The following is a 72,089-nucleotide window of genomic DNA, read 5'->3' as shown; positions in this document are numbered from 1 at the left end:
AGAAATTTAGGTAACTACAAACAAATTTCGGCTTGAATTAATTTTTAAGTAAGCGGTGTTGCCAGATGTTTTTAGTTATTGCATTTTTTGTGCCTTAAACATTAAAATTTGTGTAATATGTATAATGATCCAATGAAAATGTATCAGCGAGTTTTCTTAGAGAAACATTTATTGTCTGGAGTTGCCACATATTTTAACATAATTTTTGTTTCATTAACATCATTTATTAATAATTATGTGAAATAAGAAATTCGGGTATATTTAAATATATTACACATTAACTTTGATAATATTGTGACACTATGTTGCCACCTGTCTCAAATTTATTTTTTTTACAAGCTTTGTTTCTCAAAATATAGTTAATTGCCAAGAAATGCAGGTACATATGGTATATATAGATAAATTTTGGCTTAATTTTAATTTTAAAATGAGCAGGGTTGCCACCTTTTTTGTTTTATTAATTAATTTTTATAAAAAACAACTTAAAAGTAGAAAACTGCAACATATTTTAAATAAATAAAAGTGCACAAGGTTGCAACCATTAAATATTTTGTCTAAAGTTTTAATTTTAAAAATCTCAGTATTGTTATTAAATAATAATTGTTAAATACATTGTTGTTGATAAATAATCAGCTTGATAAGTTGCCACCTAATTTGGAATATTAATAAAAAGTTAATGATACAAAAGTACGTTAAATAGTAAAAAATCTTATTTTGAAATATCTTAATTTAGGTGATAACGTTTAAATTTATTAAGCAATATTTCGTGATTGCAAAAAGCTCTGAAATCCCAGTTGGCTTAAAAGGTTAATGACCTTGATAATTTATTTCGTAGAATTACCCTTAAAAATACAATTACATTTAAAACTAATTAAATTGCAATTAAATAACTGTTAAAGTAAACGCTAGCACCCCAGATAATTGCTTAAACTGCAGTTTGCGCAATAAAAAGCGTAGATTACTTAGATCAAAACAGTTAATGAGCGAGCAGAACAAACAAAAGGAGAGCAAATAAAAGAAAGGAGAAAAAGGAACATTTACAGATGAGTTGCAGAACACAAATAATTTGCCAGCGCAGTCAGCAGATAAACATAGAAAAGAAGATGAAATTGTCAACACGAGACAAATCAGTGGCAAGCAACGCCCGCTCAACAGTCCATAAGCGCTCCGTTGGGTAGTCTTTGCATGCAAAAGAGTGATGGCGTGCAAGCAAACGCTGGCGTTGATAAAGTAATTTGCGGGAAAACACAGCGATGCCATCTTTTTACTGTCTTGCGAAAATGTTTTGCCACAACATTACCATTTCCACAAACATTAAAAGCAATTTTTATGAATTTTTCTACTTTTCTGCTTCGCTTTTGTATGCTTTAATCTATTTTTGCTACGGCGCGTGCGTTGTTGTTGCATCAAAAGTTGCCATACCGCTGACCAGTTGTTAGGTTCACAGGTAAATTGTCGGAATTTGGGGGAGTGCCGACGACAGCTGGACGCCGACAGCGATCAAAAGTCAACTGTCACACGTTGCACGCAGTGACAAATTACAATTTATATACATACATATACAAGTATGTTAGGGTTTGCTTTATTTTCCGAGTTGTTGTTTTTTTTTGCAAAAAGACCCTAAAGTTTCCGTTTTTACCCTAAAAATTTATCTAAGTTAAACAAGCTTAATATTTTTAATTTAAAATGTGCCTTAATCATGTTACATTTCGTAGTTATATGGGATTTTTTGATATTTCGCATTTACCAAATAAATCTACAGCTCTCAAAAAATTAGATTCTAATACAAAGTTTTCCACTCTAAAAAATTGTTGCAATTATTTTTTCATTAAACCACTACTTGAAAAGTTATACGCCGTTAAAATTATACAGCAAGCGTCTTCAGCATTCATACAAGTGATTTACTATATGCATTCTGTGCTGCGCATACGACATGGTGTACCATATGAATGCAGTACACTTTAAGGCATAACTTGAACTGCGTATAACTTTTAAAGCAAAGTTTTTATAAAAAAAATTTTTGGAACTTTTTGGTAGAGCGGAAAATTGTATATCAGACCATTGCACCGAAGCTGTACCATAAGTAACCCTTCACGAATATCGAAGATTTCTTACAAAAACCTAATTTTGATGGACCAGTTTGTATGGCAGCTATATGGTATAGTTGGCCGATCTGAACAATTTCTAAGGATATTGTATCATTGCTTCATGTAATAACGTGTACCGAAATTCGTGAAGTTATCTTCTTAAATGAAAAAGTTTTCCATACAAGGGCTTGATTCCGATCGATCAGTTTGTATGGCAACTGTATGCTATAGTTATCCAATTCGAACACTTTCTTCGGATATTGCATTATATTCTTAGATAATAATCTATACCAAATTTTTTGAAGGTATCTCCTCAAATTGAAAAGTTTTCCTCACAAGCACTTGATTTTCAGCGTTCAGTTTGTATGGCAGCCATATGCTATATTACACCGATCTGAACAATTTCTGCTGATATGGCAACATTGGCTTAGAGAATAATTCGTGCCAAATTTCGTGAAGAAATCTCTTCAAATGAAAAAGTTTTCCATACACGAAGTTGATTCCGTTTAGTCAGTTTGTATGGCAGCCATATGCTATAGTTAACCGATCGGAGCCTGCATTATATTCTCAGACAATGATCCATATAAATTTTTTTGAAGATAACTCGACAATAGAAAAAGTTTTCCATATAAGCACTTGATTTCGATTGGTCAGTTTGTATGGCAGCTTTATGCTGTAGTTAACCGAGTTTAACAATTTCTGCGGATATTGTATAATATGCTTAGATAATAATCTGTACAAAATTTCTGAAAGATATCTCATCAAATAACAAAGTTTTCCATACACTTGATTCCGATTGGTCAGTTTGCTATAGTCTCGGAAACTAGATATAATCATTTCCTGGTGGTAAATAACGCGCACCCTAATACATAAGATATATACATACAAGTATATACATATATGTATACCTTCACACTCTCACACATAAACAAATTCGTGTGTTCGCTTGTTTTCGGCAACAAAGATTCCCACCGCACCCTGCAGCAAGCACCAGCAGTGTTTTATGGCAAACGTGGACAAATGACAGCGACAATAACACAAACAAATGATGAAAAGCGCAAAATAACATTCAAAATGAATGAAATAAAAAACCGCAGACAGAGACTGACAAACACAATCTATGCGAAATCTTCTTACGTTCACAAAATAAATGACTGCAAGAGCGCAGAGTGAGCGGAGAGTTGACGAGGGAGGATTAAATTATTGGTGTGGTTGGCGCATTAATGACTTTCATGCTTACAATGCACGCAAAGCGTACGGATATTGCTCAAATGTCCGTCATTCGCAGGCTAGAGTTGGTACCAAAAAAAAAAAATACAAAGACACATATAAACGTACACATATATACACATATAGATATAAATATACAAATATACAAAGGTAGTTTGCTTAGTATGGCATCAGTGACGAAGAACGAAAAACTGCATGGGTTGGTAAAGTGATGGGAAGTTTATTATTTACGCACAATACATACATACATACATACATATAAGAAAGGTAGAAATTATAATTAAAATTAAGACTGCCTCAAAGGTGGATTATAGTATACGATAATAATAGACATGTTCTGCGTTTATTTTTGGAAAACCAATTTGTACGGAAAGAAGCATAAAAATGAAGAAAAATGTATTGTCCGACACGGCGTATGAGTGACATTGTCGTTAGTTTGGTGGATAATAAAATTATTAGCTGCTGGCTGGCAATCAAATTATTACTTAAATGAAAAAGTTTTGGCAGGAAATTTTATTTGGATTATTAGCTGATCAAGGTTGCCACACTTTTAAAGTAGTGCATTTTCGAAAACTTAAAAATTTAAAGTATATTACGTACTAGTAAAATTTAATATATAAATTTTTTCTGAGTTGCCACATGTTGAAATTTTTTTTATAAAAAAAAGTATGTTTTGTTTGCATAAGTTCAATTTTTGCTTTTAAATCTGATTTTGTAATATAAAGTAATATAAAAAAATAAAACCAACATCGTTAATATACTAATTGAGCTACCAAAGTTGCCAGATTATTAAAATATTTTCAAAAGTTATAAATTGAAATAATGTTGCATATTAGAAAATTTTATTACATAATTTTTTTCAGAGTTGCCACATGTTTAAATTTTATAAAAAAAAAGTATTTGTATATTTTATTTGTATAAAGTAAATTTTTGTTAAGAAATTTGTTTTGATATATTAGAAAAACTATTTAAAAACACGAAAATAAAAATCGATTTTATACTAATTGACTTACCAAAGTTGCCAGATCATTGAAATAGTGAATTTTCAAAACTTTTAAATTGAAATTATGTTACATACCAGCAAATTTTATTATATCAATTTACATAAATTTTTTTTGGTTGCCACATGTTGAACATTTTTTTATGCAAATAATTATTTATAAATATTTTTTATTTGTATGGAGTAAATTTTTGCTAAGGAATTTGTTTCGTTATGTTAGAAAAAAATATTTAAGAATATGAAAATAAAAATCATTATTATACTAATTGGCTTACCAGTGTTACCAGATCATTGAAATAGTGAATTTTCAAAAAAATTAAATTTGTTTTAAATGAAATTAGATTGGTTTTTAGAAAATTTTATGACATTTCGTTTTCTGGGTTGCCACATGTTTCAAATTTTTTATAAAAAATTTATATATTTTATTTGTTTTGCTATATTAGAAAAAAAATGTAAAACATAAAAAAAAAACCCAAAAATCGTATTTCGTATTATAATCAATATTGGATTTTTTCTGCTTATTTCCCAAAAATTGTGTGGGAATACAGCAGTTTGCTCACCGATATTCATTTCTCCAGATGCCGCCCTTTTTATTGTATTTGTTACAGCAACAATCTATATTTTATGCTTTGTTTTCACATTATTCCCATTTGCTGCTGGCGTGTATACCCACACACTTACATGTTGGGATATTTAGTACGCTCCTTTATACACGTTAGTATTCATGTGCTTGTGTGCGTGCACATTTATCTAACAACAATAAAGATAATGCATTTATATATCTTCGCTTTTTATTAGCCACATGCTTTATGTGCGTTCATTCTCCGTTTTACGCTCTGGTTGGCGCTCCTTCATGCGGCTTTGATTGGGATTCCCATAGTTAATCCCGAACATACGCATTCGCCAACGCTTATCGGGCCAATTTTTATATTTTGCAGTCAAGTAAGCCACGCAATACCATCTCTTCTCCATATAAACACACACACACACATAGTATATGTATTTATGTTTGTGTGTTGTGCGCTGGTGTTTGATAAAGTATCTGCACATGTGACTTTATGGGTCTCAATGAGTCTCACGCCATAATGCCAACAGAAATAAAGATTTTCGACTAGATTTTTATGGTGCAATACGCATTTAGTTTGGTTTGTTTCTAAATTTTTGTGTATTGAGAATTTTCTCAGCACGTGAGAGATTTTGTTGAGTTTCCTTCACATCATTTCGGGCTAAAATTTAAAGTAAAACGTCTTGTACTGACAAGTGAGTGTTGTTTAAGCTAATGATACTTAAAGAATTGTGTTTATAAAAACTCTCGTAAAGGTATCATATGAGAAAACCGAAATACTAGAAAATATTAAAAAAAATTGTCTCGTATAACCCAAGAGAAATTCTTGTAAGAAATTACGAAGTGAAGAAAGTTTCAATCCGATCCCTGTATTGCCAATTTCAGATATTTTAATACAAATCTTTATTGTTGCCCTAAAAATAGATTCCTTAAAAGCAAATACTATTATTTCAATCGAATTTTCCATACTCTTGTTATAAGTCTCGGTCACAATAAACCATAGGAGATAGAGATAAGTAATGGGCAGCCAAAACTGGCGAAAACGCTGGTCCAGCGATGGCTCGTTTTGGGTTTGACCAAAAAGTCAGTATTAATCAGATTAGAATGCGACGGTGTGTTATCCTGTTGAAAAGCTCTTGAATTTCTTGCCTACAAAGTCAATTTTGCAAGGAGGAAAATGAGGTGGAAAGCTCCAGACACTTTTTTCTTCACCATCCCGCTTTCGCCAGACTTAGATTGAAGCATTTCATTTGCCATATGCCATACTTTCTACGAACCCGACGAATTGTTAGGAGTAGATATTAGCCGATTCAATAACATAGAAGTTAGTTATTTTGTAGATATGCTTCATATCTTGAAGTTCTGGGACAGATGTCTCTAGCTGTCGTGGTATTATTCATGGCCTCATGGAAACTCAGCCCATTCACCTAAAACAAACTAACTATTTGCTTACGTTGCTCTTGAGGTCATTTACGACAAACTGCTTCACGCCTCAATTAGTGTCCCTCTGTAACTGTTTAAAGTGCAGAAAGAATGATAAACTTAGAAAACTATTTGCATCACTTTGATTTCTGAGCGAATTTGCAGTGATTTTTTCTGCTTATTTTTGGTGCGGCATTCACAAGACTGTTGAACAGTTTCGATGACATATTCATAAAACCATTGTCACCAGTAATCATGAGTAATCATGCATTTGATCAATGTAGACTTCTCGACTATGTTCGCAAGCATTTTGTTAATCAAAATCGATCTTAAGTCGATCCTTGAGTGCAGTTGAGATCCTCTGCTATCTCTCTGATGTACTATTTCTTTAATTTTCAAATGCTATCGTGGTGCCAAATCTACATACCAAGTGCATCCAGGTCCTTTTCCATCTAATCTCTCAAATTGAGTAGAGGTCTTCTTCTTCCTCTGCTTACACCTAATTTTAAAATTATGAACAAAATCTTACTATTTTTTGCTCATTATTTTTGTATGTAGTAAATCTCTTTGTTAGCGTCAGTATAACTGTTCTTGCTCTTCTTTATGTTTGTTCCCTTTCTTTTATATTTATCAGTGGCTTTAGCTGCTTAAGGGTAATAATTTTTATAGATTTTGAGAATTATTATCAATTTTTATTGGCTTGTTGATAAAAATGGAAAGTGCTGAAATATTTATGTTCACGCAAATGGTGGGTTAGATATTGGCAAAGTGGGCGAAGTTGTAATCTCGATTTGCATATACTATTTTCATTTCAATTTACTTTAAAAATGTGCTGTGGATATTTTCTTTAAACTAAAATCGAAATTTAAACCTTGAAAAACTAGCTTAATAATATAAAATAAATAAAATATAATTAAATATAATCTTAGCAATTTTCAAATATGAGGTACTTGGGGGCTAAGGAATATCTTAATTCGATTATATTCGTTTATGCTATTACGAAATATCATTACAGAAATGAAAATCTCTGAGCAATCTATGGGATATACCTATATTCATGTGAATGTTTGAAAATATATCAGATATATGTGGACTATGGAAAATATTGACTCGATTTTATCCATTTTTGACGCAAGTGTATGCTGTCATTACAAAAATATTCTCCCCGAATTTCAATACTAAACCGCCAACCACAGATTGACCCATAAGTTAGGTAAAAGTTAGCCAAATGCACTGGTGTCCGTGTCCACATATTTGGTGCCTGGGTCCTTGAAAGGTTATTGTCCTATTGCGACAATTTTTGAACGGAAAATGAGCTAACTTGAGAAGATTCACTGTGTAAGGTTTTCTTCTGATAAGTTCTTTAATGTTTGGTTTATAGAAAGTAAAGTCAAATAATCGGATGGAATATAAAAGTTTATGAGATATGTGATTTCAACTTATATACCACATATTTAAGCTACTAAGTTAACCACAATGACCCCTTTAATTATACCTCTATGTATTTCGTGGGCTCATCCCGGCCAGAGAAATAGCAAATACCAGATTATGGCTAATACTGAATAAAGCCTTCTTCTAACAATTTTAACTAAGTTAACACACCCCTTTAGTCAGATAAAAGAATGATAATAAACGAGAGGCCGATGAATAGACTCCACAGGCAGGAAAAATCATTGTGGTTGATCTGCAAAACCAGAAGAGCGACAGAGATAGATATATGCTTCGAATACAAGCAAGATTTAGCAGAGGTTAGAAGGATTTCAAAGTGCGTTTAAGTTCTACCTGCTCGACCTAACGCTCTAGTATAAATACCGCAAATTTTTAGACTTGTCTTCATAACATTATCAGCTTCCACCACTGAAACATCGACGCTTTGAAAAACTTACAATTATGGACTTCTCCACGAACAGCAGCATGAATATTCAATCGACTATGTCAACAGAAAGTGAATTATTGAGTCGTCAACAAACACGGAACGGATTTCTATCAACAGCAGAACAGCAATTAAAACGTGAAAGAGAAATCGAAAATATATTCAATGGTGAAGCGAAAAAGTTTAAGCTGGAAGAAACCTTTACACCAATGGTGGAAGAGACCGCGCAGTATGAGGTATCAATACAGATACCACACGATTATTCCAGAATATCAGCCATTAAAGATGAGCAAATTCGTCGTAGAAGTATCTAGTTCATGAGATAAAGGGGACTAATTCATCGAACCAATAACCTCTTCGCTAATGCAAACAATAACAGCCACTAGAGGGGAACCAATGGATGAATAATACAAATCCAATAATTTAGGTACAAGAATCGCGCTTTGACACATCGTTTTAATCACTGTTAGAAGTAGAAGTGCAAATACAAGCATTATACTTAACCTTAAATGTATGAAGAAGACCCAATCGAACGAACTAGATTCATCGAATATTTCAAATACAGGGCATTCGGATTCCGATATGCAACTTCTTTAGCTCCTGAAGATGATTTAGATCCAAATAATATCTGCAGAGGGCTCGTTCAACGGAACTTCAGTATCTTCATTGATACAGTTGGTGTATATGAAATGCGCCGATACTGCAAAAGCTATTCGAAGGAAGAGCTTACACAAAACTAATTAAGATAAATAGTTGCAAGGCCTTGAATATAGTAATATCGTATAAATATCGTATAAAAAATTGTTAAGTTGTCGAAAATATATATAGGGTAGTCGAAAAAGTCGTTTCCTATTTCTGATCAAATTTCAATTTAATTTTTTTATATTTGTAATAAACTTTAATGAACCAAATATGTACCATTTTGTTTCACCACTTTTTGCCATGTTTCCGCTGGAGACATTAATCATTAGTGTAAAACTTTTCTGGTTTCTAGGCGAAAAACTGCGTCAAGTGATTTTCACAGGCTTCTCTAGAAGCCAACTTTACTTCAGTAATGAAGTTCTTCATTGATCGAAACAAATGGTGCAAGGTCAGGGCTATATGGTGGATGCTTCAAAACTCCTTAGCCAAGCTTTTTCATTTTTTGCCGAGTCATCAAAGATGTGTGTGTTCTAGCGTTGTTCTGATGGAAGATAGCCTTCTCTGTTGATCAGTTGTGGCCGTTTTTTCGATTGCTTGCTTCATTCTCATCAGTTGTTGACAGTAAAATGTAAAATCAATCCTTTGCCAAGGCTGGAGCGGCTCATAGTGGATGATTCCTTTCCAAACCCGTCAAGCACTCAGCAAAACCTTTCGAAGCGTCATTCCTGGCTGACCATTTTATGAGCTTCACCACGCTTTGCCATAATCTTGATCGCTTATTATTGTCGTATTTGATCCATTTTTCGTCTCCTGTTACCATTCGCTTGAGAAATGGTTCGATTTCATTTCAGCAAAGAATTGCAGATGCTAGTTTCGTTCATAAAATTTTTCACAGACAATTTATATGTTACGCAAACACAGAGCTTCTTTTTGAAGCCAGCTTTTTGTAAATGGCTGAAAACCATCTGATGATGAATGCTAAGTTCCTTAGCGATACCATGATTGTTTATGTGACGGTCCTGGTCAATATTTTCCATAATTGCATCGAGTTTTTCAACGATAAGTCGACCAGAGGGAGGTGCATCTTTCACATCGAAATTTCCATAACGGAACGAATCTTTGTTGTGCTACATGAACTGATACACCATCGTCTCCGAAAGCTTCACAAATTTCATTGGTGGCTTATATGGCATTCTTTCATTTTTTATACAAAAATTTAAATTTTTTTAAATAAAAAAATTTTTTTTAATTTTTTAATTTTTTAAATTTTTTCTTATGAATTTTATAACTCAATGTTTTCTTACATTTCAAATTGCAAAACTTATAGTATTTTAAGAAATGTACTGCACTAAGAGGTAGAGGGCGAAGTTCCTAAAAATATCTAGGACTCTATTTTTCAGAGCACCAAGCAAAAAAAAATATAAAGTTTTTTGACCCACCCTAATATAGACATAAATATATAATATTAATATTTAGCTTTTATATACCAATTACACAAATATATTTAATACTGAAGTATCTGGCAACACTAATTTTGGTTTATTTGTAATTTGAATTTAATCGCATTACTAAAATGTTGCTCATACGCAATGGATACCTGTATCAATATCAATATTAATTCATTTCTGGTAACTCATGCGCCCTGTCCAACCACCTGACCACGTAAATGCTATTATACAATTAAATAATAAACTTACACAACAAAGAACTGTGGCTGAAGGAAATTGATTTTTAGACTATACGAATATTCAGCACGTGCAAGGACAAAAGTAAATCTCTGAATGCTAATCCAAATCGAATTCCTGTATTATGAATTTCAAGCATTTTCCGAATGCCCCACAAAGCACTATGACTGCTAAGCAATTTCAAAGCTTTTCTGCCGTGCAAATATTATATTTGTGCGTTGTTATTTATGTGCAAGCACACACACACACACATATTTATTTATAATATTTGTTTTTGTATATGTTTTGCTGTGTTTTGTTTGCACGTGACTGTCAACAGCACTCGACTAAAGCAAATGAACCGCATGCAAGTGCGTGGGCGCTTCAGAGGCATTACTCTAATATGCTGCCAACAACATCATTAGTGTTGTATTTTGCGTTTGGGAAAATTCATCGATCGCCGCTTTTTAATGCACAAATAAACAAGCGAATTCTATGCGAGTGCTTATTACAAAAACAACGACATTTACTACATAAATATTTGTACGTGCTTGCTGCTGTTTATACTGTTGAGCTGCGTGCTTTTCAGCCATTAAGTGTGTCGGACTGCGGTTGGAAAATGTGTGTATGTGTGCGTCAATGTATTTATCGGCTGCAAAATAAGAATTTATGCGGTTTGCTAGCAGCGATTATCCGATTAAGTATTTATGTGTGTAATTGAATGCCTAGCAAACGATGAAGGCGAACACTTTTCTGTTATAACGGCACATTTTTTGGAAGAAATATGGAGTTTTTATGCTTCGTTTTGTAAATATAAGCACTCATCTGCCTCTTATGTCTGCCTCTCTTCACTGTGTGCGCCAGCAAGAACCGCTGTTGGCTTCAATATTCCATGAGTCTTCAGTGTAATTGTTTTCCCCACAACCCACACACCAATAAATAACTGTTATTGCACAAATGCACACATATACACACACATACGCATTAATAGAAATAACGCCATCTATTTTAAAGTCTCCCCCTTGACCTTCCCGTTACGTGCCGCTGTGGTTTTATTATGCAAATGAGCAATTTGTTTACTTAATGCTTCGGCATGTCAACAAATCGGCTTTGCTGTGCGGGAAGTTGCTGTAATTTAGAAGCTAAGTTGTTGTACATTTAACCATGTAGCTGCAATAACAATAAATTTGGCTACCGTGTGTTGTAGGAAGCGCTTGGATTTGCATGCACGGAAGTAGGGGAATGTTGTAATAATGTATGCTCTGGTTAAATTTGTAATAATTGCAGCTTGATTTCGCGTTTGGCATTACAATTTTTCAAGCAAAACTGGTAAGATGTAGCTAAATTCGGTTAGAGACTTATGGTATATTAGGTATTCACTTGAATTGTAAGAATTAAAGACGTGTTAAATATTTTCTATTGCCTAAAAAACTTTAATGCAGCAAGTACTCATGATTAGCTGAAGTTGTGGCGCGATTACGTGACATTAACTTATACTGAGGATTGCGTGTCCACATAGTTTCATTTCTGTATCTGGCTTAGTATAAGGAAATATTTATTTCAAAGTCCAAAGAAATGATTATTCAGATATTTTTTTGGAAATCTCAATAAATCTAGAATCTGTTTAATTATGAAAACAGTAACTAAATTCCAGGAAAACACTATGAAAATGAATTACGGTAGTATGAAATTTAATAAATTAAAAAAAAAATTATAGAATAAAATAAAATAATAAAATAAAATAAAATAAAAACAAGTAAGGAAGGGCTAAGTTCGGGTGTCACCGAACATTTTATACTCTCGCACGATAAAGTGATAATCGAGATTTCATTATCCGTCATTTACATATTTTTCAAATACCGTATTTGTGTAAAGTTTTATTCCGCTATCATCATTCGTTCCTAATGTATATACTCGTATTATACAGAGAAGGCATCAGATGGAATTCAAAATAGCGTTATATTGAAATCACGCCTTTTTTCTTAACCGATTTCACCCATATTTTGTACATGTCATCAAGGTGTTAAGAAAATGTCACATACCGAACTTCATTGAAATCGGTCTAGTAGTTCCCGAGATATGGTTTTTGGTCCATAAGTGGGCGAGGCCACGCCCATTTTAAATTTTTAGAAAAAGCCTGGGTGCAGCTTTCTTCTGCCACTTCTTCCGTAGAATTTAGTGTTTCTGACGTTTTTTGTTAGTCGGTTAACGCACTTTTAGTGATTTTGAACATAACCTTTGTATGGGAGGTGGGCGTGGTTATTATCCGATTTCTTCCATTTTTGAACTGTATATGGAAATGCCTGAAGAAAACGACTCTGTAGAGTTTGGTTGACATATCTATAGTAGTTTCCGATATACGTGCAAAAAACTTAGTAGGGGGCGGGGCCACGCCCACTTTTCCAAAAAAATTACGTCCAAATATGTCCCTCCTTAATGCAATCCTTTGTGCCAAATTTCACTTTAATATCTTTATTTATGGCTTAGTTATGACACTTTATAGGTTTTCGGTTTCCGCCATTTTGTGGGCGTGGTGCAGTTGGGCCGATTTTGCCCATCTTCGAACTTAACCTTCTTATGGAGCCAAGGAATACGTGTACCAAGTTTCATCATGATATCTCAATTTTTACTCAAGTTACAGCTTGCACGGACGGACGGACAGACGGACGGACGGACGGACAGACGGACGGACAGACGGACGGACAGACAGACATCCGGATTTCGACTCTACTCGTCGCCCTGATCACTTTGGTATATATAACCCTATATCTGACTCTTTTAGTTTTAGGACTTACAAACAACCGTTATGTGAACAAAACTATAATACTCTCGTTAGCAACATTGTTGCGAGAGTATAAAAACTTAAAAACAAGAGAAAACGTTAACTTCGGCAGCACCGAAGCTAGCATACCCTTCACAGGTGCATTTCTTTTAGTAAGTTCCAGTTTGTATGGCAGCTATATGCTATAGTTATCTGATCTTATTTTTTCGGAGATTATATTATTACCTTAAGCAGTAATCCATGTCAAATTTCGTGTGGATACCACGTCAAATGCGAAAGTTTTCCATACAAGCCCTTGATTCCGATGCTATAGTGAGCCGATCTGAACAATTTTTTCCGATATTACATTATTTCTATGAACAATAACTCTTACCAAATTTCGAGAAGATATATCGTCAAATGTGAAAGTTTTCCACACAAGAACTTGATTCGATCGTTCAGTTTTCAGTTTGTATGGCGGCTATATGTTATAGTGGTCCGATATCCGCAGTTCCTACAAATGAGCAGCTTCTTGAAGAGAAAATGACGTTTGCAAAATTTAAAAACGATATCTTAAAAACTGAGGGACTAGTTCGTATATATACAGACAGACAGACGGACGGGCATGACTAAATCGACTCAGCCCAACATACTGATCATTTACATACTATATATACTTTATAGGGTCTCCGACGCTTCCTTCTGGGTGTTGCCAACTTTGTGGCAAACTTAATATACTCTGTTCAGGGTATAAAAATAAAATAAAATGAGATAATAGAGGTAAGAAGTGGTGAGACTTAAAAAGTAGTATTACTCTCCAAGCTCTCGAAACGTTCTATCGATATATGGGGCTTGGATTTGTCGTGTTGGAAAACAATTTTACTCCTAGTGGACCCAGCACAGGTCCAAGTTAAGAGTTTAGCTTTAAGAAAGGAGCACGTAGTAATTGACTCCCAAAACATTTAGTCAAACGTTTCTCACAAAAAAAGGCTTGTCTATCGTCTGGGTCGGCTCACCCTTCTTACATCATGTTGTCGCAGGTGACCCACTTTTCATCACCAATAATCAACCGTTTCAAAAATGAAACTATTTTGTTGCGATACACGAGCTATTCGCAGATAGAAATTCAGTTCAGTTCAGTTCTTTTCGTTAGCTCGGGTGACGTCTATACATTGAGCTGATTTTTGTATCCAGCTTTACTTGAGTAGTTGCAGACGGTTTTTGTACAATTTTTAGCTATTTGGCAACCGAAAAGTGCTTGCTTGCTTGATTTTTCAATGATATTTTATGGCATAATCATTATTTTTAATTACTTCACTGTGTATTTTTATCACAAAAGTTATAAGATTGTTAATGACTTCTTGTGAAATGCTTAACGTGACTTATTGTGCAGCTTCGAACAATTTGTTTTCATCTCCATTCACTCCTTCTCTGCCTATCCTTCTATTTATTAGCTCCCAAAGATTCTCAATAGGATTGAGATCCGACGGTTGAGTTGGCCACTTTCATCGTACAGAACGTAAAATCGTGCAAAAATAAAAGCTGCGAATAGGCCAATATGTTTTATCGCTGTGAATATTGGGTACTTGTAATTTCCTTCATATAAAATGTAAAGTATTCAAAAAAATTATGAGGATTTTCATTGTTTCACTAAATAAACAATATGCCTATATATTTAAGTACTTTTTTATATCCAAAATTGTAATTTGGAGTATTCGACTTGTTTTTAGCATTCATAGCCATCAGTCCAATATGTTTTGTCCGACACGGTATTTCATAATGGCTATAAAATATGAGTGACTTCAATAACCTTTTTTCCTTTTTTATTTTTGTTCCGCTACTTTTCTTTCGCTTGTTCTCAAATTCTTCATTTTACTTGTTCTCAAATTATAATTTTTCTATCATTCTCTTTGTCTTGCCCTGTATTTTTCGCTTTGCTATATATCATGCATAACTTAAACAGGAAAAAAGTATTAGAGAAAAATTAATGACTCTTTCCTCTGATGAAAATATACTAAATCAAACTGAAAACATATTTATTCATACCCACATTCGCATTCAAATCAATAAACCATTACTATATGCTGTGCTAAATTATGATTATTAACCCATAAATTACAACGCTTATTGGAAAATATCAAATCAAAGTCTAATACCTGTATGTAGCCATGCAGAAGAAGCAAGGCAGCCATACTTTACAGGTTACACGTGGCGTATACGCAACCTTCCGTAGTGCTGTATGTGCGTGAAAGACTCCCCACATTGTTGGCTGAAATGAAATTGATAGTTGCCTGTCGCAGGTGTCAAAGTTGAAGGATGCATGGATGTTACACTACTTTGTGGCTACATTAAGGCTTCGCACACTGTGGCATGCCACAGGCTTTGTAAGTCATGCATTGTTTGCGCTTGTTGGGTGCGTGGGGGTGCGGGCTTTAAGGATGTGACGCTTTGTGAATATATTATAATACTGATTGGTGGAATTGCGGGTGTGCGCTCTTGTATTTTGGTGAATTGGAATTACTAATGCTGCGGTCTGGTGGCTTAACCGCCAACAACAAAATTGCGAGTGAATTTTCGGGTTAAATATTTTGGCATACAAAATTCCTACAAATTGGTTAGATCCATTAGTCAGAGGAAGTGTGTGAAAATTGAGATTTTTTATTATTTTTTGTTATTTGTGATGATACAGTTACATATACATATATGCTTCTATGAAAAATGTACCACGAATGGGTTGAGTAGCGAAATTGAGATTAAAAAATCTTATTATTTTTGCCACAGTAGTATATTTCAAGGTGGAAGAATTTCATGAAATTTAATGTTTTTTTACTTGGAGAGAATCCACGACTGTAGTTCTATTTCATCGACTAGCTGCTGTGGAGAGTCCAAAAGGGTGAGAACAATGGCTAGGACATTAGCCATCGACACAGCTTAACCTAACTTGCTGAGATATTTACATCGAATATCTCGATATAATCGGACCTTTTGCATTTTTATAATATTTTTTACCATATCCCATTAATTAATCCTTTTTTTTGACAAGCAGTATACATAAAATTTATTTTTAAAATTTCCATTTTTATTAAACAGTCAAAAATACACAATAAAGAATGTATATGCATATTCAAGGTAATGTGTTACTTAATTTTTCCTTGGCTAAGCTCCTTCTAATGGCTTTGGCGGTGTCGGCACACTTCATGGTGATGGCCTTCCGGATTTTGTGTTCGGGAAAACCTTTTTCATATTTAAGAAAATGTACAATATCAGTCACTTTCACCGGGTCTAGTTGCGCCTTCAGCGGTAGATCGCGGTCCAGAAAAGCGGGCGAGGGTTTGCCACTGAGTGTATGCGTGGCTAGAGTTGCACGGTCGAAGATCAAGCTCATAAGTTGTCGCGTGGCAATTGATGCTTCAGTCTCATTTATGTTGGCCAAATCCTTTTCGGATATACGTGTGCCATTTGGTCCGATTTGGACACCAGACAACTCCTCTAAGGCTGGAGTTGCATTATGATGATCTATGTTAGAAACTATGGAAGATATGTTTTCCTGATCGGCCGGTTCCTGTTTAATATTGACGCCCTCACAGATATCTGAAGTATCGGCTGTAGCTGACACCGATTGTGCTGATGAAGAGGATGGTGGCTGGATGAGCGAGTTGCCTGTAGTTATGGTATCTGGTGCGACTGAATTCTCATGAACCGCTGGTTCCTTTTTAATAGCAGGAAATCGTATTACTCTATAAGAGTTCTTAGCTCTTAAGGGACGTCTTCGATAAGGTAACTTCGACCTAAGATTAGTGGAAACGGGAGCTTTCATCATACGTAGTAGTAGTCGTACATGTCTGTCAAGTATGGCAATATTAGGTGGTGTCTGTGCCTGTGATATTTCTACCACAGGCTGCGGTATTTCATCTCGCGTTGGCAATATGGGTTCGTCCAGTTTTAATTTTTTCACTTCACCATTGAATTTTATTTCAAATTCTCGTCTGCGTTTTAATTGCAGATCTGCTGCAGATGAACGCCTGGTCGCTGCTTGTTGTCCATTTCTAAATTGGGACAGATCTTGTATCGCCTTTCGTTCAACACTTGCAGTTGAATTTGTCGTAGAATGACTTAAATCAAGTGCGCTTTCTGTCAATTCGTTCACGTTTTCTAAATTCATATTACTGTTCCTGGATAAGTCCATAATTGTAAGATGTTCTGAGAGTAGATGTTTCAGAGTCGGTAACTTGTACTGTTATGATGATGGCAAGGAAATTTCGCCATCTTTATACTAGTTTCGTCAGGCAAACGATACTTGTCGAGCAGGTAGATTATTTCAGAATTTTAAATTCTTTATTGTTTTTACCTGTCTGTGGATCGTCTAGTTAATAGGTAGAGTTCGCGGACCTATTATTTCTTAAAGCTTAGGGATTAGTTTTTGTTTTATCCCAGGTAGTTTGTTTGGTAACGCCCCTAAACATTTAGCTGGTCTCTGGTTTATTATCATACTTTTGTTTTACTAATGAGGTTTGCTCAACTTACTTAGTGCTTCCTTTCTTCAAAAATAGTTTCCATTCTTACAACAAAGCAATTTATTAGCGCATTTTAGAGGTTATACAAAATGGCAAACACAGAAAATTAACGCGACGGTTTACGCAGCGGGCAGAAGTCAATCATATGTTGTGATTTTCTGGAAATATTGAACGGTAAAAACGTTCATTACACAACGGTCGGTTGAAACTAAGACCTATTTTGAAGCAATGTAAAAATTGTACTACAAAAATGGCATAAAAAAAGTTTGAGGATAGCTATATAATGTAATCAGTTTATTACACTTGAAGGGAATTATGTTTGCAAAAAATGTGCTTTGGTCGGTCCAGGAATTCAATTGACCTTTTATATATGTATGTATATACATTAGGGTGGTTTGTTTTCAACTATTAATTTTTTTCAATCCGATCATGAAATTTCCTTGAAAATACCCTAAAAAAATTCTCTGAAAATTTGCGCCCTTAATATTAACATTAAGGACTGGACCAAGGCATGTAAAAATTTTCCATTGAAAATACACGACAATCGCGATTTTTTAATTTTTTTTAATTTTAAATTTCTATAGCTTAGAGATATTTTATGGCATCGCTTTGACTTTAGACACATATTCCTCAGAATTGAACATTCTACAAAAGTGCCTATTGCGACAAAGTCGACACTCACACCGGCGAGGTAGTTCCAGAGCTCTAAACTTGATTTTATTTTAGCATTTTCATAGATGGTATGTAATAAAAAATCTATGAAATATGATGGAGTACAGCTTTACTTAAAAAGCCGAATATCTCGAGAAGTATTAATGATAGCGATTTTGACCTCGAATCTTTTTGTAGCAAGCAAAATTTCCTGCAAGTTTGTCATGTAAATTTTTTTTAGCGCTTGTCGTTTACGAAATATATTTGTAGAGTGTTAAATGCTGAGAAATATGTGAAATCAATTTAAATTTTTTACAAAACATTAATTGTTAAGTTTTCCCGAAATTGCCTAGGGCCGTCATTTTGTTAATTAAAAAAGTTTTGATCAGTCACTAGATTATCTATAATAAAACTTTTTACGATTGGTTTTATATAAAGCTTCATTTATTAATACTGTTATATTAAATATTTTTAAATTGCTTAAACATAATAATATATTTTTATTCAACCGCGAATAATTCAATTCAACACCACTGTATTTAATAGCAATACCCATTTATCTCACAACTCACAGAAGCGTTGTTTTATATATTTTCTTGCTATCTAAATCTCTTAGATTATTCTTTCCCTAATTAAATGGGTAGCATATGATGTCGAATTCTCTTAAATGCTGCGGCCGATAATTGAAATAACGAGCGGTATAGTAAAGCCAAATTGCTGTCGACTGACTTCAGTCGTGGGTTTACTATTTTCGTCATTTAATTTTGTTGTTTCGTTTATTTATTTGTATCAAAATGACTTTGCTTGCATACACTTGTGTTATACAGGTGATTACATTAATAAGTTTCTCATTAGATGCGGCAGCAAAGAGTGTCGAACTCGAAGGAAAATTACAGAGCTAATGAGCGCTATTAAAACCACTTTATGTGTTAAAGCACATTTCCTCGAATACGTCGAATAAATTGGAATAAATTATTGTATTCGTAACATATAGTTATATTCCCTTAAATCATTCAACCACCTCCGTTAAAGTAAACAATCTCCTGTTTGACCTCTTTACTGACCTCTACCAAAATATTTGCGCTTCCACGCACATTTATCATCCAATAATTACTTACTAAAGAGGCAGTAAGTAATAGCTCAATAATAGCATCAAAATTGAATTCCTAGCATAATAAGCTTGTTTCCCTAGCATTTGTCATTGACGTCACCGTTACAACTTCAGCAGCCCACAAAGTAAACAGATAACGACATAATGAGTATATTTATATCCCACATTCATTGCTGTTGTTATATTTACCGGAAGAACATAATTACTCGATTAAATTGCGAAAACAGCTTGGCATCTCGTCAGCGTTTTAGTGGTACTAACAGTATGTAACGAAAGTTATGGATTTTTTTCGATTTCCTATTGTCATTTTTATACGTTGAACAGAGCATATTAATGCAGGACAAAGTACCAAAAGTAAAAGAGGAAGTAGGTCGGAGAACTGAGTTGATTTAGCCATGTCCATCTATCTGTAATATATTGAGATATCAATCTGTTTTACACCTGTTCTTTTCTACACAAGAAGCTATACATTTGGTGTGACTGTCGAACCACTATAGCTTATTATTACCGGGACAATATTCTTGCATACAGTAATATATTTCACCGGTGAGGCGATATTTTTCGTATATAAGCGGGGCACACAGAGATTCTGATAATCCATTGACTTTCTTTTTAAACCGTTTTACATACAAACCAGCAGTATACGTTAAGGTATAGTTTAGTAAGTCTGACAGCATTAGTTTTTGACATAAAATGTGTAAGTAGGCCCAGACCAGTTATGAGACCAGTTACTCCTCAATTTCACTAATTTTCACTATAGCAAGGAATGTTCAGGAATGTGGACCAAGGTTTCTGCATATCTTGCCGATTATTTTTCTGCTGTACGCGGTGGAATTGATTTTTGGTCATTTATTTTATCATTTTTTAATACGGGCGGATAGACTGACGAGCGGACGAATAAACCGACCTCCAAGAGTTAACTAAGCTCATCGTAAAGACAATTTTTATACATAAAAAAGCATTACTACCCGAATAACTTTTGGTGTCACACACAACCTTTAGGCCTGTCTAATACGATTTTCATATATTTCGTGGAACTTTGTCGATCTAATTATGTAGAAAGAAGCTATTTCACAAATAATTTTGACATTTTCATATTTTATTAATCATTACAAAATCTACTCTTATATATTTCTACTCTTACATATCTACCCTAACATACATATAAAAAATATATTTTTAGAATATTACAACAATCAATCTAAATAGCCTTGGATAAACTCTTCTTTTTAAAAATTCTGTCGATTTCTGCACACTTCATAGTAATTGAGTGCCGGATGTCTGGCTCTGTACAGTTGAAAACTCGTTTCACATAATATATTATATCTGCTACCTTCAATGGGTCTAGTTGGGGCTTGAGTGGACGGTTAGATTTCGGAAATCTGTTCGAGGGCTTGCCACTGAGTGTGTGCGTCGCTAAAGTTTGCCGGTCGAAGATTAAACACAATAATGCTCGGGTGGCAGTTGACACTTCCATGCCATTTATTTTGGTCAAATCTTTTTTAGAAACACGTGTACCATTTGGACCTATTTCAACATCAGGCGACTCTTCATTTGCTGGACTTACGATCTGGTTATACGCGATAAAAACATTGGGAGATATGTTTTCCCGATCCGTAGGTTCCTGTTTAATGATGACGTCCGCACTGGCATGTGGAGCTTGAGTGCTGACAGGCTCCAATTGTATTGACGAAGACGTTGGTGTCTCGACGAGTGAATTCCCTGTAGTTAAGGTTGTCGTTAAGTTTATTGGCTCAGCTTTAATACTTGTGTATGGTATTATTCTATAATTTCCTTCAACATTGTCGTTACTCATTGGATGCGATAACATCGATGAAAAATCAGTGGGCGCGGGCTCTCTCATCATATGTATTGTTTGCAAAATTGTTTGAAGCATATTAATGTAAAGTAAAGTCTGTACCGTTGCTGTGTCTAATTCATTTTGCGGTGTCTCTTCCTGCACTGGAAGAATAATTTTGTCCAATTTTAATTTTTTCACTTCACCATTGAATTTATCTTCAAACTCACGTCGGCGTTTTAACTGAAGATCTGCTGCTGATGATCCATCGGTTGGAGTTTGTTCGCGATTTCTTAGTTCCCACAAATCATGTTGTGTTCTGCGGCCGCCGGTTTCTCTTGGTAAAGGAGGAAATTTTCGTAAATCGAGTGCTACTTCCGACGATTCGTTCTCCATATTTGCACTGCTGTTCAGAGATAGGTCCATAATTGTAAGTTCCGGGGATTCGTTCTCCATTTTTATATTCAGACTGTTGTTCAGGGATTGGTCCATATTTGTAAGTTGTTCAAAGTTTTGATGTTTCAGTGACAGGAACTGATATTGTAATGATGTTGAGTGGAAAAGTTTTTCGTATTTATACTATTCGGCGTTAGGTCGAGCAAGAAGAGGTAGAATTTTTACCTGTTCGGAAGGCTATTGTTTAACAACATAGATATATACGTACCTGCAGACGTTTTGACGTTAAGAAGCTTGTTGTTTTCTTACAACCTAATGATTTATATATGAAGTAGGTGGTTTGTTTGAAATGTTCATTATCATCCCTTTATTTGACTAACGAGATTTGTTCAGACTGAGTAACGGTTCTATTGTTTAAAGAGGCTTTATTCATTATTAGAACCAAACATTTCACGGACAATATATGTTAAAGCAAGTTTAATAGGACGAAAGACGCAACCTTCACCAATAAATTACCGATCTCTGGCATATGTTTATAGTTTGTGTTTGAAAAATAGTTTTTGTTGCAATTCTCAACTACGGTAGCTTTTAATCCCCTGAGAAAACTTTTGAAATTGCTTCTTTAGCTTTCTTGAAAACATATTTAAATTATTGCCTGCAAAAACGCTCCGGACCGCTTCTAGACATCGAATACCTTGTCAACAAGTTCTCATGTCCTTAAGTCCTCTCCAAAGATTATAGTCCTTTCCGCGGGTACACTATTTAAGCCAGAATTATATAATAAAATGAAAACTCTCAACATGTTTGATTAGTATACTGCTTATTTGAGATTGCTGAAGAATTATCCTGCGAAATCATCGAATATGACGTTCAAATTTACTATAAGTTATCCGATTTATTTTTGAACTGCAACTGCTTCAGAGATTGCATATAATCTACCACCACCATTATCCAGCTATACAAAATCTAAAAATAAAATTGTTTCGCACTGCACCCATTTCCGCCCTTAATAACTCAATTTCAAAAATAAAGTTTACCCACAAAAGTAGGCTACACAATAATGCCTTTGTATATTAAGAGCAAACTAAAGATTTGTAAGTGCCCAATTTCGATTGTAAACTGAAGCACATTCACCCCAGTTGACAATGTCCGACTGCGCGTTGCCACACTTTTCGACTTTCGCCACAGTCGTAAAATAAGTTTCATAAAAGTTTCCTCAAAATAGTTTTGTATCGACACCAAACGCGTTCGGCGGCCACTTTCCTTGCTATCACGGTATTTATTAATGATGCGCAACATTTTTGTGGCAATTTTGTGTTTCTTTCATTGTTATGGCGCTCAAGTAGCAAGTCAAGTGGTAGTAGCAGCAACCAAAGTGGCTGAAGTGTGGGCAGCGACATGAAGAAGTCCGAAAAAATCCTCATCACAAACATGCGAGTATTATGTTAACTTGCACAGTGTAATGGCTGGAAAATTTTTATTACGCTGTCGGCGAAAGTAGCACGACCCACGGCAACGACAATGTGGGCGATCTACCGAAAGTTGCTCATAAAATGCGATAATGGAATTTTGTGTGCTCGGCAATCCCTTTCTTAAGCTTGCTGGAAGCTTTTTGGTGCAAGAAAACTTTCTGTTGAGAAAATACGAGAAATGAGGATAAGAAGAGTATTATTAGCTGAAATTCTTTGAGAAAATTTAATTTGAAAATTTGTGGATTTTTTTTTCTGATTGGGTCTAGAGAAGATTGAGGTTACATGAAAAGTAAGAGAAGTTATAGGAGTTTGTAGGATGTGAGGGATCCAACAAAGTAGCTTAGAAGAGGGAACCAACCATGACAATGATCCGTATGAATACTGGAGGAAGAAATGTTATTCTAAGTTTTGACAAGAGTTTGTTATCGGTCCATACATTTCCCAAATTTAAATTGTTATTTATTGTAAAAGTGCCAGGCATCATGGTCGACTTGATCTAACCAGCTTTTAGTTGCTCTGGCTCATTTCGTATAATATCCCTCATCAGAATCATTTTTGTAAAATATTCTTCGAAGAAACAACCACCTCAAAGATCGCGAAATCATTTGGGTCGGTTATTTCATCCCTCCTCTCAATTTTCCCTTGTTTGTGTATCCTTAAATTGGATCATGAATTGTTTCGTTTTAATAATGGATAAAACTTTTCCAACAATCGAACCATTCTATGCCGAAAAAATCTCGTTATTCACATAAAAAGATGATAATGAACGCGAAGCCAGTGCTTGAACCTCAACAGCAAAAGCGATTTCAAACGAACCACCTATTTCATAAATAAACCCTTGAATTGTAAACCAACAACACACTTCCTTAACAATACGTACACAGGTACATATATATTTATATTTTGTTAAACAATAGGCAGGTACCAAATTTTACCTCTTCGACTCATGGACCCACATACATCTGTACAAAATTCTACCTGTTCGACCTAACGCCAAATGGTATAAATATAAGAAACTTTTCCACTCATCATCATTACACTATCAGTTCCTGACACTGAAACATCAAAGCTTTGAACAACTTACAATTATGGATTTATCCCTGAAATGCAGTGCAAATATGCAAAAAATGGAAGACAAATCGTCGGAACTTTCAAACATGGACTTATCGCTGAACAACAGTGTGAATATAAAAATGGGGAACGAGTCCTCAGAACATACAATTATGGACCTATCTCTGAACGGCAGTGCAAATATGAAAATGGAGAACGAATCGTCGGAAGAAGCACTCGATTTACGCAAGAACGAGCGCAGAATTCGACATGATTTGTCTGAACCAAGAAATCGCGAACAGACTCCAACCGATGGATCATCAGCAGCAGATCTTCAGTTAAAACGCCGACGTGAATTTGAAGATAAATTCAATGGTGAAGTGAAAAAATTAAAATTGAACGAAATCATTCTTCCAGTGCAGGAAGAGACACCGCGAAGTGAAGTAGACGCAGCAACGGTACAGACTTCACTTTACCTTAATATGCTTCAAACAATTATGCAAACAATGTGTATGATGAGAGAGCCGGCTCCCACTGATTTTCCATCGGTGTTGCCGCATCCAATGAGTAACGACAATGTTGAAGGAAATTATAGAATAATACCATACACAAGTATTAAAGCTGAGCCAATAAACTTAACGACAACCTTAACTACAGGGAACTCGCTCGCCGAGACACCAACGTCTTCGTCAATACAATCAGTTCCTGTTGGAACTCAAGTGCCACATGTCAGTGAAGATGTCATAATTAAGCAGGAGCCGACGGATCAGGAACACATATCTCCCAATGTTTCGAATACGGATCACCAGAATGTAAAGGCAGCAAATGAGGAGTCGCCTGATGTTGAAATAGGTCCAAATGGCACACGTGTTTCTATAGAGAATTTGGCCAAAATAGACGGTATGGAAGTTTCAATTGCTACGCGGACACTGTTGACTTTAATCTTTGACCGGCAAACTTTAGCGACGCACACACTCAGTGGCAAGCCCTCGAACAGATTTCAGAAATCTAATTGCCCACTCAAGCCCCGACTAGACCATTTGAAAGTAGCAGATATAATATATTATGTGAAACGAGTTTTCAACTGTACGGAGCCAGACATCCGGCATACAATCGCTATGAAATGTGCAGAAATCGACAGAATTTTTAAAAAGAAGAGTTTATCCAAGGCTAATTTAGATCAATCTTTTTAATATCTACAAGAAATAATTTATGTATTTATGATTTATGTAAGAGTAGACATATATAAGAGTAGATTTTGTGGTGATTAATAAAGAATTAAAATGTAAAATATATATGTTATAATTTATAGCTTCTTTCTGCTTAGATCGACAAAGTTCCACGAAATAAGTGAAGAGCCTATTAGATAGTTGTATGTTAGACCAAAATTTATTCGAGGTTGATAGATTGTTGTATACTTATGTCAAAATTGTGTGTACAGGTATGATGTGCTTTATTAACTTTTTCTGGTCGGTTTATTCGTTCGCTCCGTTCCAGCCATAAGTGTGGTAAAAATATCTTGAACAACTTGGAAGGTTTCCTAGGAGAAATTGGTTCGTGGTTTTAAAGCCCAAAGATAGGTAATTGGCAAGAAATAATTTAACAAAATTAAGGGTTTAGAGGACCGAAAAAGCGAATTTTCCGGAATTTTTACTGAAAAAAGAAAACGTTTACATTTAATAATCCAAAACTTTGTACGCATCTTATGGTGTCTTTTAACTGTGTTTTAAGTCTTAACATTGGAAAAGCATTTATTTTGGAAGAATCTACAACTAATCTTCTGGATCTCCTCTCAACTGGATCCTCTGAAATTAACAAAAAAAAAATACAGATTTCGTTTGAGACTAATCGTTTTACTCGTTTTTGAGTTATGTTCTTCACCGACTTTGAAAACACCATTTTGAGAAAAACGCGTTTAAAGTTTGGCTTTGTACTTCCAAGCACTCTGAAACGCCTTTTTCAATTTGCATATAACTTTGGGAATTTTCATCAGAGCTATATGAAATTTTCTGTGTGTAGTCTTAAATATTTGGAAATTAAGAAAATAAAATACAAAAAATCGATTTTTTGAAAATTCTAACTGTATATAAGCCCTTAAATCACAAACTTAGTACACCATCTTTCACCAATTTCATCGTATAACCGTGACGACAAAACGTTTGTCATTTAGTAAATGTCATTTTAAGCTAAACCAAATTCAATCGCTTTACAATAGGTCAATTGAAAATCTGTGAAGTTGCCAGATGAATCAGACAAGAGCTTGTCAACCCCCCAGATATGGAATATATGGAGTGAACTTCACTACATATGGCTGTTTTGTGAGACATACTATATTATTGAAATTCAGAGATAATCTTGTCCCGATAATAATCTGCTCCTGTTTGAAATCGTGTCGATACTTCCCTTAGCCTCCATATACGTAAAATAAATTTTTTCAAATTTAAGCTATAGTTTATATTGTTCAGTTCGTATTTAAGATGACTTAAATTAAGTGGACATATAATATTATTTATTGTTTATTGCCAAAATGGTGAAATCGGTCCACGAAATACCTTAGTTTTCATATACCACATATAATTATTTATTATATTGTAACAGATTTCGTAGCGATTATCGTACAAATGATCTCGAGTTTACTACAGTGATAAAAAATTAAGGTGAATTTGCTCATAAAATTGAAAATCTATATTATTAATCCAAATCAATTTCATTCCTTTCAAAGCAAACCACATCCGCGAAAACACTCTTTTGGCAGTACTCGAAACAGTCCAAATAGTCGTTAATGTCCAGACCTGCTCCTAGCACCAATATAATCGACTTTCAAGTTCACTTTGAATCTACGTTTAATATAGGTGTTATTGAAATTAAGTGGACATATTTAATATTAAAGAAAACACTTTAGATCTAGGTCATAATCTATTATATTACCTAATATGCCTTGATCCTTAAAAATTGCGAGCGTATAAGATGTTCGGTTACAGACAAACTTAGCATTTACTTACTTGTTCTTATAAAGAGTTGATCCAAAATCGATGGATGTCACTTGGAAAGATATTTGTCTTTTGTGTTATACCATGTTCAGACCGACACTTAATCACACGATTTCGGCTGTTGAATGGATTATCCCACTAATCTTAAAAATTTATCAAGATTTCGCCAAACAAAAATGACAGTTCCAAATCACTTCATTGAATTCATTGATTTGAAACTGATCCCCCTAAATCTCTCTGTGCGACTCTGATTTCGCGCAATCTATTTGTCAGCACTGGAAATCTGTTACATTATCACAGCTGATTTAGACACTACAAAGGGAAAAAAATGTAAACAAACAAATTTTTTTTAAAGCAATGTATCTAATTTCATCTGAAAATCGACTTAACAAATGAAAAAATGCATCCATTATTTCTATTATATGGAAAATATTAAAAAAGTCGTATTTTTATTTCAAAATACTATATAAAAATATTTTCTTTTGATAAATATTAAGCGATGTGAATTCTTGAATGACAATAACAGCTGTTTTTTGATCTTTCTAACGGCAGTGAGAACACTGTTGGGTTATGAAATGCTTATATATAATCTAATCTTTTAAATTTTCGGTCTGAACATGGTATTCCCAAATCGACAAAGCGTTTTGAGCTCACCACAAATTTATTAAGGCTTTTAATATGAATCTCTCTAGGTTCTAAGGTGTGTCTACGGTATTTTTTCAATCTCAATCTGGCAAAGTCAGGCATTAGAGGTGAAAGTGGCAAGATATACCTTTGCCTTCTCACAAATTACGAAATTCGGCGAGAATCGAACTAAACCCTTGCTTACCTAGATTTTAATCATATTTTAAAAAATTATGTTCCTTGAAGTTTCATATCGTGATGTTATAAAACATTATTATAGTATTTAAAATTCCTAACATTGAAACATGGGTAACATTTCTTTTGTTTTTTTAGAGTTAAAGGTTTTTTTTTACGTTCAGCAGTTTGAGGGTGTGCACATCACATTTATAAAAGATCAGTACCTTGATTTACGTGTGTGGAAAAGGGTTTAAGTTGACGCATTTTAGCATAAGCAGCTATTAAATTGTTTTTGTTTTTGTATAATAGTAGTTTATTTGTTTATTACTTTTTTTTTAATTTTTGAACTTTTATTTACTCAAAGATTATTATTTCTAAGAAAATTGCTTTTATATATTTTTGCACACCTTAATTAAGGGTTTCACCCACCGTACCTGCCTCCAAATAAGAATAAAAGTGTTAAAAGGTTTCCATTATTCCCGTTATTGCTATTATTTATTTGTTTTTCGTCATAATTTTATTATGACCACACAAATATCTACGCCTCTCTAAGTTGCTAGCAACAAAACTTTTGCCTTGAAGTGCTTTTGTAAATAACAGGATTGTTTGATTGAGATGTGTGAGTGAATTGCGCGTGTTTTGACAGAGAAAAGTTGAATAAACGCGCCTTAGGTATTTTAGTTATGAACTCTTTTAGCGCGTTAAAGCGAGAAATTGAAACTTGACGACAAAATTAAATTGATTTCATTGCATTTGTGGTGTCGGTTAATTTTCGGACAAGGCGTGGATAAAAAACTGTGGCTGTTACTAAGCGAGGGGAATATTATATTCTTAAGCTTCTGTTGTCAGCGAAAGTTGTGCTTTCATTTGGGGCGAACGGACACTTTGCGGGCTCATTTCCTCAAGCAAACTTTTTAAGCTGCGTGTGAAATTCAATTTTGTTGGGTTCATGAAGTGTTAAATTAGCGACTTTTCAATCTAATCCCTTATTGGTTTGAGAGAAGCAGAAAACGGGGAGAATAATAACCAAAAATAATAAGAAAAAGAAAAAAAAGAAAAAAATGTTAACTTTGGTTGCAGCGAAGCTATAATACCCCTCACAGGTGCAATTTTTATAGCGTGAAAGGGTGCAAAAAAGTTATATATATGGATGTAGATCTACCATGGCAGCTATATGGTATAGTAGTCCGATCTGTACAATATTTTCGAAGCTTGCATTGTTGTTAAGCCAAATTTCGTGAAGATATCCCGTTAGAGTAAATATTTTTTCATGCAAGCACTTGACTTCGATTGTTCATGGGAGCTATATGCTATAGGGTAGATACCAGCAGGTCTGAAAAATAACAGCTTCTTTGCAAAGAACCACAACTATGTATAGAGAGACGCTCGGTGCACAGCACATGGCTAAAGCGACTCAGCTTGTCACACTGACCGTTAATATATGTATATAACGTGTAGGGTCCTCGACTTTTGCGTGTTACAAACATCATAGCATATTTAATATACCTTGCTCAGGGTATAAAAATAATTTTGTGTTATTGTCATACTCACACCAAATTATCTGCTTACCTCCGGCTAACAAACTTAGCTACGGAGAAATAAGTATGTACATACATATATACCTTCAAGTATATACTTCTCGTTATTTATTGCCAATTTGGCTTCCGACCACATTTCTATTAAAATAAGCTTCTTGACTACTTTCTTTTTATGTATAACACCCGTTTCACCTTACTCTCTATCATCACTTACTCTCACTTAATTTCGGCAAATTGGCAACATTTCAGCATTGTCCTAAACTTAAAGTGGTAAGTTGATTGAAAAATGTCTTATACGAAAAGAAAATTGTTTGTGTGTGGGTCACGCGGTGATTTTTTGTATGGTGCGACACCTCGCTGAAGGGAAATGCGCTAAAAGGTCATTCAATGGAATTTCAATTCATTTTTTATCACTAAAGTTAAGTGTCAGTGGTTCACTGAATTGTTTTGCAACCACACAAATAGTCGATGAAATAAATATTTCTTTAAGAACAGCCACATTCGAATCAGAGTGTCATAGACTTGATGCTTGGAACGAAATGGGAGAGTTGGTCACTAGTACCAGAGTTGTTGGGTGAAGTATATGACCAGGGCATTACTAAGCAATATCTGCTTAATCAGTTTATCTAGAATCATTTCCATTTTAGATACTTTAACCCGGTTTAAGGAACTTTGCTTTGCAATCAAGTCTCATATCTTCCATTGCAACTTAATCTTTCCCACTGAAAAAATAATGTGAAATGATGAAATTTTGATTCATGATTTCCAAAACCCTTAGAAATGCGGATCAGCAGAACTTTAAGTACCGACGAAACGATTTAAACCTATCTAAAGACTGTTAAGGCCGCTTATATATACACGGAGCGTTCCAAAGTAAACAGGACTTTAAAAAACAAAAACAGAACAAATGTTTTTTTCGGCAAAATCAATTTATTTTATTCAAAATAGTCTCCTTGTGCTTCAATACAGCTTTTTGTACGGTCCAAAAACATGTTGAACGAGTGTTTTAGCTTGTTGGCCGGTATGGCCGCCAGTATGCCGGTGTAAGCCTTTTGAATGGGCTCTACGTCTGCATGACGCTTTCCTTTCATGGGCAAATGCATTTTTCCGAAAAGGAAGAAGTCGCACGATGCCATATCAGGTGAATACGGGGAGTGTTGGCTCTTTGTTCGAAGATCAGTTTTGCACCGATAACACAAACATACTGACACTTAAAACGCAATAACTTCACTTCCAATCAATGAAATGTCATGAAATTCTCACTGGACAATCGATAAAGATGGCAGATTCTAAGGCACCAGTCGACATATAGATGGCGCCACCAGGGGGCGCTAGATTCAAAAAGTCCTGTTTACTTTGGAATGCTCTTTGTATAAAACTTTCCGACTAAGTAATTATACATTATCAAATATATATTTTCGGCTGTTTAATATTTCATTACAACTATAAAAACTAATTCCATGTACCATATCTCAAAAACTTATTTAAGGTATTACAACTATTTATCTAAATTACCATTGCGTAAGCTCTTCCTTCGGATAGCTTTTGCTTGTCGGCACACTTCATCGGGGTTGCATTCCGGATTGCATTTTCTGGACAATTGAAAAGAAGTTTGATGAAATATAGCACATAAGCCACTTTGTAAGCATCTAATTGACAGGGAGGTTACGATCCAGAAAAGCGGACGAGAGCTTTCCACTCAGAGTGTATGTCGCAAGAGTGTCGCGATTAAAAATGGCATTTAAAAGCTGCCGCGTGGTAATTGATACTTCCCTCCAGTTGATACTTAGCAATTGTGCTCCGGTTATGTATGTGCCATTTGGTCCTAGTTGGAAGCAATCATTAGTGAACTCAGAATGTGATCTATTCCACACTGCGTCTATGCTGACAGTTGGTTCTTCTTCAGTAGCTGACAGTATGTGATGTTCCGGAAAGCATGTCCTCTATATTTGATATATTGTTTGGATCCAAATCGGCGATTAGCTCTTCTTCAGTAACTAAAGAACATGGCATATTGGAGTCCGAGTTCAATGTCTTTGGGATATTTGTTGAGTTTAACTCTTCGATTGACTCTTCCTCAGCTGAAGAGGAATATGATGTCTCTGAGTGCAAGATCCCTACATTTAAGATTAAGTCTAATGCTTCCATTTACTCTTCCGTTACTAGCGGCGTTCGCAAGGATGTTTCGAAGAGTGATTTCTTTGTATTTAAATTGTTGGTTGTGTCTAGCTCATCTTTTGGTTCTTATTTAATAGCTGTCATTTTTTGCATTAGCAAAGAGTTATTGTCTCGATCAGCGAGCCCCTTAAAATTAAAGAATTCGATGCTTTCAAGTCCTCAAGTGGCTCCTCTTTAAAAGCTGTTATTCTAGAATAGTTAAGTGATATCTGTACCATCGGTATATCTACTTCATTTCGCGGCATTGGAGTTATGGTTTCTTCTAGTTTACATTTTTTCACTTCATCATCGAATATATTTCCAAAGTCTCTTTGGCGTTTTTATTGTAGATAGATAGGCGGTCGTTCCGCGTCTGTTGACGACTCCGTAATTCACTTTCTGTTGGGATAGTCGATTGAATATTCATTCTTCAAAGCGTCGATTTTTCAGAGTCGAAAATTGATGAAGTTATGAAGATGAAAGGACCAATTCGCGGTAGCAGGTAGAATTTAATCACACTTTGAAATTCTTTTTATCTCTGTTAGTCTTTCGAATCCAAGAAGTATATGTCTATCTTTTTCTCTCTATAGCTTTTACAAATTTCACGGAATGGCTTTTGCTACCTGCAAAGACTACGCTGTGGCTTTCGTTCATTATCATCCACTTATCTGTCCAAAGAGATGTGATCAACTTAGTTAAAAATTGCATTGTTATAAAAAAGAAAATAATTCGGTCTTTGACGTAACAGTAAAACAGCACAGTTGAAAAGTGTTTTTAGGGTAGAGACCAAAAGTTAGTGTTTTAAGACATATTTGCACAGTTTTTTCATATAATAAATTGCTTAATTTACTACAAATTTTGAGCATATCAAAAACAAACATTTGAGTAAAATTTTTTGAGTTTTTTTTAACTTTTGGAAATTCAGCCGTTGGCAGCTGGTTTGGCGAGGCATCGCCCCAAAAACGTCTCCTCATTGTGGTCAGCGGAGTATACGAAGAATTATTCTAAAATCAAAAACTCAAACTTCATCGGTTGATGGGTCATTATTATTCGAAGGTTTCGGAAAGAAATGAAATTTTTGGCAAAAAACAGTAGGTCGAATTTTCAACATAAATTGCCTTGAAAGAATTAGTTGTAATGGAAAAAAATTCTTTGATCTACCAAAAGGTCATTCTATTTAAAAGAACTGTTAAGAATTTCAGTAAAATATAGTTACTAGTTTCTGAGAAATCGTGACCACCGGCTATGAAAACGATGTTTGGAGAAAAATACAATCAAAGATTGAAGTAGCCTAGGAGACCGGCTATTTTCGGAAAATATTATAAGAAATATCTTAACATTCAATAAATAGTAAAAAAACGAGTTTTGGAAATTTCAAAACCAAGATGTTTAATTAATTTAAAATAATGCAAAGCTTAATATCTATATTTTCACAACTCGTTTGGCCTTCTGGTCTGGTTAATTGCTGGCAACTGCAAAGTCGATGATCTAGAGATCGGCACACAATCGTAGAATGGTTAGCTCGAAACCCAACTGATGCGCTGGAATTATGGTTTTTCATTCTACGATTTTATTGGAACGTTTTATGAGTAGATTTTCTCAAAAAGCTTCGATATTATCGGTAGAAGTGATATGGTTTCCTGGCTTTAGAATCATAATAACTTCAGCAATTTTCCAATAAGTTGACAAGTATTTAAGATGAAAAGTCGCGTTAATAATGTTGATAATTTTTACCATACTCATTGGAGGAATCTGTTTTAGGATCTTGGCAGTAAACAGGTTGCAACGAAGGGATTTTGTTTTTCAGATTTTTGATTTCTTCACTTAGCGCACTGCTTGTGCAACTTGAGATTTCTTCGCTTTCTTGACTGCAAGCAGTAAGCTAAATTACGTGTGTTTCATATGCGGAGCACATTTTGACTAAATAATCCGAAAATACTTCCGCTTTTTTCGAATCGTCTCTGGCCCAACTATCAGCACTTATTTAAATGGGACATATTTGGGTTTCTGGTGTTTGTAGTCTTTTACAGCTTTTCCAAAGAGAGTAGTCGGAATTTCTTCCATTGTTTAGGGACTTTCATTTTTAAACCTCTTAATTTTCCGATTAAGATCTTTAGAAACTTTAATTAGAATAGAATTATCAGCTGGGCTGTGGCTTTATCTGCTTTTTACGGAAGATCAGGGGATTACTCTGCATTTCGTTTTTAGCTGGTCTTTTTTTTAGAATCTATACAGTTTCTCTAGCTTGTTTTTCTTCATCCGTTGAGAATTCAACCTTATTTCCAAATTCGGAAGTTTCTTAATATAGGTGGACTTAAGCTTTAGATTTTCGGCTTTTAGGGTATTTACTTCCAATGAGAGTTTTTTACAGATTTGTTCCATTTCTGCTAGCTTTTTGGTTAATTCTTCGATTGTAACATCTTTTTTGGCAGTTTTAGTTAATTTACCCCCTCCTGGAGGTGGTGTTTTAATAATTCGCATAGCTTTCAAAATTTGCTTATAATTATGTGCATATAAATACTTAAAAATATAAAAATTGCGGGAAGAGGGTAATCGTTGGGTGTTATTATTATTAAAAATACAAAATAAACAATACTTGGCAACCCTGTAACTCAGTTGCCTTTGTAAATAAATAAATTAAAATAAATCTAAGTTTTTGGCATACTTTTAGGCTAAGGTGAATAGTTATTGAGCTAAGTTTTTAGCATACTTTTAGGCTAAGGTAAATAAGTAATTTTTTGTGGCGCCAAAAAAGTCTCCAAAACAGCTGATGATTTTCTCCTCTGTGTCCAACAAAGGCGCAATAACAAACCTTCCAATCCAAATTAGTCAGTAATTGTAAGGCGCTGCTTTTGGACTTCGATTGATGAGCAGGTTTTGTTAATTTTCTGTCTTTTCCACCAAAATTATCTACAATGGAACCATTAGCTAAGCTGAACAAATCTCGTTAATCAGATAAAAGGATGTTTATAAACAAGAAGCCAGTGCCGAAATTTCAACAGCAAAAACGTGTTCAAACAAACTACATACCTGATTCATATATAAACCCTTGAATTGTAACAAAACAATAAGCTTCTTTAACAATACGTCTTCAGGTACGTACAAGTATATTGTGGAACAATAGATTTCCGCGCAGGCATAAAATTCTATGTGTTCGACTCATACCTAACGCCGAATAGTATAAATATGAGAAACTTTTCCACTCAACATCATTACAAAATCAGTTCCTGACATTGAAACATCAAATCTTTGCACAACTTACAATTATGGACCAATCCCTGAACAACAGTCTGAATATAAAAATGGAAAACGAATCCCCGGAACTTACAATTATGGACCTATCTCTGAACAGCAGTGTGAATATCGAGAACGAATCGTCGGAAATAGCACTCGATTTACGAAAATTTCCTCCTTTACCAAGAGAAACCGGCGGCGGCAGAACACAACATGATTTGTCGGAACTAAGAAATCGCCAACAAACTCCAGCCGATCGATCATCAGCAGCAGATCTTCAGTTAAAACGCCGCCTAGAATTTGAAGAGAAATTCAATGGTGAAGTGAAAAAATTAAAATCGGACGAAATTATTCTTCCAGAGCAGGAAGAGACACCGCGAAATGAAGTAAACACAACAATGATACAGACTTTACATTACATTAACATGCTTCAAAGAATTATGCAAACAATAAATATGATGAGAGAGCCGGTTAGCACTCAGTTGCCGCATTCAATGAATATAGACAATGGTATTAAAGCGAAGCCATCAAACGTAACGAAAACCTTATCTGCAGGGAAGTCGCTCGGAGAGACACCATCGTCTTCGTCAGTGCAATCAGGGCCTGTCAGATCTCAAGTCAGTGAGGGCGTCGTCGTTAAACAAGAACTGACGGATCAGGAAAACATATCTCCCAATGTTTCGAATACGGATCACCAGAATATAAAGGCAGCTAATGAGGACTCGCCTGATGTTGAAATAGGTTCACATGGCACACGCGTTTCCAAAGCGGATTTGGCCAAAATAAATGGCATGGAAGTGGCAACTGCCACCCGGGCACTATTGTGTTTAATCTTCGACCGGCAAACTTTAGCGACGCACACACTCACTGGCAAGGCCTCGAACAGATTTCCGAAATCTAACCGTCCACTCAAGCTCCAACTAGACCCATTTAAGGTAGCAGACATTACATATTATGTGAAGCGAGTTTTCAACTGTACGGAGTCAGACATCCGGCACACAATTACTATGAAGTGTGCAGAAATCGAAAGAAGTTTTAAAAGGAGGAGTTTATCCAAAACTAATTTAGACTAATTTTTGTAATATCCTTATTAATATTATTTATATGTTATGATTTATGTAAGAGTAGATATATATAAGAGTAGATTTTGTAATGAATAATAAATTATTAAAATGTCAAAAATATATGCGATAATATTTAGTAGTCGAAAAAGTCTTTTCGTTTTTTGTCAATAGATGTCATTGCAGTCTTATATCTCCAGTGCTACCAATCATATTGTGTCATACCATTTAGTATTGGAAAGGTGAGATTTTCATTTAACCAAAAAAAATTGAATTTGGGGAAGTTGAAAAAAAGTTACAGCTGTTCAAAAATGAGTGAAAATAATGAAGAAATTCGCTAAATTTTGAAATTTTTTTTATAAAAAAGGGAAGAATGCCACGCAAGCCATAAACCAAATTTGTGAAGTTTACAGAGACGATGCTGTATCAGTTCGGGTAGCACAACACTGATTGGCTCGCTTCCGTTCTGGAAATTTCGATGTAAAAGGTGCACCCTGCTTCGATCCACCTATCACTGGAAAAGTCGATGAAATTATGGATTGAGGAGGACCGTCACATAAGTGGCATCAAACGGTTTGGAAACATTTAAAAAAGGCTGGATACAAAAAAAAGCTCGTTGTTTTTGTACCCCATGAATAGTCTGTGAAAAATTTAATGAACCGAATTAACATGTGCGATTCTTCTGTGAAAATAAGTGTAATTGAACCATTTCTGAAGCGAATGGTAGCAGGAGACGAAAAGTGGATCAAGTGCGACAATAATGTGCGAAAAAATCATTGTCCAAGCGTGGTGAAGCTCAACAAATGATCGCAAAGCTAGGATTGACGCCTCGAAAAGTTATGCTGAGTGTTTGGTGGAATTGGAAAGGAATCATCTACTATGAGCTGTTCCAGTCTGGTCGAATGATTGATTCTACATTTTTCTGTCAACAACTGATGAGATTGAAGCAAGCACTCGGAAAAAACGGTCAGAGTGATCAACAGAAAGGGTTTCGTCTTCCATCAGGACCACGCTAGACCACATACATTTCTGATGACTCGACAAAAACTGAGAGAGCTTGGCTGGGAAGTGTTGATGCCTCCACCAAATAGCCCTGACCTTGCAACATCGGACTACCATTTCTTTCGGTCAATGCAGAATTCTCTTAATGGAGTAAAGTTTAGAAATCATATCATGACTAAAGAAAATCCCGAAATATAGTATTTTAGTCATATTTTTTAATTTTCTAAATTCTGTTTGTTCTTAGATTATTATTCCTAGGAAAATAACTTTAATTTAATTTTATATATCTTAATTGCGGGTTTCGCCCACCATACCTGCCTCCAAATAAAAATAGAAGTGTTGAAAGGTTTTCATTATTTGCGTTATTGCTATTATTTGTTTGTTGTTCGTCATAATTTCAGTACACACAAATATCTACGCCTCTCTAAGTTGCTAGCAACAAAACTTTTGCCTTGAAGTGTTTTCGTATATAACAGAATTGTTTGATTGAGATGTGTGAGTGAATTTCGCGCGTTTTGACAGAGACAAAGTTGAATAAACGCGCCTTAGAAATTTTAGATATGAACTTTTTAGAACGTTAAAACGAGAAATTGAAGCTTGAAGAGAAAATTAAATTGATTTCATTGCATTTATGGCATTTTCGGACAAGGGGAGGATAAGAAATTGTGGCTCTGACTAAGCAGGGGGAATATTATATTCTTAAGCTTCTGTTGTCAGCGAAAGTTGTGCTTTCATTTGGGCGAATTTTTTAAGCTGCGTGTGAAATTCAATTTTACTGAGTTCATGGAGTGTGAAATTAGCGACTTTTCAATCTAATCCCTTATGGGTTAGGAGAAGCAAAAAACTGAAATAATAATGCCCAAAAATAATAGAAACGAGAAAAAACATTAACTTCAGTTGTATTGAAGCTATAATACCCTTCACAGGTGCAATTTTGTTTTTATTTGCTTACTCCCGGCTATATAATACATAATAAAATTTTATGAATGAACAACCCTTTTCCTCTAACTCTCTCTCATTAGTTAATTTTGCCAAATTGGCAAAACATTTCAGCATTGTACTAAGCTTTAAATGCTAAATTTATTGAAAAATGTTTTAGACGAATGAGAATTGTATGCGTGTAGGTCACACGGATATTTTCTTGTTAGGTGCGACAACTCGCTGAAAGGAAATTCGCAAAAAGGTCATTCAATGGAGTTTCAATCCATTTTTTTTATCATTAAAGCTAAATGTCAGTGGTTCACTGAATGTTTTGTAACCACAGAAATAGTCGAAGGAATAAATATTTCTTAAATAACAGCCACATTGCACTCAGAGTGTCATATATTTAATACTTGAAACTTAATAGGATAATTAGTCATTAGTACTATAATTGTTGGACGAATTAGTACATGACCAGGCCATGTGCTGAATCGGTTGTTCTAGAAAATGTTCCGCTCTGTTCAAAGAACTGTTTTAGCAGTTAAATCAAGTATGTAAGGCAACTTGACTGATACTCGCACCAAAAGTGACGCGGGATGGCAAGAGCTGGGAATGCTGCTTTCCTTCAACTTATTAGCTTATATGATTTCTCCCTATAAAGACTACATTTATGCTGAAATTTGGTATTTTTTTGATAACTGACACTGGCTGTATCAATGAAGAATATGATGCTCGGAGAGCGAGTCCTCTGTATATGAAATATGGGTTGGATATAGATAATCCATTGGCTCTTCTTCAGTAGCTTGAGAAAATGGCATATCGAAATCTGATTGCCATGTATTTGGGATATTCGATGAATCTAATTCACCGATTGGCTTTTGGCTTTTCTTCAACTGAAGATGTTTCGTAGTGCAAAACCCTACATTTAAGTTATTTGTTGAGTCCAATGCTTCGATTTGCTCTTCTGTTATTGTATGTGGTGATTGGAGCCATGAGTTAAAATCTGGGTTAAAATTGTTGAATGCGCCCAATTCATCTATTGGCTCCTCTTTGATTGATTGATCTTAATGTTTGGCTTATTAAATATGTACTTTGTCAAGAGGCCTCGGCGGATACTCTAGGAATTCCTGCTATTAAAAACAAAAGCGGTGCCTATTCTTCTTTACTGGCGTAGGCACCGCTTAAGCGATTATAGCCGAGTTAACAACAGCGCGCCAGTCGTTTCTTCTTTTCGCGACGTGGCGCCAATTGGAAATGCCAAGCGAAGCCAGGTCCTTCTCCACCTGGTTTTTTCAACACAGTGGCGGTCTCTGCTTCCCCTTGCGGGTACTGCGTCGAATACTTTCAGAGCTGGAGTGTTCTCTTCCAACCGGACAACATGACCTAGTCAGTGCAGCCACTGTCTCTTGATTAGCTGAACTATGTCAATGTCGTCATATATTTCAAACAGCTCATCGTTCCATCGACTGCGGTATTCGCCGTTGCCAACGCGCAAAGAACCATAAATCTTGCGCATAACCCTTCTCCCGAAAACTCGTAATGCCGACTCATCAGATGTTGTCATCGTCCATGCCTTTGCATCATATAGCAGGACTGGAATAATTAGTGACTTATAGAGTTTGGTTTTTGTTCGTCGAGAGAGGACCTTACTTCTCAATTGCCTATTTAGTCCGAAGTAGCACCTTTTGACAAGAGATATCCTGCATTGGGTTTCGAAGCTGACGTTGGTTTTGGTGTTGATGCTGATTCCAAGATAGACGAAATTATCTACGACTTCGAAGTTATGACTGTCAACAGTGACATGGGTGCCTTGTCGCGAGCCTTATCCATTCTGGATAAAGCAGAACTAATGGCGCGGGTGTTAATGTCAATATCATCAGCATACGCCAGCAGCTGTACACTCTTATAGAAGATTGTACCTTCTCGTTTTAGTTCTGCGGTCGAATTATTTTCTCCAGAAGAAGGTTGAAGAAGTCACACGACAGGGCGTCTGCTTGTCTTAAACTTAGTTAGGTATCGAACTGCTCGGAGAGGTCTTTCCCGTTCCTGCCAGAGTTTTAGGTGTCGTTCAATTTCAGCCTATGTACATAGCCATATTAGCTTTGCTGTAAGACAAAGTTTAAACGTAGCGGCATAGAAACAGTTCCTTTACATGCTGTTGGAGGCGCCTTTAAAATCAACGAAGAGGGGTCGTTCTTCCTTTCACGGGTCTTTTACAAGATTTGATGACTATCTGGTTAATTGTTGATTTTCCAGGCCTGAAGCCACAGTGATAAGGTCCAATGAGTTTGTTTACGGAGGGATTCAGTCTTTAGCACAGTACGCCCATTGTTTCATATATCCCAAACTATAGTTTTAATATGATGATAGTTTAATATGACTTTACTAGCAAGTACTGATTAACTCAATTGAAAGCGCAAAAAGTAATGTGAAGTAGCTAAAAAACACATAGAAACCGTACTGGTCGGGAGTATGAAACGTACGGTTACACCCAACTTAGTGCTTTCTCTCTTTTAACTCATGGAAAATGACATTGTAAGCCGATAGATATTTTTGCTTGGTTAAGGAATCTTTAGAGATGCCAGTGCTTGACGAATTTTGGTGTGGAACTTTGCTATAAAAAGATCTCAAGATAAACAAGTAAGGAAGGGCTAAGTTCGGGTGTCACCGAACATTTTATACTCTCGCATGATAAAGTGATAATCGAGATTTCATTATACGTCATTTACATATTTTTCAAATACCGTATTTTTGTAAAGTTTTATTCCGCTATCATCATTGGTTCCTAATGTACTATATATTATACAGAGAAGGCATCAGATGGAATTCAAAATAGCGTTATATTGGAAGAAGGCGTGGTTGTGAACCGATTTCACCTATATTTCGTACATGTCATCAGGGTGTTAAGAAAATATTATATACCGAATTTCATTGAAATCGGTTTAGTAGTTCCTGAGATACAGTTTTTGGTCCATAAGTGGGCGAGGCCACGCCCATTTTCAATTTTTAAAATAAGCCTGGGTGCAGCTTCCTTCTGCTATTTCTTCTGTAAAACTTGGTGTTTCTGACGTTTTTTGTTAGTCCGTTAACGCGCTTTTAGTGATTTTCAACATAACCTTTGTATGGGAGGTGGGCGAGGTTATTATCCGATTTCTTCCATTTTCGAACTGTATTTGGAAATGCCTGAAGAAAATGACTCTGTAGAGTTTGGTTGACATAGCTATAGTAGTTTCCGAGATATGTACAAAAAACTTAGTAGGGGGCGGGGCCACGCCCACTTTTCCAAAAAAATTACGTCCAAATATGCCCCTCCCTAATGCGATCCTTTGTGCCAAATTTCACTTTAATATCTTTATTTATGGCTTAGTTATGACACTTTATAGGTTTTCGGTTTCCGCCATTTTGTGGGCGTGGCAGTGGGCCGATTTTGCCCATCTTCGAACTTATGGAGCCAAGGAATACGTGTACCAAGTTTCATCATGATATCTCAATTTTTACTCAAGTTACAGCTTGCACGGACGGACGGGCTGACAGACGGACGGACGGACAGACAGACATCCGGATTTCAACTCTACTCGTCACCCTGATCACTTTGGTATATATAACCCTATATCTGACTCTTTAAGTTTTAGGACTTACAAACAACCGTTATGTGAACAAAACTATAATACTCTCCTTAGCAACTTTGTTGCGAGAGTATAAAAATATGATTGTGAACTTGGCTAGATTCGTTGAAATTGTGCTCCACTGATGGAAGGCATATAATAATTTCGTGTATCACTGGCTTTAAAAGTAATTTAATATATAATTATAAAATATGTGTTTATTTAACACCAGTCCGTGTTTCCGTGCCCAAAGTTTCGTAAGCTGCTCATTAAAAGACTAATTCCAAATGAATTTTCATCAAAATATGTCATGTGAAAAGACTGCCAATGTCCTTAAACAAAATAACTTAAAGCCATTCTTAAAGCATTATGCACAGTCAGTTGAGCATGGAAATGACTAAACGTATGCCAACATTTTTCATAACAAATTAATCCGCCATTTCAACACAACTCATACATATGCACAAATACACATATCCGTACACGCGGCAGACAGTCAGCCAAGCGGCAAATGTATGTGGATGCCGGCGACACGAGAACGCCGTCAATTTATTGCCTAACGACTGCCAAACGCCTATAATCCTGCTACTTAACGGCTGCCCTTCTCAGCTTAGGAGAAAAAGTTGAGAAGACGAGGTTTTTCTCTTTACACGCCTGCACACTTACACTCATATGGTTTTTTGAAGGATTGTAGGGCTGAGCAAGTGCTTGTGGCTTGAAGGTGTCTACTATGCCTATTTGCCACATTATTTGTCAACACCGGCTTGTGCGTAGTTGAGCGTAAAACGACAAGCTGATTTATTTAATGTGAACATAAATACTTTCAGTCTGTCACAGGCCAAGCTAGTAAAATATGTGTGAAAAAGCGCTGTCTTCAAGGCTGTTTTTGTACAAATGCATTACATACTTTGAGAGTATTATTTGCACTAAGCTTTTTCGCAGCTGTGCCTTTGCTGATAATCACATTGAAGTTTATAATCTGATGAGGAAATGCATGGCTTAAATTCGCACTGAAATGTGGCTTAGTTTGTACAAAGCTTTGATATTGTTGTTAATAATCGTTTTCTAAAGATTGTACTCAAATAGAAAAGAAAAATTAAAGGGTGATCCACTTCAAGGATTCATTTCCTTACTTTTTTAAAGAAAGAACACATAAACTTCAAATTTAATAGGGAATGTTTGTTATCATTCGAAAGAACATTCATTGCAATTATTTTTTGAAGATTATCTCTTTCAAATGTTGGCCGCGGGTACGCCTCAGATGGCCCATCCTTTGAGTACGATTTTCTATGAGTCGTTCGAACATTTCGACTGGTAGCTGGCGAATGACACACCGAAGTGTTCTCTCTATAAATCCATTGATTGATGCGATGTGTGGGAAGTGGTGCCGTCTGTTTGAAATCAAATGTCACCGTGATCACGAGCTTCAATTTCAGGCTTCACATAGTCGGTTATCATGGCACAATTACGGTGGCCATTGACGGTTACGTTCTTAACGGCATTATTTTTGAAAAAATATGGACCGATGATTCTACCGGTTCACAAACCACACGAAACCGTTGTTTTTTCTAGATGAAATGACAGTTCTTGAATCTCTTCAGGTGCTCTTCGTCCCAAATGCGACAAGTTTGCTTGTTTACATATCTATTGAGCCAGAAATAAACCTCATCCCAGAATAAAATTTGGCTCGATAACGTCGGAACTCCTTGAAACTGTTCAAGAGCCCATAGAGTGAAGCGATTTCGTTTGGGAAGATCGAGCGGCTTAAGTTCTTGCACAAGCTGTTTTTTGCATGGTTTCAATTTAAGATCTCGACGTAAAATGCGCCAGGTCGTTCCAGACGTCAGTTCGAGTTCCTCCGAACGGCACCGAATAGATTCTTCACAGCCTTCGTATACACTCTCAGCTACGGTTGCTATATTCTCTTCACTGCGTACTGGACGCAGTCTATTCGGTCGAATATTATCTAATAATGAATGCTGCGTGATGGTGTTGCGAATAGTGCGCCCAATAGGCCGATTAAGCAGCCATAAACGCGAGAAGCACATTCTTTACAGAACCTGGACGTGAACGTAGTTAGGGTTCCGACAAATTGTCGTTGTTGCTCAATCTACTTCTTAAGAAAAAATTGTGGAGCAAGACTTCGTCGGTTTACCAATAAATTGAAGATGTCATACAAGTCCTTGGTTAATGACTGCGAAGTCGAACAGCCTCAACTCATTTGGAAGGGTTTCGGCATGGAGTCTGAATTTTCCAACCAAAGATGCCTTCTTTGCCCGCCATGGCTTTAAAATCGCTAAGCACAATTTTTATATCGTGGCGAGGGCAGTGGTCATAAGCCCGCTCAAGCCGCTTATAAAAGGCATCTTCGATCATATTGCCCTTTTCTTCCGTCGGAGTGTTATTTTCAAAAATTTTGCTCTGAAGCGGATTGTGGCTAAACGTTCATTCACCGAAGTGAATGCCAAAACTCGAATGGCTGAGTCTTTTTCATGCCACGAATCTTACACCGAATTTGTGCTACTTTAGATGGCCGCTGCGGTAAATGTCACAAAGATCTACTCGTGTCCGCCTTTGCCCCATCCATTGCATTTCTTCGACAGCGGTTATGTCAGCCTTTACTGTTAGAGCCAAGAGGACAAAATATCCACCACTTTAGGAGCAATTGGTGGCATATGTTAGCAATAACGGGTCGAATATTATCTTTCCAGGCAGTCATTTCGGGCTTATCTGCGTAGACAAGCCACTTCGCCTAACTTTACAAAAAATAGGTTCATCGCGCGACCTTGCAGGTCACTCCACAGGCCCACGAGATAACGGACTTATCAAAAGTTGTCTTCAATAAGTTGATTTTTTTTGTTTGGTTTACGGTATTTAGCGACGTCTTTTTGGAGCCAAAGGCTGTCTACATTAACATCGTCCAAAGTAGACACGAAAAAGTCATTAATCATGGCTCTATAGGGTTCCCCATTGACTGTAACCTTATGGACGACTTCACATTTGAAGAAATAAGTACCACTGATTTCTTCTGCTCATAGAGCATACCAAACAGTGACTTTTTGACAATTTTATGATGTCTCAATCATGCGTTGTGGATTATCATCACTTCAAATGCGACAGTTCTGTCCATTCACTGAAATTCAGTTTCAATATTTGCGCGAGTTGTTTTTTGTGAGTCCACAAACAAAGATTCTTTCAAAAAATCTTCTTTAAAGGCGATAGTCACGGATTCAATTATTCCTCGCGAAGTTGGATTGATTATTTTGGTTCCTCTTCGATACTCTGCTCCACAGCAGCAGTAATATCTTCAATGCGCGCTCTTGCGAATCAAACCAATAGAGACTCGGTTCTGTTTTTTCCTACCTATTTTTAGCTGTCTTAGACTTAGTTCGTTTTAGATCAGGATAGCATATCTCAAACTACAGCGTGCATGCATAAAAATTCTTCTTCTTGGCGTACAATTTGTTAGCAAAGTGCCACGTTGTGTTAGCAATTAATTTTTGGTCTTAAAAAATTCCAAAAAAAAATTGAAAGAGGAATTCATTTCTACACGTGCAAATTACTCCTTCGACACATTCAAGCACACATACATATTTACGTACATAAATAAAAACTCATCAACGTGACATATGCCTGTCTTTTGGTGGATGAAAAGAGACTCGCCTTCCACTGGCCTTTAATACACTTACATCCAGCAGAAACGTGTTTGTTCATATTTTGTTTGTTTGTCGAGAAGCACAAAAAAAAATATTTCTGAAAAATTGGTCATTTCGTGCGGCCGGCGACCCAGGTCAGGCATACAGGCAGGGTTGATGAGGCGTGTGTCTGTTTATTTTGGCATTTATTACGCTCTTCGCCTGCGTGTCTTTGCACCGTAATGTTTCATATGAGGACACTGTGTATATTTTACAAGCTGGCTAACTGTTTTTTTCTCCATTTTATGCTCTTCGTGCTGTTGTCATTTTGTCCGACTATCACGTTCTTATTTGTATATTTGCATGGCTCAACTGTGGAAGTGTGCCACAGACAATGTAAACCGAATCATATTTGTCATTTGCATTATGTGTGAATGTATTGGTGTGACGTGGTGACGTGCAGAAAATTCGACTCTATTTATACAAAAGGACTTTATAAATTCAGTCTCAAAAGGAATGATGCATTTTTCTATAACTCTCGTCAACTAAAGTATAGTAATGGTCTAAGTTTTAGTCTCTTTTAAAAAGTACATTGGGGCGGCAGTATTTCTCAAAATATTGCTGAAATATTCTCAAAACATTCCACTTTCCCAAATTTTTGGACCTAGACGAATTTAGAGCAAGATCAAAGAAGAATCCTTATAATACCTGACAAACTTGAAAATTAGTTTCAGCACCCACTTAATGAATATATGCTGGGCTACCTTTCTGGAAAGGTGAAGTGACTAATGATCTAATGCTATAGAGGTTTAGCTTAATTTGAGCCGAAATATTCGTCTTAGAGGACGTAAACGCTTTTTGCGAACTTCAAGAGCGACTTGATATCTTGTTTTGATACTTCATCTGGTCCCTCGCACTCCAAAATTCTTACACAAAAAGTATGCTTTCAATACTTTTATCTTCATAAAATAAGCTCAAACAAGCAAGCAAGTTGAAATTGATAAGATCTCTATGGCCATAGCACCGCTGTTACAACAAACCGCGCTTTGCAGAATCCATCCTTAATCCGGTCATTAATATCTGACCGTTTTTCGCCAATCGCTCGCTGCAATTTGATGATTTGTTGTCGCTGGGGTTCTCCATTAGTGGCTTCAAGCGGTTTTAGAGGCTCATAATACGTCCATCTGAACCCATTAAATACATAGCTTTTCTTGGCGTCCAGGATGTTCGGTTGATTTTAAATATTTTTTGTGTTTTGGGTTGTCCTCATGCTGATGCAAAATCAACGTCTCTTGAATTTGATTCATATCACACCGATTTCTTTGTTTTCAGCTTCTTGCTTTTAATCATTTTAAAATGATTGCTTAAGTGATTTCGAAAGATTCCGTGAGCTCTGTTTGTGTTTGCCAACAATTTTCATAGATTAATGCTTGCAGTATCTTGCTTTGCAGAAACGACTTTATGCCGTAATCAATGTCATCACAATACTAAGCATCTTTCAAAAAGCGAACATATTCGTTAGGGAAAAGGAGATGAAGAAACATGAGCAGTCCAGCATAGGAGATCACAGTAAACACATTTTCATTAGGGTATCAAAATTGTTATTTATCTACAAAGAGCCTTAAGTCGACTAATTTCGTTTCCATCGACTTCGAAGTTTGAGTTCAATTCGTTTTATCCATTCGATTTCGATAGTTGGTGACCCTCAAAAACTGTAAGCTCACCACATGGATGCTTATTCAATAATGAGCGATTCGCACGCTTACATTTAGGAAAAGCTGTATTCTGTTGTAAGTAAGTAGTTCAGAGGACATTTTGTGATCTACTCCATGCCTAAAAAAGAAAAGAGGTTAAATTCGGTTGCACCGAAGCTAAAATACCCATAAAAAATATAAAATATTCTTAGCAACAACTTGATTTTCATCGATCAGTTGGTTTGGTATCTTTGTTCAAATTTGGACGTGTGCAAATTTCAGGTCTATATCTGAAAAACTGAGAGTATATTTCGTGTATATACAGACAGAAGGAAGAACACACGGTCGTAACTCGCAATAATGACCATTTATAATGTAGATATATATTGAAGAGTCTCCGTCTTTACCTTCTGGTTATTTCAAGCATAGTGGCAAACATAATGTACCTTGATCAGGGTATAAAGATCAGGCAACTGCGCTAACCGAGCTCTGCTCGTCTAGTACGAGTATTAGAACACAGGACTTCTTCAAAGTCCGATGATACTGAGAAAAGAGATTTCTTGCTTACAAGCATATTATCCATTTTAAAATTCCTTTACTAGTAGTATTAGTATAGATTGGAATACAAATTATTTGAGGTTTGTACCGTGACTTAATATTATCCAAGGGGATTCAGCCTGAGTCGGATGCGAAATCTATAATCAAGAATTTCCGGTTCTATGTCGTAAGACCAGCAGTTTGTACATGAAACCATGCTCACGTTGGATAGATGTTTCTTGAGCATACAGTGCCTGGTATAGAGTGCGACTAGTAGACGGAACTTGTGTCTGGGAAGGTTAATCATTTAAAATTTGACATGTTTTAACTTCCTTATAACAGCATTCCATGGCGCATACCAATTGCTTGCTGTCAGTAACTCTCTCGACCTCTCTCCTCCGTCCGGAGCAGCTCCTTGATTGTGTGGGACCCCACTGCAAAGTTCTGATCTCATCATTTTTGGAGATGACGTTCTGTTCATTGGCCAGCTCGTTGCCGGCTACCCCTCTAAGCCTCGTCAGGTGTACGCGGTTGTAGACTGATAGGTTGTTCAGTCTTATGATAATCTCATGGGTTGAGATCGCTTTTAGCGCTGCTTTACTAACGCTAAGTATGGCGAAGCGTTGATTGCTATATTTGCGTTTGAGATTAATTTCTGCATACTGACTTAAAGCAAAGGCCTCTTCCTGAGATATGCTCGGAAAACATCGTTTGGGTTTGGAAATTTTGTTTCGCCGCACCAATACTTTTCGATGTCTTCGAGCCGTTAGTCGAAGTGGCCGGGTGGAATCAGTTCAGTCAATCTTAGTACCGAGAGTAACTTCCAACTTCCTTTTCATAACGCCGTCTCTTGGCAGGAGGACCAGTGGTGTTTCTTCACCGAAGACATTCGTTTGTTGAAAGGACATTTTGCTCACTTTACCATACCCTTGCGTTGCCATGAGTATCATGGTATCCTTCGTTGTTTGATTGATTACTATATGAAGTGGTGTGAGCATGATTTCTAGTGCTGCGGTTGGGTAAATGCGCATTGGCCCTGAAGCGCAGATGCAGGCGAGTCTTTGCAGCTTCGTTAATTGAAGATCTACCGAAGTCTATCATGCCTTCGGTGCCCAAGCAACCGCTCCTTAATTAAAAATGGGCCCCACGATCGTGGTAGACAGTGACCTGATAGTACTTGGAGGATGATGGACGAATCCTGCTCTCTCCTCTCCGAGTACAGTCTGTTCTTCTGTGTATTGGAGCCATTAAGAGTACTTTTAAGACATTTTAAAAGCAATTTCTTACAAAAAAGTATGAAAAAAGAAAACTAACGTAGTGACAATCTGTTCTCTTGGTTCTTCTGAATGATTCGAAAACTTTTCTTCTCCTTTATTGACGTTGTCACTGCTTACGCAGTTATTACGGAGTTTACAACCGCACGCCAGTCGCTCTCCTTTTTCGCTGTTTGGCGCCAATTGAAGATTCCAAGCCAGTGCGAAAAATGCAGTTTTATGGTCCTTATCTTCCGCAAAACCTTTCTTTCGAAAACTCGCCGTAACGCCGACTTATCACATTTTGTCATCTGCTATGCGGGACGTGGATGATGAGTGACTTGTAGTATTTGGTTTTTGTTCGTCGAGAGAGAACTTAACTTCTCAATTGCCTACTCAGTCCTGTTTGCACGAGTTATTTTACGTTGGATTTCTTGTTGGTGTTAATACTAGTTTCAAGATAGACGAAACTAACTACGACTTCGAAGTTATGACTGTCAACAATGTCATGGGAGCCTAGTCGCGAGTGCCAGGATTTTTTGTTTGATGGCAGGAGATACTTTGTCTTGCCCTCCTTCACCACCAGACCCATTTACCTTGCTTCCTTATCCATTCTGAAAAAGCAGAGCTAATGGTGCGGTTGCCATGGCCAATGGACTTTCTTATGGTCGGATAATGGAACATCTGCTTGATCGTTATTGTTTAGGGAATCGAGTCAAACATCTCCTGAGGTTAACCTTTAACTGCCATTCAACATCCTGAGGAATTGTCACTTCCATAATTTCAGTATCCTATGGGTATTAGTCACTAGATCACATCTTAAGGTCTTACAAGCGTAAGCTCCGTTCTTGAAACCTCTGAAATACCGCTATCGGCCAGCTTGTCAAGCTCTTCATACTCACGCATTTCAACCTCTCTTACCCTACCGGGTATTTTTAATTCGAACATTACTTGTATGTGTGCTCTGCCTATTTACCTACACAGGCGAATGAGCATGCAAATCAAGGTCATACACTTGCCCTACGGACACAAAGCACCACATTCCAATTTGTAGGCAAAATAGGCGAAACATCACAAAAAAAAGAGAGCAAAGTGTAGAGAGCATCAGTGAAATTGCAAAAACGAAAAGTGAAAGGGCGTCGGAATACAGCAGACTAGTATTTACCGCAATACATGTTCTACTTCATTTTACATATTTTTTTTAGGATGTTAGTTTTGTTATTGTTGTGTTTTTTTTTGTTTTGTTATTGTTGTGTTTTTTCGTCGAATGCGAACTAACTGGGCTTATAGACCATGGAGAGAAAAAATAGGAAAAAAAACAAAAAAAAAATCAGGACAAAAAACAGTAAATGGCATCTTGTTTCCATAAGATTTTGTTGCTGTTTCCTATTTTCGTTCGCTGTACTCGCTCCCTGTCAAAATCGTGTTGTGCGCCCGACTCTCCGACTCTGCAGAGGCTGTAGATGCATTCAACCGGCAAATAAAAACAGCTGACAGCACGTTTCACTTTCATTTTCGTTTAGTTTCCGCTCAAACACTCCCTCCGTTCTTAAGCTTTACAACGCATTTGTTACCATGTGTCTTGACCTATATCTTTCAAGCAAGACACCAGCCGTTGGCAGCAGTTGTTGCGTTTGATTCTGGACGCAATTGTGCCACTTAGGCAAAGGTAACGCCTCTGCTTGTACTCCTATTTCCTCTCGAATAAACGTCTTGTAAATATTTTTGTCCACTAAATTGTTGTGACCATGCGAGGCCCGTGTAATAAATCAATTGGCGCTTGGTGTCACAATGAATTTACACGCTTGTTGCCCACAGTTGCCACCTATTAATCACCAGTTGCTAAAACTTCGATTGGCTTGTTTCGACAGATTCCCCCGGCACTTTGGCTTGTGTGTCAAAAAAAGTGGTCGAATTCGTTCTTAAACTCAGTTTGTTAAAATTTTATTAATTTATTGCTTCTTGTGCCGCTGGGAATTGGGAGTTTGATGGGTATAAAAGTTTTGTTGAACCAAAAGTTTCCGCATTTAACACTGCATTATCGAGATCAAGGGCTATTGGCAATTACAAAAGACTTTCTTAATATGTTGGGAAATTTGGGATAGGATTAGTGGAAACAGGTGTTAACGAAAATCGATTCCCTAGAGGAACAGCTCAGAAGATTTAATTGGAATTAAAGTCGAATACTTATCATTGCTCAATAGTATTATTTGAGGTATTGCCCACCCGAAGTTATAACATTTTCCTATCTTTGCGGTAGTTTTTAGAATCATCCTCGGCGCAACAGCCAAGAATTAAACGAACCAATTGTTGATACCTTGTGCTGATGTGAACCGTATTCCAGTGAGAGCGATCTGTATCGACTGTAAAAAACTATATTTGGAAAGAAAAATGCCTGAATTATAAGGCCGGAGACCAAAACTTCCCAGCAGCTATTTTCCAAATAGTTTCAACAGGTTATAGTATAATATGAAGCCACGCTTTGCTATGATGAAAATTCCTTCCTGTCTCGTAACAAATTGCGGGAGTTGTAGTCGCTATCGTTTCCCATTAATGGTTTCACGTACTTTTAGAAGTTCTTCACACAGCACGCCATTCTGATACCATCAAATACAGCGCATAACCTTGGTGTCATGAATATTCGGCTTTTCCGTTGATTTTACTGGTTGACCAGTGTATGACTGATGATTCTTTGCATGTATGATTGTACTAATGGGTCCATGTTTCAACACCAGTCACTAGTCGAAGAAAAATGACTTTCTTTAGTGGTGTTCAAACAGCATTTCTCGCGGCATATGTATTTCAGCGTTTCAAGGCTTCAGTTCATATGGTACTCAATATCCTTGATTTGAATGATTTGAAGATTATGCGAGCTTTTTATTTGTTAACAATCTTCATCCAGTAGGGCGTCCAATTCCTCGTCTTCAAACTGCTTTCGTCGTTCAAGATTTTGCACCCCTTTAAAGCCAAAATCAGCAAACATAAATCGTGAAAGCCACTTTTGACACGTTCGGTTCGGTAGAGCAGGTTTATCTTATTATTCCATCCCTTTCAACTGAAGTTTTTCTAATATTTAAGTAAAGAACTCCGCGCAAAAACACTTTTCGGACACAAATTTTGACATAGTATTAAGTGAATTAGATATTCCAAGTTTCCAGATCTTTCATCACCTGGTCTTTCCAACGGAGTAGAGGTCTGCCTCTTCCTTTGCTTCCCCCGGCTGGTACCGCGTCGAATACTCTCAGTGTGTGGAGTGTGTTTCTCCATTCGGACGACATTATTTCGCTGAACTATTTTAAGGTCGTCATATATCTCGTACAGCTCATCGTTCCATCAACTACGGTATTCGCCGTTGCCACTCGGTGGCGGATTCCCTCTCCCCTCGAATTTGCGCTCATTTATAAGGTAGTAGTGAAGTAAATGTCACAAGAACTTACTAGTATCAGTTCTTGTCCGTCCATCGCACTTCTTGGACGGCGGTGATGTCAGCCTTTACTCTTACGATGATATCAACCAGCTGTCCAAAACAACGAAATAGTCCCTCAGTTCTTGAGATATTGATGTGAAATTAACCTAATACAACTTAATTTATATATTTTAACCTCAATATTTCCCAGTCAACTTCTAACAAAACAGACTTGCATATATCCTTGACTAACCTGACATAACTGTCTTCTAAGCAATGTTACCAACTTTAATTTTCCACAAACAAATATTGTTGAAATTTAAGTCGCCTCTTTAAAGCCTATATTTTTAGCTAGACTTAACAACGTAACGGCATTTAAGTCTCACAGCTCCCTTTATATGCAAAGTTGCCACATTTTGCATATAAATAAAGTTAAACGCGCAAAAAGTAAACGCCGCTCCATTTTCTAGACAGTATTATGACGTCTCTCAACTTTTATGCTGCGCCTGCCTCTTCTCATATATGTATCTATATCCCTTGCTCCTCCATTGTCATGAAACGGGCGTATGAAGTATACAAAGGCGAGTGCATAAACATAAAAGTGATGATAAATTGTGAGAGTGTCTTAATACTGTTCGCCTGATTAAAATAACGCTTTAATATGAAATTTCGGGCGAAATAAACTGCATGGAGCATATGGGGATGTCAACGTGTGTGAAAAGGAAGAGAGTAAAAGTTCATAAGTATTACTCCAAGCAGTTGATGGCAATAATTTTTTGAGCATTCTGTTGAGCCTCGCCTGCTTTGTGCGACGCTTTCGCTTTGAGCGCCAATGAGGCTTTGCTAAGTCGAAGAAGATGTTACTTGCTGGAGGCTTTTAAATATTTCATTTACATGAAGATATATTTCCTCATTCAAATATTAAAGAGCAAAGGAGTGAGCGTATTTATAATGAGATGGCTATGAATCTGTCTATATATCTTTTTAAGGTGTTTAGGAAGTCGGATTTAAAGTTCAGGTAAAACCAAAATTGATATTTGTATATACTGAGTGCTTGGCTGAGTTTCTGTGAGTCGCTGAGTCCAATTTCAAATTTCATCCCAAATATTATTTAAAAAATACTTCAGCAATGGATAACTGGAGCCTCCGTATTCCTTCAATTGAAACTGCATTGACGAAATACCCAGCAATTATAGTCCTTTATTGTGATTTGGCTTTGAGAACTCAACAATAATAATTAATTGAGTCGGTTGCCTCTGTAACTCTGTTTCACTAATAGGCTGCTAACAACGACTCGCTCCAAAATAAAAACCCTGTATATTGTTTATCGGCCTGAGACACGTGTGCCACCTTTTTCTCTTTTTTTGCATAAGCTTTCAATTCATTACATGAAATTTATGATAATGCCTTTGCTGAGTTTTTCATTTAGGACATTGAAAGTGAGATCAGACGTTCACAGTTACTATAAGTCTAAATTCTACTTGTAGTTTGAGGGCAAGGATGAAACGAGATATCAAGATAATAGAGATCCGATAGTGCATTAAAATAGCGCATTTAGCACTAATTGAGCTCGAAGTGGCAGCACTCATACTTACCTGCCTGAATTACTTGAACCCCTCCCACAGGCACATTTCTACCTAAACATTGTGGTTACTGGCCTCACTAGTGTTCTCTGAAGAACCGTCGCACTTCTTTTACCTGATTGGCGTATAAATGCGGTGCAAAACACATCTTAAGCTCAGTTACAGTTTAGCTTTCGGAGAAGAAACAGCTGCGAAGTAGATATTTCAAGAAGTCTATAAAATTACATAACTATCGAAAATGTTGAGAATGAGAATACAAAGTAATATCTCTACCAACTCCCCACATCAACGACCAACCCGAAACTCTTTAAATTTTCCAATATACACTGACCAAATGCGGGAAAAAGAGGATCATAGGAAACAAGAGAAGAAAGCATTATCGGCGACGCCTATAAAAGTAAGACGGCAAGTCAAAAATCTAATAAATGACATTCGAAAAGAGAGCGAGAGGACACTTAGGCTTTAGAATAGACATATATCATAAGTTTTGTTTTTAGTTAATTTTAATTGTAATTTAAATCAATAAATAACTAGTATATTTTTAAACAAATAAAATATATGAATCTTAAAAAATATTCAATTATTAACTAAAACGAAGAAGGGGTTATTTGGTATTTTTAGTAAAATATGGTATAGGGAATTTCTTGGTAGTAAGTTAGATGTCGGATAGAAATCATACTATTATGACAAGTAAGGACCGGTGTGGTCAAAAATTTTCAACCCTTGCAACTTGCAAGGATGAAAGCCACCTTAAGGCTTGTTAGTGTAAGGTATGACATCTAGGGCAAGTTATCACCTATTTTTAACCAATTTACGCACAGTGATGCTTCGTTAGGAAAACAATACCTCCCCTTAGTAATATAACTCGATATATGCGTATGTATATTCACCCGGAAATTCGAAAATCTTTACATAAAGTATATGAAGGCTAAGGGAAACATTTACGCGATTCAACCCATTTGTATTACCATCAGGGAATGATTCCTTCAAATTTCAATAATAGTATGTTCTACACGCTGACCGATATATTAGGTTAAAAGTTAACTATAGGCAAAGGGGTCCACATATTCGGTATCTTGGAACCTGAATAGTTTTGGTTCGATTTGAACAATTTTTGGTTATAAGGTACAGTAAACGTAATCCCGTTAAACCATTTATAGCTTGATTTGTATATTGCAAAGTGACAGAATCAAATAGAATTCAAAATCGATTTGGCCTGTTTTCGTACTGTAGCATATTAATGTAAGTATACTATTAACCGCCGAATTTGGTTGAAATCTGTGGAGTTGGGGCTTAAGCAGGTCACTGATATATGGGCAGCCAACGTCCAATTTTGATATCGGCTCTTATAAAGCCTATTAGTGTAATTTCGGATATAAAATGGTATGTCTCTGATTAATAGATTTAAATATTGATTTATCGCAGTTTTAGAATTTTTTAACGAAATCTTTGTGTGGGAAATGGATGGGGTTATCATCCGATTTCCCACCGCATTTTCACAATATCGATAGGGTTGCTAAAAGGAGTTGCGTTGATAGAATTTGGTTTTTATAGCTTTAGGCGTTTAGGAGATGTTCATTAAGCTACTAGCGAGTGGGACCACGATTACTTCTTCAAAAAATTTTAAACAGCAGAGGTCATTTCTTAAGGCGATGCAGAGCCTGGCTATGGCAATTTATTGATGCGGTTACGCCTATCTACAATGCCAAGCTTCTTTTGGTGGGAAAAATATGTGTAACGATTTTCATCACGATATCTCAGTTTTTGTTCAAGTTACATGCAGTCGAAGCGATTCAATTAGCCCAATACATTTGTGCAAAGGTTTTTTTCAATCCTCGAAATAGTTGTTAAAGTTAATTTTCAGAATAGCCTTCAATGTGCGTAGCGATTCACGGTTTCTTCGGTGCGGTCATTTGAATTTGCTAAGTAGCCGGAAGTCACACGGAGCTAAATCAGGCGCATATGGTGACTGCGGCATGATATTAGTTGAAAAATTGGCAAAAACCTCACGAAGAATCAATTCAGTTTTCGACAGTGCATTATCGTGGTGCAAAAATCAATATCGGCACATAATTCCGTCCTCTTTTACGAATAGCTTGCCGCAAATGACGCATAACACACAAATATTATTCCTTGTCGACAATTTGGCCGGTCGGAAGGAATTCGGAATTGATTTTTGACCTGATTTGACGTGATTTTTCGGCTTCGGTTCACCTTTGCCACGATATTCGGCCGACTGATCGGCTGTTTTCGGGTTGTAAGCATCGACCCATGACTCATCGCCAGTTATGATTTATTTCACGACATCCTGGTAGATGGAAAGCACTGTTTCACAGATGTTAACGTGACGCTGTTGTCCCAAAAATTTAGTGATTTTGGAACTTATCTTTCCGATATTCCAACTATGCCAGTAAGATCTCTGCATCTTAGTCGTCGATTCTTAAGCAACAATATCTTTATTTTAATAACGTGTTGATCATCAGTTGATATTTATATCTGCCCTGGATATGGTTCACCGTCAAAGCGATCTCGAGCCTCTTTGAATAATTTGTACCAATCACCAACACTTTCTCGCAATAAACAATTATCACGGAAGTCCTTTCCCATATCTTGAACGTTGCCTCACCAGAGAGTTGATTCCATATACAAACTTTAATGAAACTTCTTTGTTGAAGAATTTTACTTATCGTAACTATCGCCGAATGCCTTTATGTACTTCAAAAAGACAAGAGTATACTAAAAACGTATGATTATTTTGATGTGGTATTGGAAAGGATGTTACTGAAAATTTAAACAAAAGTCTTTCTATTTTTGCCCACATAACCCTTTATCTAGCAACATGTTGCAATATTACAAAAATCTAACATTTTTATTATTTTTTATACTATATTTTATCTGATTTATGTAATATTTGCTAATATACTTTGTTTATCATGCATCACGTCTTGTATTCTGCATCTCTTAAATATATAAATTTGTACACATGCAAACACAGGAATGCGAAGAACAATTGACGGAATGAAAAGTGGCAAGTTCAAATGCCATCAATTTATATAGTAATATTTTGTTGTTGTAATATGAGAACATAACAGAAGGTTATTTATTGCGATAGCCATGAAATCGAAGCGATTCAATTAGTTACAAATATATGAACATACATAGTATATATTGTACTACATATATGTATATACATATTTTGTGTACTGACGAGAAATTTAGCACCTCATTCTGACAAAAATTTTGTATATACATACACTGATTCTATACAAAAAAAATCTTGAGCAGGGTAGTGTCAAATAAAAATATGTCTCATATACTCGATTGTGTTATTAGTATTGTACTATATACTAATTATAGTACTTTACATTGCAATTCTTGATTGCAAAAGCATTTCTCTACTTAAAGAGAATATGATCATCCAGTTTCATTTAATTGATTTTAAAATCCACATTACCCAGAAAGTGCGATAAACCAGACAGCTGAAGGGCGAAATGGTCTTTGCTTGACTTGACTTTACATTGACTTCCCCGCCTCAAATAGTAAATCACTGGAAACAAACAGATTTCACTCATATGAGGAAGTTAGCATGAAAATGAGTGTACATTTTGAAGGTTCCGAATTATTTTTGATTTATCAAAATCATTTATTATTTACAGATAATATTCCCTTCATGCCTTCAAGTAATAAGCTGAGGACGTCCGTGAGTCCGTAGATTCATAAATCTAGGCGATTATAGCCGCAAAGGTAATTTTTACTATTCTATTCCTACCCGACTTGGAAGCTTGAGCATTTTTCATTCACTTGATATCCTTGATGTCAGCCCTTTCGGAAATTTAATTGTATATGCTTTCTAGTAACTTCCGTATTTTTTTACTATATTTGTACGGTAGTCAGATGGATGATAGTTTTGACAATCTCTTCCACTTTTCCGTTTCTCGGAATTCCTTTGTGGTCTGGAACCCAGTATTTAAGCAGCACCTACTCATCACCTGACTCCATTTTTCTAAGAACATTATCTGACATATATATTTACCTTCTTTATGCTTTACCTTGAGGTATTCAGCCACTTTTCTGACCGCAAAGACAGATACTGCAGTATTCGTGAAACTTGAAGGGTCGCCTGCCATTCATCTCCAAACAATAGGTACCAACAGCATTAGCAATTTTTTAACCGTTTGTATAGATATTGTAGCACCACCTCCTTTAGTGTGACTTGAAACCTTCTCTCCCAAATAAAGCGCGATGGTATTTTGTCTATTTTATCCACCAACTCCCTGCTTATTGACATATGCACGAAGATCTTTATGGAGAATATATTATAGAGAGCTGTAGAGCTTTCCATAGCAACGCCAATTGTTGGTAGGTTGTGTAACTTATCCAGTGCAGCCGTTATAGTGGTTCTTGGCGCTCCTGTTATGCCGAGAAAACCGAGTCGCTGAATGGACTGGCTGAAGAGCTCACCCGCTCGGCAGCATCCTCTAACGTGGTAGGACCTGAACCCTTCGTCGCGGTGGGTCCTCATACCACAAAGAAGCTGCTCCAAAGGAAGAATAAATAGACCTCTACTGCCAGCAATTCCAAGGCATGCGGTATGCCAAGTTGAAAATGGAGGGTTATAATCTCAGCAGGCTTAAATATGTAATCAACCTTCCCTGAGACAAACTCAAGCTACTTGTCGCATTCTATACTGGCCACTGTAAGATCAAGAAGCACTAACAAAATTGTAAATGGCCGGTTCTGCGACAGGGAGTCTGAAACTCCAGAATACCTGCTAGTTGACTGCATTGCAGCCTTTAGACGCACGATAAAGGCGCTTGGATCCATGTTTCCAAATAGAGATCACATCACCTCACTAGCACCTGGCAGTATATCAGAATTTTACTATATGCTGGGGCTAAGTAGGCCGTTGTGACTTAGAAGAGGGCACCTTAGACCGCGGTGCAATACTCATCTATTTATCTTCTCTTATCTTATCCGCTGCAAAGGTTTTCTCTATCAAGTTTCGCAGACAGCGGTCCACCACACCAAATCACGTAAAGCAAGATTGGCACGACCACCGTTGTGGAACAACAATGCAGTCAAGGTGATTGACCTCATGTGAAACTATTGAGCCCTGGGCGTTGCCATGTCGTGATTTTATAATACTTGGAGATATTTTGAAACTTGGTTAATGAATACTTTTGTTGAACGAATTTGAGATAAAAGAGTTCAACACATCCTTTGTGTCATTGTTTAAACTGTGATTCTTGCCAAACAAAGAGTATATAAGAGTATATGACTATATAGGTAGGTCGTGAGTTCTATTTGTTTCTGATTAAATCAAGATCTACACCACAAACTAGTGAAGAAGATTTTAAGAGAGTTGAGTGGGAAGACACATTTCTCATTTCTCTTGGCATACTCCATTAAAATTGTGTACGTATATTTATAAATAAACTTTAGTACTTGCATTTACTAGCATATGGTACATTGTGTTTTATATTGTTGTCGTTGCTTTTTGCTATTTGTCCATCTGCAAGCATTTCGTATGCTATCAAATTTGAAACAGATGCTCGATTTCGTTAAAATGCAGCGCACAACAATGAGTTCGAAGGAATAAATAAATGAATGAATGTTTGACATGTGTTTGTTTGTGTGTCGTTTGTGTGAGTGTGTGTTTACGCTTGTCAAGAAGTTCCCTCGAAAGTTAGTCAATAAACTCGGGCACAATATGGCGGTCGCGTGCATTGACCGACAACCGACAACCGAGCTCTCAGGGGCATACAATGCTCTGGCTACGTTTGTACCCTAGCTACGCATTGCGGTACTTGTGTAGTGGATGTGCGTGGAATTTCTAAGCATTTCAAAAGCGAGAAAGCAAAGTTTCTTATTATTTTTGTGGTAATGCTCGAAGTATGCGCACTAACTGATGCCGATAATGGCAGCTCTTTAGTAATCGGATATGGAAATGTAATTGATATGAGCACAGCTCCCTATTTTGGTAAATTGTGCGGGTAGTATTTATTAAAAGGGTTATTCTAATAGCGGTTAAGCAAATTCTACTGCTAAGTACGCAATAAAATTGAATTTTTAGTATATTAAGGGTTAAAGGTACCATAATTTTAGGCGGTGGAGCGAAAAAGTTGCTGCTTTCGTAGAAAAAGTTATTGCAAATGAGAATACTTTTCTGGAATAATTATTTTACGATTTGAAATAGAAAAAGCGCTCCAAAAATAAATTAATGAGTTTTAGTTAGTGACGTTAACTCCAAGTTAAAGGTATCTACGCAATAACGTAATTTGAATAATAATCCACTAAAGCTCTACAAATAACTAATTAACAGAACGCAAATCTAAAAGTACGAACTTTTTAATTTAGTTCAAATGGAGCTAGTTGAAATTTACGGCTTAAAAATATTGAGTTTGAAGTTGGGTTTGAGACTGAACTTAGTTTTTGTTAGTATTGTGGTTAATCTTAAGTGAGTTATGGTTAATTTTAAGTTCAATGTTTAGTTCAATCTTATGATTGAGGTTAAATAAAGGTACACGTTAAGCTCAAGTCGAATTTTAGGTCAAATTTAAAGATAAGTTCAAAATAAGGTTAGCATATTACCGCTAATCTTAGAGCTTAAAGTTAGGTTAACGTATTGTTAAGGTTAAGATTAGGGATCAGTATAAATTTCAGCTTAAAATCAGGCTAGAGTTTAAGGATTGGGAAATTTTAAAATAAAGTAAAGCTTAAAGGTGAAAAAGAAACTTTTCCTAATTCAAAAATTAATTAATTATAATTAGAAGTAAATAACCTCGGCTATGTTTAAAGGTAAGGTTAATCATAGGGTTAAGTTCAAGTGTAGGGATAAGGGAGAATTGAGTTTAAGCTTAAGTTGAAGCTGAAGTTGAAGTCTAAGTTTAAGTTTATGTTTAAGTTTATGTTCAAGTTTATGTTTAAGTTTATGTTTAAGTTTATGTTTCAGTTTCAGCTTAAGTTTAAGCTTAGGTTTAAGTTTAAGTTTAAGTTTAAGTTTAAGTTTAAGTTTAAGTTTAAGTTTAAGTTTAAGTTTAAGTTTAAGTTTAAGTTTAAGTTTAAGTTTAAGTTTAAGTTTAAGTTTAAGTTTAAGTTTAAGTTTAAGTTTAAGTTTAAGTTTAAGTTTAAGTTTATGTTTACGTTTAAGTTTAAGTTTAGGTTCAAGTTCAAGTTCAAGTTCAAGTTTAGGTTTAAATTTAAGTTTAAATGTAAGTTTAAGTTTAAGTTTAAGTTTAAGTTTGAGTTTGAGTTTGAGTTTGAGTTTGAGTTTAACTTTAAGCTTAAGTTTAAGTTAATGTTAATGTTAATGTTAATGTTAATGTTAATGTTAATGTTAATGTTAATGTTAATTTAAATGTTATGTGTGTGCTGCAAATAACCTATTATGAGGAGTTTTAGCATTATGGTGTATTAGGGAATTGATAAGAAATATGAGTAGAATATATATTACTCTGCGATTGGTTTGATTACAGAAAACCAAATTTACAGACACCAAATTTACACAATAAGCGCTTGCTATGCAATAAAGTTGCTTACTAGTGTATAAAAACTAAGTGACATGCACTTGCCACTCTTATAGCGCTTGCACTCCGTAGCGAGGGGTATGAACTTAACCAATACACCCACATACATACATATGCATACATGGGTGCATTTGCGCTGCAAGTGAGCTGTAATAACTTGCAAGCGCAACAATAACGGACACTTGTCAGCCAGCGATTGGGGCAAGTGGACGTTGACCAGTGAACGGGTGCACTTAAGTGTTGCAGTTGGAAAGAAATTCATATTCCAAAGGGGTGACAATTTAGAAAAAATTATTTTTATTTATAGAAAAAAAAAAATCAGTGTAATTTGCTGAAGTTGAGTGTGAAATGCACACAGTATGGAAAATTATTGATGAAATTTATGCAACAATAACAACAACATATTATGCGCATTATCAGCAGCTGACAGCGGTGCAATTGAGTCGAAGCGTGGCCAATTGCCACAGAGTGAAATTAAACGCTTTATTTTTATTTGCATGCAATCAGCGAAATTGATGAAAAGAAAGCACAGAAAGCAAATGGGAAAACAGCAAAATATATGGATAAAAATCAGTAAATAAAAATATGTTTATATAGCAGTGTTTAAATGTGTAAATAGTGAGAGAGAAATGGCATATTATATTAAATGCTATACAATTTAAAGTGAGTAAAGTGGGTGGAACACAAAAAAAATCTTAAAAAAAGGTAATAAAACAAAGTCCATTAAGCGAAATGCTCGCCTGCAGCATGTGTCACCAAAAGCTTTGGGCGTAAAATACGGCAATCAAACGCACACCAACGCACAGAAGTGTTAAAACGAGATTTTTTCTTAATACAAAAATTAATTAATTCAAAATAAAAACCCCGCAGTCGGATATAAACTGCATTAAATTGGCGCTTAAAGTGCGAAATGGTGAAAACATATCAACTATTTGCAAGTTGAGCCAACAGCGCAAGGACGCAGGTTACTCATACGCCCGTGCGCCTTTTCGAATGTTTATGATAAGCTAAATTAAAGAGACTTCCTACAAATGTAATTAAATGTTAAATGACCGACAGTGTTACGGGTAATGATTGTGGTGCCACTTGATTGCCTTTAAATGCCAACATGAGCCCACAGCGCTAAAGGCAGAGTGATGAGGGAAGCTTGAACTCCAATACAGGCTGTCACAAATACCGGCAGCGACAGCAGGCAGCAGCAGCGGGCGACAGCTTAACCGTAATCCGATGGTAATAGCACAAAAAGTCGTTAGTGAACTTTTGCCAACTGAAGGATATGAATAAATAAACAAAAACAACAACAAAACCCTCCAAAAAAAATTTAAATAAAAAAGAGATGAAAATGAAAAAAAAAAATAAATGAAAATGAAAAAAAGTGACAAAATGACAAAAAGTGATAAAAATGCAAAACGTGCTATAAAAATACAACAAAAAAATACAACAAAACAAATGCATAAATAATGTGAAATACAAAGCTTGACATTTAAGCTCCCAAAAGCTGCAATCAACCAACCCACACTAAATCCTTTGCACATGCATATCACTCGTAGCTACCAAATCACTTGATTGCGCCGAGCAACCGCAGCAGTGACCGTGACTTATGTGCATTTGTAAGCAGTTGCTTTAATTATATATCTACATCTATAGAGTGCTGTGTGTTGCCTGGTCTTAAGCGCTACGCATACACACTCGCACGCTCGCTTGCACCCATTCGTAGTCGCACTCGCAATGAGCCACCAGTTTCAAGTGAGCTACACCGCCCTTGAGATGACCGACGACAATCATCATGCTTCCTCCATGCCATCGGTGGTGTCATCATCGTCACCGCGTACAGCGCGCAATGTCAATTTTCACAGCGAAATCAACGATACACCACCCACACCGCCGCCCGGTTATCCACCGCAACAATTGCCGCCGGCACGTCGTACCTCGAAGTCGTTCTTTCAGCGGCCGCGTTCGATGTCCGCTTGGAGTGATATCAGTCGCAGTAGTATGCGTTTGGATGAACGGTAAATATGCGTAAAGAACTGTAATTTAATTTTCTCTAGATTACTAAACAAAGTCACAAGCTCTTTAATAACAAGCGCTGGAGGCATTCATACTAATTGCCATCAGTTCGCACAGTTCTTTGAACCAGAATTTATCATTGTCTTTAACCTGAAATATTTAATGTTAATTTTGAAACAACAGATTTTACCAAAATCTAGATAAGAGTTATTTATCTGGCTCCATCTTCCAGATGTTACCATTAAAATCTTGTAGTTGTAGACCTCTCGATTCTAAGGCAAAAGGCAAGCAGCTATCTTTTAAGCTGTCGAAAAATATACTGTCATAGGACTGCGATTCTACCCTTGATATCGCTGCCTGGGCTCTCAAAACTAGTAAATTGATGTCTCGACTATCTCTAGCGTAGAGCTATTTTATGATTAGACTGGTTTGGCTGCTTGGCCAGAGCGGCTTTGTAGGAAACTGTAAGGCTGACGAGCTTGCTAGAACAGGTACTTCAATCTCAGTAACTGCGGAATGGAAACGAGTTGGTATTGACGACTCGGCTATAACCAAAGCTGCTTTGAAGCTCTCCGAAGTATTCGACGTAGTACCCGCCGGGAGAAGCAGTGGAAGAGAAGACCTCCTCTTCGTTGGAAAGACCAGGTGGAGAAGGACTTGGCTACACTTGGAATCTTTAACTGGCGCCGAACAGTGTAAAGGAAGAACTGAAAGGTTAATGTAAACTCGGCTACAACCGCATAAGCGGTGTCTACACCAATAAAGAAGAATAAGATTCGACAGACCATATTCTCCGACTACAAACTGTCGGACGGTTTCATATCTGGGCTCTCGGACATCCTATAATCTGCCGCTATGAAACCAGAAATATTGCTCCAAGTTACTACCGGGTTCAGCTTGCCTTGCATGCTGAAGCAGAATCTTGCTGAATGCTCCAATTCTCTCCATCGAATAGAGTATTGTTTATTCAGCGAGGTGAAGAGGTGTAATGTCTTTGGAGCAGGCTTACCATCAAACCGTTACAGATGCTGGATGGTGACCACGTTGACCCTTGAAACACTATATTTTGTGTTGCTGGAATTTGGCCGACGGTAGACTTTCATATGGGAATCACCTCGAATAAGTCTTGACATCGATGTGGTCGATATATCCGTTTTCTGTGCTATAGTTTTCTATTTTCTGGTTTTAATGGCAGTATTGGCTTCAACCACGTAATGCATTACCGATTTGTTCCGCGTCTTATTTGGAGAAGAGCGCTTTCACTTGAAAGCTGGCGCAAGAGTAAAAAGAGGGTCACAAAGTTCAAACTGTCCTAAAAACTATGCTATGAAAGATTATCCATATCGCGTTGTTCTGACATTTAAAAGTTCGGACTCATTAAACCTCACTGTTAAGATAGGGACTATTTGAAGTAGGTGTTTATCTATAAGTAAGAAGAATTGGATTGCATCCACCGCGATTGAAGCATAAAATTTTTGTTTCCTCTTTATATTTTATCGACTGCCTCATTTTCTAAGGTTGGACTGTTTGTTTAAAGCAACCAACTGAACGGTTTACTATGGACCCGGAATTATATCCATCCAAGGCTTTTCAACGCAATAACTTTCTTCAAATTGGAGGGAATGTTTTTTCTTATTACAGCAAAAATTTTAGCGTTAGACCCGAATTCCCACTGACAATTCTCTAACATGTAGCATCTTACAAAGTAGCCCCTCCATAGAACGCCTTGTTGTAAAGGGGAACCTTTATTCGTTCTTCTGAATTCTGAAATAAAATTGAGAAGTCTTTGACATTTGCGGCAAAATTGCAATCCATATAATAAAAACATACATATATCAAAATATCAGAAAGACTAAAAAATGAGAAAATTAGCGTTATTCGCGTGCGCTGACTTATTATTATATTCTGAACAGAGTCTACTAAAACTTTGTGCTTTGTAACACCGAAAAGAATAAGTCAAAGACACTATAAGTAATAGTTCTATGAGCGAAAAATAGTAAGACTTTGTTCATAATTTTAATATTTCAAAATCTATGTCGTATGCCTCATAGCAATCCCCGTTGGCCCCAATACACTTGTGCCAACGTTTTCCCCAATCCTCAAAACAGTTAAGTTAAAGTCAATTTCTGGATGCGCGATTCACGTCAAATGCCTTCAATTGACACAAAACAGTTTCCCCGGCGCGGTTGTTTGAGTTTGCTGAATAGCCAGCAGCCACAAGGAGCTGAATCAGGCGAATACGGTGGTTGCGGCGCGATATTGGTTGAAAATTTTGCACAGCTTCGCTCTGTACAATGTAGCAGGCTAAACTCCTACTTATCCAGAATCGATCCCGACATATCAACTATACGTCCAGCGTGCGGCTAACCCTACACATCTAACACCCCACTTCCTATGGTCCGACCCCGTCGAAAAAGCGCGTTTCTTGGGCCTACCGTTGGATGACCTCGATGATAAATTATCCGAACCTTACCATGCTAGGGAAGACTACATAACCGTTACAACAACAACAACTCACCGCCAGTTATAATACGTTTGAAGACATCCTGGTAATCGGAAAGCATAGTTTCACAGACGTTAACGCGACGCTTTTTTTTTTTTTTTAATTGAATGATTTTTGAACCAATCGCACTTTTTAGACCAAAATGATCTTTTAAAATGGTCTGCACTGATTCTTCCGATATCTCAACGATGCCGCTGAGATGTCTGGCTGTTAATCGTCGATTATCAAGCACCAGCTGCTTTATTTTGTTGAAGTGCTATTCAACAGTTGATGTTGATGGCCATCCTCGTAGTGGCTCGTCGTCAACGCGTTCTCTACCTTCTTTAAATAATTTGTAAAAACAAAAACACTTGCCCGCGGAAAACAACTATCACCGAAGGCATTTTTTCAATATTCACTAGTAACTTGATTCCGTTCCTAAAATTGAATGGAATTTCTTTGTTGCATAATTTCACGCATCTTAAAAATCACGGAATGCACTTTATGTGCTTCAGAACGTTCTGAACTGAACGTTCATAATGAAGTCACTTTATGGAAACCTTTTTATTTGACAAGATATAGTCACGCATTATTGTTTAGAATATTATCGAAAGCATCGCTACGATCTTCGAAATTATTGTTTAAAAGGACCACCATAGCATATACCTGCCATACAAACTGATCTATCAACATTTAGACATAGCTCCTTTTAGAACTTTTTATGCTATAAAAAAGCATCCGTGAAGGGTATTATAACTTAGGTTCAGGCAAACGTTTTTTTCTTGTTTTTAACATACAAATAACGAAAACAAAATCTCCGTTGATCCACCACATAATCCTCTTCTATAATTAGTCGGAATATAAATCATAATATTCAGCTGCTATTACTTTCACAGTAATTCACATAATCACATTCAAATGCCATTTTGACCAGCTGCAATGAGTCTATTTTCATCCCAAGCAACGGTCTCCAATTACAAAAGTAAATGTACTCAGTCTACATCGAGTCGTCAGCCAAAAGGCGGGGTGTGAGCAGTGTGTCCAGTGGCGGCAGGCTGACACATCAAAAGTCAACACTAAGCCATTTCACTAAAATATTGCCACAAAATATGACAGGAATTTAGACACTCGCATTCCAAACACGGCACACAACAACAAGGCAACGACGGACATAACCTAAAAACGAGCAAAATAGCAATAAAATGGCGAAAATATCTCCAACCACAAAGTCCATTGTGTCCACTAACGAACTGAAATGCTATATAAGCGCCGCCTTGTTGTTGTTGCCTTTTATCTATACATATACCGTTATGCCGGCCGTCAATTACGCTTAATGCAGTGAGTAGCATGAATTATATATCGTTAGACAGACTCACGTGATTCGTACTGGTTTGACTTTTGGCGGGCAGACTGCTTGGCATATTGACCGTTGGCGCGCTCATTAAAAGCGCTCGTGGAGCGTAATTGAGTGCAGTGAGTGGGCTCATCGAAATTCCAGCAGCATTCATTGCAAATTCCCACATTAATTGAGTACCTAATGCGTTTGTCAGGCTGGTGGTTGGCTGGCTGGGCGGTTGGGTGGCTATGGCGGAGTGTACAGGGCGGGCGCGCGCTGAAATGTCAATCAGCTGGCAGCTCGAGTGTTGTTGGTAAATATTTTAAGCTTGTAATTAAAACACTGCGGCAGCCCGTTGTTGACGTTTTCATAATATGACAGCTTGTTTGTATGCTATCGCATTACATTGCTGTTGTTGTTGTTTTATTCTGTTTTTTTAGTGATGCGTCGGCTGTGTGTGATGTTTTAATTTATTTGCGATTTTTTAATTTTAGCGGACTTCGTGTGCGCAATTTGTTTCGTTTTTGTATTTGTTGTTGTCCATAAGTGACACTTAAGGAATTTCAATCGAAATATGGTTGCTTGAAAGGGTCTTAGCTGGCAAATACCCCTCCTGCTCTTATACGGCAGAAATGTATTTATCTGTTTGAAGAGCAAATATTTGCAAATGAAAGCTTTTTAAAAGCCTTAAAAAGCCTCATTTGGAGCTAATTTTATTTCATTATGCGTGTTGTCACGTGTAAAAAAGTTTCTGTTCAGCGAACTCGTCATCTGCATGGATAGAATATGTGGCGCAGAATGATGGCTTCCTTTTTTGGAAGACTTTTGATAGCTGGAAAATTAAAATACGGAAAAATGTTAACTTTGATCGCACCGAAACCATAATACCCTACACAAATACAGGAGAGTAGTTTCAAGAGCTCTGATCGGCCAAAAAAGGGAATGGAAAACCAAAAGGCGCTTAATATTTACGCTCCTGCAACAATATAGAAGTAGCTATAACTATCTAGCCATAGCGACAGGCGAAAATGAACTGTGGAACCGGGCAGTGATATAATTTAATGATCTTGACATCCTTGTTATTGTACGTCTAGAATACTCAGCCGCCATCTTCCAAGCAGAAGTACTATTGAATAACGAGAAGAAACGGAAAGCCACCTTATACTCGGATAGTCAGGCAGCACTGCTGGCCGGTGTAGTAAACAATTGCTGGAAAGCTTTAAGCTCACTGCCAAGTCGATTCAACGTATCCATAAATTATAAAAGGGAACAAGGAGACGGTTTTCCACTTCCTCTATGAATGTCCAGCTCTACCACTAGCCCGAAACAAAATATTTGCCATCCACGCCACATCTTGTATGGTTTTCTAGAGTACTAAAGGGTTTGAGGGCAACCGTGAAACGAGAAAGCTCGTCTCGCTAATCATTTTTGTATTCATTGTGATAAAAAATGACTGGAAATTGTTAATAAAACGCAAACTATTTAGTTATTCACCAATATTTATTTCGTCGCCTTCAAAGAAATCCCCACAAAATGTAATGAAATACGACCTTCCGGAACAAATTCATGATGCACCAAACCACGAAAAAACAATTAGCCCCATTTTTTCAGTGGCTTTGGCGTGGTTTTTTTTGGTAGCGATTAATTTTTTCTTCTCAATTCCGATGATTATTGACTTGTTTGCATGTGGAACTCATAAACCTCTCTCTCATCGGCAGTTATAATGCCGCTCAAGCATGGCGAAAGAGACCTGCTTACGCTACTCTTTTTGGAAAAAATTCAGTTTGAAATAATTTCCTAAATTTTTTTGGAAGCCAACAAAATAATCGTACTCCATATTGCAATTGGCTTAACACCAATTTATCGGAATCGGATAAACCATCAAAACTAAAGTAGAATAAAAGGGAAAATTATTGGAGAATGCAACGGAAGCACAGTGGTCGGTCTTGTATGGCATCAGCGGCCAAAAATACTTCCTCTGCCTATATGAAAGTGACACTTTTGCGAAAGCTTTTTAAAATCTTCCTCTCCCGTTTCCCACTCCGCCACCCCACAATGGCAACAAATTTTAATTAATTATATTAAATTAAAAAAATTTATAAAATAAAAAAGGAATTTTTTGAATATTATTCAACTAAAACAAAAAACTGATTTTAATAAAATTGATTTACTTTTTGATTGATTTACTCATGATAGTTTCTTTGACTGGTGATGAAAGGATCTAAACTCAAAGCAAGCGGTTTAGCAAGTGCTGATTTGTAGCGATCCGTTAGTTCTTTCGTGTATGATGGAGTCGATACATCTTAACGTCCTTATTGCTTGACTCAGCAGATTCTTCTGAGAGCTCTCCAATTGAAACTGGTGCATATTGAATAACATCGGGAGCGTGAATTAAAATTTTACGGACTGACGAAGGAAGATAATACCAAGAATATTTTGAAGTTAATTCCTTTGCAGCATCTAGAGTAAATCTAATGTATTTAGGGTTGATTAAACTGATTTCTTTTGAAATTGAATTGAAACAAGGCGGCAATTGCTGGTGGACGAAGCTCTGCAGTTTTTCCAAATGTGTTTGTACTCTTCATCATTTTGCGATTTTATTATCAGTTGTACAGGGACATCTTTCAATTTATTATTTTCAAATTTCTGCTTATATTCGCTCTGACCAGCATTGCCATCAAAGCCACATATTCCCAATGATAATAGGTAATTAGAGGACTCATTCCGTGCATTAATTAAATTTGTGAATGTGGTAAAATAATTATTTTATCTCAACTTCAACATCAGATTCTGATTTTTCCTTTATTTTATTATTTATTATTTTGAATAAGTTGAAAAAGCTCTTCATTATTACTTGGGCACTTTTCTATTAACGACGCTTTCACTGTATTCTACAAACTTTCAGTGCATTTTAGATCCTTGGACTGTGGTGACCACTCCTTTATTGACCCTAATGGACTATTTTGTACACTTAGCCGCGTTGTAATATTGCCACATAATTGGTTGCTTTCATAGTCAGCGACCCCAGACAATTATGAAAACGATCCCCAAACCATAATGTTTTCTTTATCGTATACTTAGGGTTATAGGCCCTCTTACAAAATGAATACCTCGGTCAGAATTAAATAAGTTGACTTTTGTTTCGTTAATCCCGAGAATGTTACTTATGTCACTTCTTACTATGTTCTTTAGGCCAAAGAACATGTGCTTCAGCAAACTTAAGCCTTTGATGCACGTGCTTTTTTGACAACATAGGCCCTTTTCTCATACTTCGGCTTTTCAGATTTTCCTTTATAAGTACTTTGCGGTTAGTTGATGGGTCAACATCAATACTCAAATCACATTTTATAAGTTTTGACCAAATAAATGGATTGAAAAATCACACAGCAAACTATATTTTTTTGACAAACAATGCTATTTTGACTTCCAGCCGCGTTGTTTGGAACTATGTTTCATCTTTTAACACATATTAATGAAAAACATGAGGTTTATTACGCTTGAACTTCTACAAACACTGCTGCGAATCATCAACTCGTCGTTGTTTTTAAATAGAAGTGAGCTCGCGCGGGATACTTTCGGCGGTAGCAACTCCTTTTGGTCGCCCACTGCGATCACCTTCTTCGGTGCTCAATTTACCACGTCTAAACTTAGCATACCAATCCTTGATGATTGATTTTCCTGGGGAAGGATTCGGTAACTCGTCAGAATATGGGTTTAATTCTAGAAGCGCCATTTTTGAGTGACATAACTTTAAAGTCTCAAAAACGAAGTGACATATCACAATACTTACACAACCAATTTGAAACAAGTCTGATATAGAACACTCCTGTGATATCACTATGTTTGAACACAAATTAAATGAAACCACAACCATGCCTAATTTTCACATAAATCTCATAATTTTCCTTCATTCCACAAAGGATAAATCGAGTATATAGTATATTAAGAAACCGAAATAAAAATTCGCAACAGTGACCTCAAACTATGGTATTTTTAATCACAAAAAGGACCAAAACTTTCGAACGAAGAGATATCGAGTATGAAAACTTCCAAAATATGCATACCTTGTGGCGAAAATTACGAATAATTTGAGAGAAACCTTTAAAAATTAAACATAAATGAGTTCAGTGGATTTAGCCATGTTCCTCTGTATGGATATATGAAGTTACTCAGTGTTTGAGATTTGTATGTATATGGAATTTTGAGCACGTCCCTTTCTTTTTCAGAAGCTTCTTTGTCGGAATCGTCGATAATGTACACCTTTAAGTATATACTTCAACATAAACTGAAATATCGATATCTATTTCCTGTCCAGCTTCATATTATTTTGAATATTTATATTTATTATTATTCGAAAACCACCAGACAACATGGCTGCCTGACATGGCTGTTTTATACGACTTGATACAAAACATGTAATGGCACTGTTGTCCTTTTCTTCGAAGAAAGGAACAATACTTAGATGGGAATACTCCGTTTGTAAAATTTCCTTGAATTCTTTTCTGTAACAAGTAATCCCTTTTTTATAAATAAATGATTAGATAAGTTGAGCAAAACTATTTATTTAGACAAAAGGTTGACAAAGCGCTCAAGGAAGAAGTTTACGCCCCTAATTTAATACTTTAAAATAAATCCAGCTTATTGCACAGGATCAGGTATATCTGCAGGCATTTAAACAACAAAGCGATCCCTTAAAAAATAAAGGGATGGGCAGGTACAGAAAGCAGTAAAAAAGGATTTCAAGGCCCAGTAGAATTCTACCTGCTCAACTTGCATATTTTACCTGCGTGGACTGGTATAAATATGACTAAAATTTCTTACCATCATCATAACATTATCAGTTACTGACTCTTAGACATCGCAGCTATCAACAAACTCCAGAATTATGGACTTATCTATGAACAACAGTGTGAATTATGGAAGCACGAACGAAACGTCAGAAAGCGCACTTGATTTACGGCAATTTTCGATAAAATCAACCGAAAGTGTTGGACAAAAGGCAAAACATGATTTTCCCGAATTTAAAAATCGCAAACAAACAGGGAACAAACGATTGTCGGCAGCCGAACTCCAATTAAAACGTCG

The 72,089-nt window shown here is 36.3% G+C and overlaps 1 protein-coding gene across 1 annotated transcript; it reads left to right on the top strand.

Moving 5' to 3' along the window:
• The first annotated feature begins 34,758 nt into the window (after positions 1-34,758).
• On the top strand, positions 34,759-36,141 carry LOC120772749 (early boundary activity protein 2-like). The gene is made up of 2 exons (XM_040101511.1): positions 34,759-34,817; positions 34,947-36,141. The coding sequence occupies exon 2, from the start codon at positions 34,989-34,991 to the stop codon at positions 36,027-36,029; it is 1,041 nt and encodes a 346-aa protein (XP_039957445.1). The 5' UTR covers positions 34,759-34,817; positions 34,947-34,988; the 3' UTR covers positions 36,030-36,141.
• The last annotated feature ends 35,948 nt before the right edge of the window (positions 36,142-72,089 follow it).

Source organism: Bactrocera tryoni, chromosome 3 (assembly GCF_016617805.1).
Source record: "Bactrocera tryoni isolate S06 chromosome 3, CSIRO_BtryS06_freeze2, whole genome shotgun sequence".
Classification (NCBI taxonomy): Eukaryota; Metazoa; Arthropoda; class Insecta; order Diptera; family Tephritidae; genus Bactrocera; species Bactrocera tryoni.
This window is presented reverse-complemented; position numbering and strand designations above follow the sequence as displayed.

What these genes read in the sequence shown, in the direction of transcription:
- LOC120772749 (XM_040101511.1), top strand. Translation starts at nt 34,989, where the DNA reads ATGGACCAATCCCTGAACAACAGTCTGAATATAAAAATGGAAAACGAA.